This window comes from Manis pentadactyla, chromosome 8, assembly GCF_030020395.1.
Source record: "Manis pentadactyla isolate mManPen7 chromosome 8, mManPen7.hap1, whole genome shotgun sequence".
NCBI classification, from domain to species: domain Eukaryota; kingdom Metazoa; phylum Chordata; class Mammalia; order Pholidota; family Manidae; genus Manis; species Manis pentadactyla.
In genome coordinates, this window is record NC_080026.1 from 120,924,929 (window position 1) to 120,997,017 (window position 72,089).

The following is a 72,089-nucleotide window of genomic DNA, read 5'->3' on the forward strand; positions in this document are numbered from 1 at the left end:
CATATCTCTGCTGTTGCTGTAGTCGGTTACAGAGATTTTATATAACATATAGCAGAAGAGTCATAGACTCTACCGTTTCTCCTAAGAACTAGTTATGGGAGTTAAGCAGGTGAGACAAGGATGAAACTATCATCTTCATGATTGATAAAGCAACACTACTGGACACAGCTTGAATCAGACCCTCAGTGAAGCTTCCTGTACTCTTCCCCTTGGGATATGCAAGTGGGACAAATAACTGTCTGCCCAGCAAATACTTAACTCCCTGGCCTCAGGCCTTCCCCACTCAGGCAGCAAGATCAATCAATGCCAGAGGTAGGAAGGATGACCCGCTAATTTTCCAGGAATTAAACAGGGTCTTCAAATAGCCACATATTTGCTTGGCTTTGTGGGAGCAGGGAAAGTGTAACTGATAAATATGTTGGTGTTCTTCTGGTCTCCCAAGGCAGAGGTGTCAATGGGTAGCCATCTTTGTAAGGAATAATGGTTAAGCTCAGTCTTAAATTCTAGGGTACTTTCATCAACACTGCATTTCTTCTTATAGTTTAGAATTTCTATAAGAAGAATTTCTCTTCTTTATAGTTTACAAACACTTCTATAACTGCTTGACTCAAATGTTGATACTATAACTTGACTGATGACTAATGTCATTCACCTGGACTTTCAGCATAAACACAAATAATTCCATGGAGCCAGGCTGTGGAATAGCTCACATTCATTTATTATTATTTTTTTAAATGTCTCATCTAAGCATGACCACCTTTTCTCTAAACTTTAGATGTTTACTGGCTGGAACTTTTACTCTTGAGCACAACTGAGACTTACATGGGCATCCACAAAGCAATTAGATATGCTGATGAGTTCAAGTAGTTACCCAATTTCTGGAAGATTACTTTTTAATATAGCCATGACACTCCCAAAACTTCATTTCCAGTATTAAATATTCATTCATTTTGATTTTTTCTGAATATTTGCCCATCTCAATGGAAATTTCTATTTAACTTAGTATAAACAAGGGTGTTGTTTGGTTATGATTTTTTTGTTTGTTTTCTCCAACATCTGACTGCATGTCCACATTTCACACATATATACTGTACTTTAAGTGTCCCCTTTCTGGCTACAAAAAGTTGAGTCTGTCTTGTTATAGATGTTCCTTCAATAATCATGCATTTATTATTGCAATAATTCAGTTTTCTTGATGCATTTTTTAACAGACTTCATTTTTTAGAGCAGTTTTAGGTTCGCCACAGAATTGAGGAGATGGTGCAGAGATTTCCCATACACTCTCTGCCCCCATACAAGCATGGTCCATCATCAACCTCCTCCATCCAAGTAGCACATGTTACAATCAATGCACCTACATGGACACATCAAAATCACCCAAAGTCCATTGCTTATGTTATGGTTCACTCTTGGTGTTTTACATTCTATGGGTTTGGACAAATGTATAGTGACATATATCCATCATGATAGTGTCCTACAGAGTAGTTTCACTGCCCAAAAAAACTTCTGTGCTCTGCCATTTCATCCCTCTCCACCTCCTCCTTGATAGCATTTTTATTAAAGTCATTTTAATCTCAATGTGAACATGACTGTGTTCCTGCCTTATATATTAACTTCACGGTTAGACTCATTTTCAAATTATGAAGGATTACAATCTCTAATTACAAATAAGACAGTAATTTATTTCTTTGCTCATTTATTTAAAATCCTTTTTCATGTCATTACTTCTAAAAGTGTATACATTTCATTAATTATTTTTGCTGACTTTTTAAATGAGTTGTAGAACAAAGCAGTAATTTTGAAAATTATACCCATCAGACACCTACATTTAACAAGATTCCAGTCTCAAAGGGATATTATTAACTTGACAGCAATTAAAAACTCCAACACAAATCCTTGACTGCAAGATGCATTATGATTTTAATAAATTTCTAAAATGGGATAAACAAATCTTTAAAAGTTCTTTCTTACTTTGGAGCTTTATAAATCATAATTAGAGAACAAATGCAAATGAGTTTATCTTCATATGAAGATTTTTGGAAAAAATTTAAAATTCTGGGATATATTTACAGAAACAGTTTATTGAATACCTATTTTGAACCAGGAATGTTATATATTTCATATTTTTCACAACACTAAACTATGGCACTTTAATTCCCTCTTGACAGTTGAGACAACCAAGGCTTCAAGAGATCAAGTAACTCTCCTAAGCCAGGTGCTGGGGAGCATCCTAGGCAGACAGACTAGCGTGGGGTGTGCGTGGAGGCTGAAGCCAAAGGAACCCAAGGAGACGGAGGAGCTGAAGGAAAGCCTCAGGGCCGGAGTGTGGGGACGGGGGAGAGTGGTTGAGCTGAGGACCAGGAGGCAGGCAGTGGAGCTCAGGAAGGATTTAACAGCAAATGTTAAGGATTTGAGAATTCATTGTGCGTTCCTCACACTGGCGTAGTATGAAGAGTACATTGGACGGATGGTTGCCATAGTCCCCGGGAGATTAGGATAACATGGATTGGGGGCTGAGGGTGGCCAGGGAAGGGCAAATCATATGGCTTGTGACAGATTTGATAGGTAAGAGCAAAAGGCATTACTGCTTGATTGCAGGGTGATGGCAAGTGATGAGGGAAAGGGAAATGTGAGGGCAATTCCAAGACTCCAGGCTCGGCCAGCTTCGTGGAGGGCAATACTCTTCACTGAGACAAGGAGAGTCAAAGAAGAGTCACTCCCAGGAGTATTTTGTGGGTTTGTCTGAAGACATGAGGACGTGCGTTTGAACCATGCAGAACAGGTTGTAGGACGTAAAGATCCTGAGTCCCATGGAAATATCTGGGCCAGAAATCTAAGTGTAGAAGTAGAAGTGAGGAGCATTAAATATGTACTGCAGTGTTTCCCGTGTTGTGCCTTGGACTTCCTGCATCAGAATCCTCCCCAAATCCATCCTGTACGTCCGTGTTCTCACACCTCGTGTGCATTGGAAGCCCCTGGGTGTGGCCAAGCGGACAAGTGGGCTGCATGGTGCAAAGCACCTGGCTTGAAGCCTGGCTCTGGAGCTTGAGGTCTCAGCTTGAGCATCTTAACTCTGTTACTCAGTCTTCTCTTCTGTAAAATGGGGATAACAGTTCCTATTTCAAAGGGTTTCTTGACAATTGAATAAAAAGTTAATTTACATAAAGCTCTACAAATGATGCTTAATACATAATGAGAACTCAATGCCTGTCTACTATCACTATTTTCTGGGTAGCTTTGTACAGTGTAGATTCAAGGACCCCAAACCAGTGTTCTGTGATGTACTTCACATTTTATCTCAACTTATGTACTTTGAGTCTATGCCATAGTTATATTATTCTTTATTAATTATTTATATCAAAGTAATTCATGCTCAGGTTAACTAAAAATTCAAAATGGGTTTATCCTAAAAAGCAACTGCTCTCCATCCCACAGCTCCCTACCAGAAATCCTGTTTCCTGGAAATGATCAGTTTTAGTCATTTTCTTGTTTTAAGTCTTCTGGTTGTTATCACCATAGTGCTAAGTATTAAATTCATGCCATCGTGTCAACATTATTCCCTTTTTTGTATATACATTGCCTTTGTTTCTACGGATTTTGCATCTCCTCTTCTCAGAAATCTTCTGGTTGTTATTGTAAACCAGTCTTGTATCCAAAGAAATAATACAGTGAGAGGAAAAGGGGGGTCTTTCTGCCTCCCTTTCGCATGACCCAAGGCTCTGTAGGGTCAGCGTCCTCCCTGAGAAAGAACATTGCGCAGAGACCGAAGTCAGTTCTCAGCCCTCAACAACAGGGGCCAAACCTGGGATCCTACATGCGACTACGTTAGAGAATTGTTTGTTTTTATCACTGTAGGATGAGATTTGAAAAATATTCATGGTACTATGTGTGAAAAAAAATTTGTAAGACCACACAAAGTTGCTTCTGACCATCTCAGGCAAAATTGAATGGTCTTGAGCTGCGGTAAAACTTACGGTTACAAGAACATGTCTTCTTTGCCAACATTCTGCCTGCAACTTTATCTACATGAATATGCATAACCAAACCTGTTAAAATAAATGAGATGGAGCCTGAATTTCATTGCTGGAACCTGCCACATTTGAGGTTTGTTCCTTGGGTCAACTGTTCACATAATGCAACATTGCCTTTCTTGTTTCCTTACAGCAGTGAATGACAATTTAGTTTAAATTGATGACCCATTTTCATTTGGAGTTACTAAGAAGAGACCTCTGAGGATGATGTAAACTGTCTTCAGGGAGGAATTCCTGCTCACATTGCAGAAGAAAGATTTAGCTGAGATACTTATGACTGAATTAATTACTGGGAAGGAGGCATTTAATAAAACAAGTCTGCTCACCAAACACACGAAAACATAGGAAAGTACTTTCATTTGATTTCATGTAAAACTTGTTGTCAGACCAGAATTTATTATTTATTTACTTACTTGCTCATTCATTCATTCATTCTACCATAGTCCTGCTATACAGCATGGTTAGCAAAGAGAACTCAGTCAAATTTGAAAGCATTGTTTTGAGACAGATAGAAATGGAGGGATAAATTATTTGCTATAAATTTTGCCTCTTCAGCTACTGTTTATAAGCTGCTATTATGACATGTTCTCACATTCCCTCTAATTTCAAAAAGGCTGTCAGAAGAAAAACTGCCCGTTTTATGCCAGGAGGAAACACATAATAAGAAATAAGGATTCAATCTTCCATTCAGATATGCGTTTAGCTTTTCAAAACACTTTGGTATCTGCTATTCTACTTTAATATCATGAGAACACTGTGAAATGGTGGGGCAGGTGTTAGGGGCCACATTTTGTAGATGAAAAAACTGAGGTCAGAATATAAATAATGTGTCCAAAGTGACATGTGAGTTAGAACTATATCTCTTTAACTCCAATTTGTACAATATTTTGAATAGGAAAGATGTTCTAACCAGAACTGGAAAAATTATTTCACTTTTAAACATAATTAAGCAAAGCAGTATTTTTCCCTCCTTTCTACTTAACCAATCAGATGCCCCTCTTCAAATCTACTCAATTAAAATTCTTTCCTCCAGAAACACTTGTCTTTCTCTTATGTCACCTACTTTATATGCTTATGGAATTTAGGTGAAGAGTCTGGTTCTCCTGTATCTACTTACACATTATCTTGTATCCATTATCTAGATTTGTGTATAATAAAAATAATTATTGCAAAGTGTAGTAAATATATCCAAGATAAGAATGAAGAAGGCTGTCTGGCACAGTAATTAAGAGCCTGAGCTTTCAATGTGTCAAATCTAGAATCAAATCCTGTTCTGCTACTTATAAACAGTCTCTCTAAGCTTCAGTATTTTCATTGTAACATGATTCAATAATAAGACTTACCTGTGATGGATGTCTACTGTTTATTTATTTGCCCCTCCTACCACACAGTGCAAGTGTGGTGAGGCTACTCTCGTGGCATCTGCTTCCTTAGACCTCAATGTTGTGACCCAGGACCGGCCAACAAGAGCGCACCGTCCTGCTGGCTCTGGTAGTTGGTTGAAGGCTAGACGTGTGGCCTAAGCCGGGTCAGTCAGTGCTCTCCCTTGGGATCTCTCAGCGGAAACAAGCAGGTTTGATGGCTGCATATAGCTGACAAGAGACAAGGAAGGGTCTGTAAACATGGGCTAGTGCTACTGATACTGGTCCAGTTAGACGCGCCCACCCTCCCAGTACTTTCGGAGTTTGTCACTGCTGTTATTGCTTAGGCCACCTTGAATTGGGACTTCTCTTGTTTTTAATTGAAAGAGTCCTGTCATACTGCCTTGCAGAGCTGTAAAAAAGAATTGAATGAGGAAATACGTGTAAGGTACTTAGCACTGTGTCTGGAACATAATAAACCCTCCATCAATGTTAACTGTTCTGATGATGGCAATGATACAAATGAAGCAAATGTACTGTCTGTTACTCTTCATCCTGCAAAGCACCCAGGACAGCACTGTACATACAGTGGACGCTGACTAAATGCCACCTGAATCTCTTGCTGACTCTCCAAAAGACTGTATGGAGGTGAATGAGTTAGGGCTGGAAGAGAGATTTGAATGCTTTAGATTAAATGCACATTTTTGTTGTCATATCTCACTACCCCAAATTTCATCATTTCTATTTTCTTTCTTTTCTTTCCTCTTATTTATTTATTCTTTTTTCCAGTCTCTATTGAGATATAATTGACATGTAACATTGTGTAACTTAAGGTATACAAAGTGATGAGTTGATATATGTAGATATTGTGAAATGCTTACCACTATCAGGTTAGTGAACACATCGATCACCTCACATAGTCACAATTTTGTGTGTGTGGTGAGAATTTTTAAAATCTAGTCTTACCAGCTTTCAAATATGCAATATAGTATTGTTAACCATAGTCACCATGCTGTGTGTTAGATCCCAGAACTTACTCATCTTACAAATGGAAGTTTGTACCCTTTGCCTACCTTCAACCCATTTCCCCGCCCACAAGCCCCTATCAAACCCAGACCTTCACACTCAAGCCTGAATGCCAATGTCACAGCCTGCAGCTACTTTGTTTGCTTTCCCTGGATTCTTCCTTCTAGGGACTGTCCCACTCACACGCCCCTTGAGGGGAGTTGGAAGGCAGTTAATCAAGGGGGCACTACCTTCTCCATCAGAAGAGCACAAAAGTAATACAACGGAAGCCACTTTAAGACTGGACTTGGAGGCTAGAGGAGGAAGGGTTTTCTTCCTCACAAGAGCTCAAGAGGAATGACCATGTAAGCCCACCTCTTACTCTTTTGCACAAAGGGGGAACTTGTCAGAAAATAGAACCGTGGGGCTGGGGGGATTAATTCTGCATTTTTGGTAAATATAAATCGAGTCCCTAGATCCATTTGTTCTGAAATTTGGGGACTGATGTAGTACATTCCTTTTTTCAATAAAAGACTTTGAGTTTGGTTTTTGTCACTTGCAAACAAAGGTCCTGTGGCTAATTTACTATAGTGGTCTTTCTTGGTATATTGTACTTCAATTCTTTCTTTCTTTCTTTCTTTTTGTATTTCAATTCTTGTCTCTGTTAAAGTATGAACTCAATTGCCCCACTGAATGTTATTAAATTTAAGATAGTACATGGTCAATGGAAAAGGTATCTGGCTGTGTGTGTGTGTGTGTGTGTGTGTGTGTGTGTGTGTGGCTTCTTAACAGCGTTTAGCCTTTAATTAGAACACCCCCGAATGACCTAACTTAAATGGTTTAAGTGCTCTGAATCACTAATCTTCTGCATTGACAAAATAAAGGTATAAATATGTCCATTCCCATATCTATAAAGGTGAATAATAGATGTCTGCATAGAATAAATAAGTAAATGACTTTTTCCAGAAACTACGTGAAAGATTCTCAATTTCATAAACACTGACCATTCCAAAATTTATAAAAACTTGAATCATTTCACTATCCAGGTTGATTTTGGTTCATGACTATGATCTAAAAGCCTTGGAAAAATATGAACTGATTTCAGAACCGTCTCTGGGAGAATCCATGTCTGTTAAAGATGAAGGGTTTTATAGGAAGACAGAGAGTGACTCAAAGAGAAGAGCAAGGATGGGCTTTTCTGCAGGCAAGCAAGCAAGGCCGCCGTGTTGGGGGAGCAGCAAGAGCTCTGTTTCCCCAGGCAGGGGAGGGAAGGGGCACTGAGTATAGACGTGAGGGTCCCCAGGATGGGACTGCTGCACTAGGGACCCAGCCTCACCCCAAAGTCTCCTGTTCCACAAAAGGACTCAATAAGGAGAGAACCCCCAACAAGGCATGAACAATCAGGCTGCCTGCAGCCAGTGGGCAGGCAAGGAGGGGCTCTACCTCCCTTTTCTGGACATGATTCTACATCTGTAGAATAGCTCTACAGATGGAAGGGGTAATAATGATCGAAATTGAATTTCTGTCTAGTCCAGCTGGGTGATACTTGGGCTAGATTATGTTGATTGAAATGAATGAGCTTGCTTTTCTGAGCTAATGGGCTACCATGCATAGCTGTTATGAGTACTGTGTGTAATTTCTGTAGTCTCTCTCTTTGATAATTAGCAATCCACATTCAACAATTATTATAACATTGGCATCATCACAAGCACTTACTGAAGACCACTGGGTATCCACACCCCAGCCTAGACACCAGGAAACTATGGTATTCCAAAATCAGAAATTAAATGCACATATTTTCTTGTACCTTTCATTTAAAGGTTCAAAGACCTGAATGAAAGAGAAACTGATGGCCAAATTTAGGTGAAGTTTAGTCACCCATGATGGAACCCATTTTCCACTGCCAACACTTGTTATTTTCAGACTGTTAAATTTTTACCAAGGTGATGTCTGCCAGCTTATTAAGGGCTACCACCTCTGGAAAGGAAGGATTTCCTGGCCACCACAGCCTGAGACTGGGCAAACAGCCAAAGGTCAGGAGAAGGAGGAGGAAGAAGACACCTGGACAGAGATGTTGGGAGAAGGCTCAGATCCCCAAGGGCGAGAAGGACAAACGTCAGTCCGATCCTCACTAAATACAGCCCCAGGACCTGGCACTGATTTATTTCTGTTTGGTAATTGTGATGATTTGACTTCCCAGGATGGGAGCTGCCAGCTTCTCATGCTTGTCAGTCTCGAGTGAAGGCCTAGTATTGCCTGTAATGCATGTCACATCCCTGGCTGAATGATTATTTGAAAAGAACACTGTTTTCTTTTCCTAATACATTTCTGGAGAGGATTTCTGGATTGGGAGAAGTTCGGGTTTTAGTTATACTTACCCCAGCTTTCCCCATGTGCAACCAGTGATTGTCGCTTTGAAAAGGTGTGTGAGAAGTGGAGAGAGGTGTTTCCTCACTCACTTGTTTCTCTGTGGATATAAATAAAACGGTTTCATGAACCAGAGGGAAGTGTCAATGTGCTCCCCGCATTCTGTCTCCTGGTCTTCCCTTGTGCACATTTTAGGAGGGGCTTCCTGTTAAACTGCCCTCACTTTGATTAGATGCTGGCAGCACTCTTCAAAGTGGATGATGACTGGAGAGAATAGAGGCCGCAAACCACAAAGGCTTAAGAAGCATAAACCCACGTGCTGCTTTGCTCACTCCTGAGAAATGACAGGCCTTGGGAAGCTCTCCAGATACACACCATGTGGTAAGTGCATGAGGCTGGTTGGCCTCTTCCCATCTGAGTTTCACATGGCTTCTGTCATAATAGGGTTTTCCAAGCTGCACTCTAGTCACTTTCAATTTCTTGGGAGAAGAGGGATTGTCTTGTCTGCTTTCCGGGGCCCAGTTATCCAACTCTTCCTTGGATTTAATCATTCCCTAGTACCTATTTATTACTTGAAAGCAAAATTGCATGCTGTGCATCTTTGAGTTGATGCTAGAATTTAAACCCAGATTTGGTGATTGAAGATCGGAAATCTGTGTGCTCATGTATAAATGATATTAACAATAATCACAACCTCAGAAAATATTCTCAGTAGGCACATTTTTTGAGTTATATGTATGTGTAACTCTTACTATTTGATACTGGTCAATTTATATCTTTTTTAATTGTCATTATTATTATTTCATTTAATAGATGGCACATTGTAATCATTTAAGAAATTTCTTTTCTTTCCTTCCTATTCTCCAATTACTAATCAATAAATGTCTTGAGTGTCCTAGGACCAGAAGTCTAGAAAAGTAACATGACCCACTATGCACCAAAAAAAACACACACTGGCTGCTCTCTGCCCGCTTGCAGAGAATGACCTGGGTCTTCCATTCCAGAAAGTCCCACCGTGTGTAGAGATGCCACAAAGGAGACCTGTAACACTGGACTCCTCTCTGTTTTAGAAAATATGTTACTGTGGGAATTAAAACTGTGATCCCAGCTCACTGGCAAACATCTGCTGTTCATTGATAACACCATCTGGTATTTCAGCTCCTCACTCTGTTGCAGAAACTTCATGTAGCTGCCTCCCTGGATTAATTAATTTATAACAACTCATTTTCTGGAAGCACAGGCCAAATAGAGTAGTTTTGCTAAAAGCTACTAATTCGATGCATTCCTGTGCCTTCCCCTGGTCATGGTCTGAAGTGATTCAAGCCATTATATTCTGGAGGGTGGTGGTGTTGGTGGCGAGTGGGAAGGAGAGGAGGGAAATGCATACTAATCCCCTGAGCAAGTGGCTTGGGGAAAAATGTGTTTATCTACATTTCACAAGCTCATGAGCATGCTGGCTTAATCTAAATAATTTATTTAGAGGGATGATTATGATAATACAGGCTGAGCTATATCTGTCATAGGAGCTTGAAGATCGCTTCCTGGGGTGGTGATGGCTTTTACTATAGCTATACCCTTTACCCCATTCAATTAGCAGCCCCTTCAATTACTGATCTCACCATTCCATTTGCAGCAGTGCCTTGAAGTTCCAGGGGCTGTGGGGGCAGCTCAGCCTGTTGACGCAATGAAATGAGCACCGGATGGGGTCGCCAACTAACCAAGTGATGTCCAGAAAGTCACAGGGCACTCTGGGTCTTAGTTTTCTCTTTGGTAAATAAATTACTTAACTCATCACACCTTAGGTTGTTTTGACACTCAGATAAGGATATCAAGACACGTTACAAGCGGTAATGAGCAATATGCACAATTTACAAATCTCCGCCCATATATCTTTTCTTTACAGACCAGAATCTGTTGAATTCAGGTAGTCATTGTAACACTGGAGCAAGATGTAACTTCAGACTTGCAGTATACTGTACGTTTGTGTACTTCAGGGACAAATTCTCTCATCCCAGCTCATTGCTCTGAATGTTTACATTCCAAACTCTCTTTTCAGAATATACCTTTTGTTTCAGCGTTTGGCTGCAACAATGGCAGTATGATTTGGCATAGTGATTCTTCACCTTGGTAACACATTAGAACCACCTGGGATTCTTTCCATATGCCAAAACCCAGACCTCAAATGAACAGAATCTCATGGCATGGTCCAGGCATCCGTATTTTTTTTTAACGCCTCAGTTGATTCAAATGCACAGTGAAGAATGAGAACCACTCATTCAGAGGAAAGAGCACCAGCTCTGGAGTCAGACACCTGTGCCCCCACATTCTGCTGACAGTGTGACCGTGGACCAAGGTCCCTGAATCTAGTGTGTAAAATGGGAAGGGGGAATTGACAACTTCAGAGCTGTTCTGAGGACACAGGATCACTAAAATACCCAGCCCCACAGAAGTCAGTAGATGTTAACTATTGTAATTTATGAATTGACTTTTATCTTTGACTTTTATCATGCACTCTCCTTTCCTGTGTGTGTGTGTGTGTGTGTGTGTGTGTGTGTGTGTGTGTGTGTGTGTGTGTGCGCGTGCATGCAAACTCTTTGAGGACAGAGACTGTGGCTGACTTTTCCTCTATACCCCCTGGAGCCCCAGCATAGCACCATGCGTATCATAGGGGTTTCATAACACCTGTAACAATTCCTTTTGATCAATTTATTGACAGAAAGGAATTTCAAAATCATTTTCAGCTCTGTCAGATATATTTAAAAATATCAAAATTGCATTTTAGTAGGCTCACCACAGCTGTTGATGAAATCCAAAGTGCACTTGATCATCTGAGTCTGAGCCATAGAAAACCTTTTCCATATTTAAACTATGAGCCTGTCAGCTTACCTGTTGCATTTAGAGGGGAGTCATGTTTGTCCCAAGGCATTTTGTTTGACACAAGGCTGCAGGAAGGGAGCTGCATCAGGTGTGAAGGCAGGACCTGGCTTTCATTTCTGAAGAGACTACTGTGCATGTGTTCCAGAAACAGGTCACTGGAGGTCAGTATAGCCCAGGTGCTTGGGTGGGTGAACTGGGAACTTGAATGGGCTTGAGAAGGAGGATGGACAGGGACACTGGGAACAATGTGGGGAACCAGAGCGCATTCACTGTGTGTCACAGCAGCAAGGAGCTATTTAATGCTTTCTGGCTCAAGCCCAGATTGGTCTTTGAAGTAGAGCGGGGGAATCTGTGCGCCAGCTGCAGCAAGCGGAGAGAGCAGAGCAAGGGAGGTCAGGCAGAACGGCTGTGTTCTCTCTCAGCTGGACCCGCTGCACCACCACTTGAGCCTTCTTGCCACTCTCTACCCTGTTTTGGGCAGCAGGCATGATCAGAGCAGATGAGCAGCCTCAGACATGTGCTGTGTGGTCCGTGTATTTAGTTCACACAGTGTTTTAAAGCAGTGTGGCTAAGGAGATACTACTCTATATTTAACCAGAATTCAGCAACTTCACCACTTTCTGTGCCATCTGCCTGCCCCTGTATGATTGTTTACAAACTCAAGTTAAAGCTGTTGACACAGTGGACACTGTTGTCTCTGTCAAGTATTGCCAATAAAATGTTGTTCAATTTTATTGCACATTCCAAGCCTCAGTCTACTGTTAAGAACCCACCCCCAAAGTTAATAGTAATTCAGAGCAATAAGAGAATAGAGATTTGGTCCTTATCCTAAGTCATCAATAGTGATAAGGTGTCCAGGCAGCCTTGGAGTATGTGCCATAAGGAGTACATAGGATTCAGAGACCTGGGGTGTTGTACAAAAGCAGGTGGTTGTAAGATGTCATCCTGCAAACTGGAGGCCGCTAAAAGCTAAGGCCCCAACGTCATGGCCTATAAAATATCAAGTCAAAACTCAAGTTTCCTGCGCAATGGGACATGGATCAGGATGGGAGGCAAAATCTGCCTCCCTCCAAAGTCTCATACGTACCATTCTCTCTGCCAATATAGGGTTGACCCGGGGCATGCGATGGCATATGTGGCAGTTTTGAAATGCATTTTACCTGAAAAAGAAAGGCTGTCACCAGCTTAAATTTCATATATTTCTAGTTTTAGAAGTTGCCACCCTCTCCATTTTCTCTCAGGTCTCAGGAGTAATTAGTCAAATAACTAGGTCTGATAATGGGAAGGAACATGGGGGGTCATTTTGAAAGAGATGACTCTTTGAGCTGATGTCTACTTATTGGATTTCCGTTAATACCCCATTACCCTGTAACTATTTTCATAATGGATTTTTACAATTCTGATTTTTTACTCATGACTTTCACAGCATAAAATTCCATTACTGTGACACCACAGTCTGGCCCTTTTGCATTCCTTTCCTGCTTTTTTCCTAAAAGTAATATATATCACATTACTATGTTTGTAATATAATACAGTTCTATGACTTTTTGCCATATAATCTGTCATAAAATTTTTTTCTTGTAGAAAAATACCATTTTTATTTTCATAGAAGCAAAATTTTTTCTGTGGCAAAGTTATCTTTAATTAACATTGAAATGACATTAGCATAATATTCATATGTATTAGCATAATATTCATTTACACTAGCATAATATTCAATTTCATTTACCTAAGATAAATTACCTAAAATAGATTAAGTACATTAATGCACATTTCAGTTGTTTCCAATTTTCAAAAGACTTCTTACTTCTTTATAATTATTTCCTTAAGATAAATCCCATGAATTGGATTACTAAATCAATAATTCTGAATATAAAACAAGACTTGTTAAGTTTACAAGGAATTTCCCTTTAAGAATTAGATTTTAATACTCAAACTTTCCAGTAAAGTGGGCAAAGCACGAATTATTTCTCCCATTTTACAGGCAGAAAGACAGCCTAACGGAGGTTATGTGACTTGCCCAGACCAGATGAACCAAAGCGGCAGAATAAGACCTAAAATGAAAATCTTCTAGTTCCTGGCTTTTCCTTCTAGACAAAAGACATTAAAGAGCCTTTCTGTTTAGCTTTATTTTTTTATTTTCATTATAATGTCCCAAATTTATAACTTTTCTTCTTTTGTTATGTTTCACAGGAAGGATATCAAGAGAGGAGAGAAGACCGCTTTTGTTGAGTGAATTTCAATAATAATAAAATCCAAAACAAAATAATGGTAATATTTATTATGATAACTGAGCCCAGCAATATTCCAGGCACTGTGCTAAGTGACTTACACAGGTAGTATGCCCTGGGACTTGCACGCTGTGTTCACATCTTCCCAACTTGAAATGGCCCAGGTGGCAGCACAGACCATAGAAATCAGTAAATGATGACTTCCCTACCCCACCCCAAGAGCGGGTTGTAATGGGCGCAAACAAGGCAATTTTACAATAATAATCCTCATTCCCAGGTGAAAAGATGGAGGCTAGATAAGTTAAATGATCCTGGCATTAAACAATTGGAAGTAGCAGATTTGGAATCTGCACCAGGCAGTCTAATTCCAAAAATTAACGTTTAATTGCAACACGTTACTCTTTCCTACTGATCCAGAAACAATGAAAATAGATAGAGAATATTCTGAGCTAACTGGGGACAGATTCTAGAGTATGTATTTTGCTTTTGCTTTATCTTCCCAGCCTCTTCCACCAGTCCCACTGACGCAGGTTGACAGTAAAAATAGAAAATTAAAGAGTCTTCACTTTTTATGAATGAGTCATGTGTTCTAAAGGCTCAAGTACCTTGTCCAAGGTGCCTAATTAAGTCAACAGCCCACACCCACTCAGTTCATTAAGTCCCCATGCTTCCCACAATGAATGAGCTGAAAGCCTCATGCTTATGACTCAGGTAAACAACGGAATGGACTCTCAGCCTGCTTCAGCAATGAAATATCATGTAATCTACTGTTGTGTCTGGCATTAAACAACCATAATTTCCTTTATATAAATCATTCCCTACCCCCTTAAGGACAGTGGACTCATTATTACTATTCTTCATCCATGCCCTATATGACAGTGCTAGTTATTCAAAGGACTTTCTTTGCATAATTCTTCTATTCTGCTCTTACTCTAGATGTCTTACATAAAATTGCTTTGTTATTTTTGCAGATGTAGAGAAACCTCCTGATACAAGCCAATAATGGATCGTAGCAATTAATGAAAGGAAGCCATTTCATTTGATTATCTACATTGTAGAAACAAATGGATTTGGTATGTCAACTACAGGCAAAAAAGAAAAGAGCTCAGCATTTGGGGGTCTTAGAAACTACTTATCAATCAAATGAGATGGGGAGTTGGTCTTGTTTCTTAGAAGACTGGCACTTTAGAAATGAATCTAACTACCATGAATGAACATTCCCTTTAAAATAACTTTCATAAAGTTTGTGGAAGTAAATCACTTGGTATTTGTAAAACATTTTACAGCTTTCCCAAGGTTGTGGATATAATCATGGAATACAATTCCAGAGAGATGATGTTAATACTCAAGGTCATGTAGCTCTCCAGAGGCAGAAGAACTCAGGCTTTCTTACCTGAACTCTAGTTCATTTTCCATTTTACCAGTAACATACTGGTAGAGACATAAAATAGACATTCAAGTGTCACATCAATTATCTTTAAGAGAATGGAAGACTTATCATTGAATTTTCCTTCTTATTTACTCTCCATTCATTGGCTTAAAGAAAGTAAGGAAGGAACAACTTCTCACTGAAATGTTCCCAGAAGTGTGATTTGGGATGAAATTTGAGATTATTAATCCAACTCCTACACAATATCTCCTAAATTTCTCTGACAAATTCCTATCAGAGAATATCTCTGGAGGTGAATTATTTTGTCATAATATCTTTGGAAAGTTATAAGTCTAAGATATATTTTTCTTATTGTGAGTCAAAATTGACCTTCTACTTTGATTTCAGACTTCCATCTACAGTTATATAAAGATTGACTTGTATATAGCAGAAAGAATAACAGATTTGGTCCACTCAAAAATTTGACCTGAACAAATTAGAATTCCTTTGTCTAAACCCTGTTACAAGATTTTTTCCCCTAAATACATCCAAATGCTTTTTCTTACAGACTCCAATGGATGATTTGGAACACCAATAGAGTGGTACAAACCAAGAAGTCTTAGGTTCTAATTTATAATCAGCTGAACTACTTTCTCAGTGACTCTAAGAGACCCCCCCTACCTCTGAAAATAATAGTGTAATAATAGTAAAGCCATGTGAATGTATTGCAACAGTAAACATGAGCTGATAGAGTCTAAATCTCACTGGCTTTCTTGGAGAAACATCTGGGGAGAGTCTGGGAAGGATTCTTGCAGTACAAAACAGAATAACAAAGAGAGTAGTCTTTGGTTTGTAATAAAAGGGTTGCACTGAGCAGTGTTTGGAAACTTCTTGAACATTGCAGCCCTCCTAGATTCTTGCAGATTTTCCTCATGCTCAGTACAAATAAAAACCACAAAATGTCTCATGCTTCGCATTGCCTCTCATGTTGTAATGATAACACTGCTATCATTGAAGAAACTTCCCAGAAGGAGCAGACTTTTAAATGTGAAAGTCCATAAAGGGAATGTAGGAAGGGCAATTTTTTTTATCATTATCAACGTTAAGAACACATGGGCTTGGAATTGTGTACTGAGAAGCCCCTGAATACTTAATGCAAAATAACTATGTTAGGATAATTCAGTGGAGATATTTAAAAATTCTGAAAAGTAACTCAGCAAAAATTACTTAGTCATTCTTTATCCCAAAGACAAAATCTGATAACTGATAACCTTCCAAGTTTTTTCATATATGAATGTGTTTTTATTTAGCTATGTTTTGCAAAATTGGGGCATACTACATCTACTATTTTATAATCTACTTTCTTAATTAATACATAATATGCACTTTTCATGCCATTAAGTATCCTTTTAAAATTTGATATTGCATGCCTTCATTATTTCAGCAATTCATTTAGTCAGTGTTCTATTTTAAGATAAATCCCTGTATGACAAAATACTGGATAAAAGAGGATGAACATTTTTAGGTGTTAATACTTACTGCCAAATTGCTGTATCAATGCCTATTGCCAAGATCTCTGGGTATTAGCATTTTTAAAAAGGGAAATTTGAAGGATGAAATACATTTCATATGGTTTTTCTATGGTTAATAGTGAGAATTATTCTATAATGTGTTCATCTGGACACTTTTTAAGTTGCTCATTCATGCTCCCTAGAACAATAATAATATGTCACTGGACTAGATCACCCAGGTATCACTAATTTCAACATTCTTCTTCCATCTAGTGATGCTAGTGGCTAAATCTTGGGCCAGAACAGAAAGTCAGCCACTTGCTGTATCATTTGGGCAAGTTAATTCTTCCCTGGACCCTGTTTTCTCCATCAGAATAAGAATAATCTAAATCCTGTGTTCCACATAGTCCTGTATTATGGGATAGGACAACCCTAACTAACCTGAATCCTATGTTCTACATCTATGAGATGAATTGGAATAAATGAGTGTATGATCCCAAACATCCTAGCCCTCAGCTGCTTTCATGGTCTTATTACTGAATGGTGATATCTGAGCATTTTTATTTGTCCTCCTGAAAGCTTAGAAAGTAAGGAGGAGTTTACCACTCTAGAAAATATCAATAAATGCTGAACAGTTACTGAGCACTTTCTAAAGCATTGCACTACAATTTCAAATAACACGCACAAGGTCCTACAACCTCTGAAGCTTACATGGAGTTTTTCATAACCTGCCCAGATTCATGTAGTTAGTAAATGATAGAATGGAGCTTCAAACAATACTTGCTGTGAGTAACTTGTGTTAAAAAGCAATTCAAGACACTCATGAGAGAAATTAAAGAAGATACCAATAAATGGAAACACATCTGTGTTCATGGATAGGAAGAATTAATACTGTCAAAATGGCCATCCTGCTTAAAGCAATCTACAGATTCAATGCAATCCCTCTCAAAATACCAACAGCATTCTTCAACAAACTAGAGCAAATAAATCTAAAATTCATATGGGACCACAAAAGACCCCGAATAGCCAAAGCAATCCTGAGAAGGTAGAATAAAGCTGGGGGGATTACCCTCCCCAACTTCAAGCTCTACTACAAAGCCACAGTAATCAAGACAATTTGGTATTGGCACAAGAACAGACCCATAGACCAGTGGAACAGACTAGAGAGTCCAGATATTTACCCAAGCATACATGGCCAATTAATACATGATAAAAGAGACATGAACATACAATGGGGAAATGACAGCCTCTTCAACAACTGGTATTGGCAAAACTAGACAGCTATAAGTAAGAGAATGAAACTGGGTTATAGTCTATCCCCACACACAAAGTAAACTTGAAGTGGATCAAAGACCTGAATGTAAGTCATGAAACCATAAAACTCTTAGAAGACAACATAGACAAAAATCTCCTGAACAAAAACATGAGCAACTTTTTCTTGAATACATCTCCTCGAGCAAGGGAAACAAAAGCAAAAGTGAACACATGGGACTACATCAAACTAAAAAGCTTCTGTACAGCAAAGGACACCATCAACAGAAGAAAAAGGCTCCTACAGTATGGGAGAATACATTTGTAAATGACATATCAACAAGGGGTTAACATCCAAAGTATATAAAGAACTCACACGCCTCAACAACCAAAAAGCAAATAACCCAATTAAAAAATGGGTAGAGGATATGAACAGACACTTCTCCAAAGAAGAATTCAGATGGCCAACAAGCACATGAAAACATGCTCCACATTGCTAATTATCAGGGAAATGCAAGTTAAAACCACAACGAGATATCACCTCACACCAGTTAGGATAGCCAGGATGGAAAAGACTAAGAACAACAAATGCTGGTGAGGATGTGGAGAAAGGGGAACCCTCCTACACTGCTGGTGGGAATGTAAGCTAGTTCAACCATTGTGGAAAACAATATGAAGGTGCCTCAAAAAACTAAAAATAGAAATACCATTTGACTGGGAATTCCACTCCTAGGAATTTACCCAAAGAATATCATTTCTCAGATTCAAAAAGACATATGCACCCCTATGTTTATTGAAGCATGGTTTCCAATAGCCAAGATATGGAAGCAACCTAAGTGTCCATCAGTAGATGAATGGACAAAGCAAAGGTGGCATACATACACAATGGAATACTATTCAGCCATAAGAAAGAAACAAATCCTACCATTTGCAACAACATGGATGGACCTGGAGGATATCATGCTCAGTGAAATAAGCCAGGCAGAGAAAGACAAGTACCAATGATTTCCTTCATTTGTGGAGTATAACAGTGAAGCAAAACTGAAGGAACAAAACAGCAACAGACTCACAGACTCCAAGAAGGGACTAGCAGTTGCCAAAGGGAAGGGGTCAGGGAGGGTGGATAGTTGGGTAGGGAGAAGGGGATTCAGGGGTATTATGATTGGCACACATGGTGTCGGGGGAATCACGGGGAAGACAGCATAGCACAGAGAAGGCAAATAGTGACTCTGGGGCATTTTACTGCACTGACGGGCAGTGATTGCAATGGGGTATGGGTGAATGTAGTAACCACATTGTTTTTTCATGTGAAACCTTCATAAGTGTGTATATCAATAATAACTTAATTTAAAAGAAGCAATTCAATCAAGGGAATCTGAAGATCTAATTGGCTTATTGAGTGATTCATGAATAGGCAGCATCTCATCTAGCAAATAGAGAGGTGCTCCAAGGAATTCTACAAAACAGAAGGTTTTTATAGAAAGGAGGGTTGGGCAAGACGTTATTAGCAAGAAAAGAAGCGATTGTTTCAGGTAAGGTCGTGTTCCCTTAGGAGGAAGAAGGGGCGGGGGCAGGCTGGCATCCTCTCATGCAGATTACCTCATCTTTCCAGGAATGGAAAGCACCTGTGTAACAGTTTACCTCCCTGGGACTCAGAAAATTTCAGATGGACTATTAAAAGGTCATATTCCTTGAATAGGTTGAAACTGTCATTAAATCTTGATTTGGGAGGCTAACAATTCCATTTGGGCTTTTTCTCATTTTAATGCTTGGAATCAAAGCCTGATTTAAAAGTAATGCATCATAACATTTTAAATTCAGGTTAAATTCCTACTGGCACCTAGGATCTCCCTAGCCTACCTTTTCTCACTATCCAGTTGAAAAGAACACAGAAAAAAATGCAAGTAACATTTGATATTAGACTAAATCAATGTAGCTAGCAGAGTTTATCAATGACTGAGAAACAAAAGCTGAACTTCTCTGCAAGATGTATCATATATTAAATATGATGGGCTTTTGACTAATCATTATTTCTGTTGAAAGCTTGAAACTATGAAGTACCTTAAAGATAATTTTCAAACTTCTCATTTATGAATATGCAAGCTGACACAGCTATGGGAAAGGTAGTAAAAACCCCACACCTGGGATGAAAAGTGTTAAAAAAGAAACAATAAACTCAAAATGGAGTCATTTGCCCTCCACCAGGAGAGTGGACCAAGACCCCATTAGTTTCACCCAATCCCAGGTATGTGACCTTTGTCCATCTGAAATGTCCTGATCAGCATTAGTGAGCTAATTTGCATGATAAAAAAAATTTCTCGACTAAAATAATTACCTTTCTTTTGCTAATAACTTCCTTGACCCACCCTCCTGCCTGTACAAATCTTCCATTTTGTACTGCTCTGAGGATCTCTCTACTGGTGAGATGGGATGCTGCCTGACACATGAATCACTTAATGAAGTGAATTAGATCTTCACATTTATTCAGTTGAATTTTGTCTTTGAACAGATTCTAGGTCTCTTGATTCCTAATCTATTGCCTTTTCTGATAAAACATTTTGCAACTTGTGACAAATGATGAATATTCTTGGCATTTAAACACACAAGTGCAAGGAGACATACACAAAGGCATTCCACTTAGAGATTATAATAGCAAAAAATTGAAAATAACACAAATTTCCATCAATAGGACATTTGATAAACAAGACTACATAACAACCATGAATCCTAACCAGCTGCTCAAAATGATGATCCAGAGCTCTATTTATTGTCCTAGATAGACTAGCATGAGGTATTATTGTTTGAACAAAAGGAGTGTCTTCCAAAGTACATGTATTGCATAAGCTGCTACATATAAAATTGCACACTTACATCCATAGCTGATGGGATTATGATGATGTTTTTTACTTTTGTCTGTGGCCTTGATGCAGTATTATTTCAATTGCTTACAGAATTTGTTATATGAAACATAACATTTTCAAATAAGATATCAGTTCATATTCTGTGTGCCTTTTTAAACTACCTAAACCAGTGTTTCTCAGACTTGAATCACTTGGAGAATCTTGGTAAAATGCAGGTTTTGGTTCTACCAAATGTCTGTGGTCTGGGGTGGGGCCAGAGAGTCTGTATTTTAAACGAGCTCTCAGGCAAGGACAGTACAAATGAATGGAGAATAAACTTCGCTACAAAGACCTGTTTTCCTTAATCACCCAGCGGACCTTTTCATCAGTCATTCCATACGTAGATTCTGGAAATCCTGGCCTGGAAATATTAGTGCTGCAGTGATTACTAGGAAAATAGACCCCAGGAGTTTTCTTATTTTCCTTGCAGTTAATAAACATAAACACAGGGGGACACTATTTTAAACTGCTGCATACCCATTACACAACTGAAAATAGCATTTGACATATGATCATTTTTATCTTGATATCACTGAATAAGAATGTGCTCTGATTTAATGGCATTGACTGTTTAAATGTATGACCAACTGGGGAGTAATTAAGATTAAAAAAATAAAATAGCAATTGACAGGCTGCTCAGTAAGTGAAATGAGATCATAATATGAATGCTAATTTCAACACATTTCTTTAATGCATTTTCATGAAGAAAATGAAAATAAAGCATTTTAAGAATAACTGGGCGTGGAAATGGCCTAAGATTTCATTTATGAAAGCAAAATGTTAAAACCCTGAATTTAGGAAGAAAATTGGGTAAAATAAAATCCCTTAGAAATTACAGTGTAATCAATGGTTAAGCAAAATATGGCTATTACCGTTGTGAATGTTCAGCATTCATTAAGTGCTTGCTATATTCCTATTCAAGCAAGCTGGTCAAGTTGATTTATAGACAATTATTTTGTTTAATATCTTATTTAAGGTTTATAAAAGTTCAGTAATTTGCACAAAGTAACATGTAACAATGGCAGTCAATATTTTAATTTCTATCTGTTTGGCTCAAAACTCAGGATCTTAAGCACTATGTGAAATTTGAAACGCATTTAAAGAATTGAGTGTATACTAATGGGTACCACACATTATTTTGGGTAATCAGGAAAATTTAGTGACTGAATGAGACAAAAGCCATGCCTTCATGGAGTTTACCTTCAAGAGAAGACAGAGAGAAATGGTCTTACAGATTTGCAGGAAATCTTAATCACTTAGGATGTGTAAACTTTAGTGAGAAGTAGAAATGCTCTTCCCTCTTTGGACCTCTATTTCTTCAATTATAGAATGAGGATTTTGTACTTCAACTTTGCTTTGATCTCCCAAACTTAAATGTTCATGAAATTTCAAACCATTTTATGTATCTTTTTATTTCCTGCTTCCTATCCAAACTACCAACAGGCCATCTCCCCCTGGCCTCCTGATTTCATGTATTTAATTAGGTTTCCTTTTCCAATAATTATTGTTATTGTTATTATTACTATTAGTGGCCATGAGTGCCAGATCAGACTGCTGTGAAATGACTTGTGTGTTTATGTCAACTGCACTCCCCCGAAGCCACCTCTTCCTACCTGTGCCGTTACTGGCCTGTCATCTTATTCCATGGATCTCTTCATTTGGTTGGTCAGGATCTGTACCCTTTATAAAAAGATTATAATCATAAATAAAGTATCTTCTGAGTTCGGTGAGTCACTTCAGCAAATTATCAAACCTGAGGGAGTTGTGAGAACACCTGAATTTGCAGCCAGTAGGGCTGAAACGTGGATAGCCTGTGAACCCTTGTGCCACCGGCTTCTGAGAAAAGGACAGTATTGTGGAGGACTGAGTCCTTAACTTACGCAGTTTGCGCTAACTTCAGTCGATTAGCACCAGGGTTGAACTGCAGTATACCAGCTGGTGCTGGAATACCATCCCAGGAAGAAGCAAAAGAAATGATGCTCTCATGCCTGCTCGCTACAGTTAAATTCTGTTGATAAATGTGGACATTTTCATATATAGCTTACTACTATAATGTTTGCCTTTTTTTTTTTTTTTGCTTTAAAAATGAGGGATGGAGAGGTTGGCATGCATAAAATGAAAATAAAATTCAATTGCATGTTAAAATGGTCTCCCATTTCTGCCACAGAAAGACACAATACATATTTAACAGGCCATGGATAAAAGCCACGGCCACAAACAGGAAATGGCTGAAAGCTGCAGACCGAACCACTGTTTTCAGGGGTAAGTGTGGCCACCCCTCTCTCCGGGGGCAACTATCCTTTCCTCCCACCAGACCAGACGCTGATTCCACAGGGAACAATAATGACAACACACGGCTTCTTAAGAGGGGAGCAGAGCAAACCTGGGTGTAACTGTAGGGGCCGGCCTACGGCCGAGGCTGAGTCCCACTATGGCTGAACACCGCCCTTCCACTCTAGTTGACCAATGCCCTAAGGTGGCGCACGCTTCCTGGGCGCCACCCTGCCTGGTTAGGTGGCATTAGCATAAGGAAGTTGCTCCTATAGGCTTGCATGATCTTGATCACCATAGGCCAGCTTCCTTTATATAAGGCATAAGCAGGAAAGAGAAGCACTCTCTCACTCACTCACTCTCTCACTCTCTTTCCCACTCTCTCAATCTCTGTCTCCCTCTCTCCCCTCATTCTTCTTCTCATTCGCTCCCCCCGGCTGTTGCTTCTTCTCACTCACCTTCTCCCGGCCTTCCGAGCAACAATAAAGAACTGAAGTGAACCAGGTCTGTGTACGTATCGCTGTCGTCACCGCAACAAGGGGCGAACGCGGTATCTGGTGCCGAAACCCGGGAGTTTTTCTCCAACCACCCAGAGGAGAAACTAGTGGACGCAGACGCCATAGAGCTTCTTACCCTGAAGCAGTACCTGTGGACCCCGTTCGGAAGGATTGCTCGGGAAGGCGCCTCAGATGAGAAGGGTGAGTGGACCAACGAGCAAAGCAAATGTAGGAGTAGGAAAGGAGATAGCAAGCGGCTGTGGTGGGGATTTCTGTTTTGTCTGTCCGTCATAGTGTTCTTTGTTGTACTGTTTTGTTTTGTCAAAAATGTTATGAAAAGTTAGGGCGCCAGTGAAAGTTCGCGGGATAGCGACGAAGCCAGGAAAGTTCGCGGGATAGCGACGAAGCCAGGAAAGTTCGCGGGAAAGCGACGAAGCAAGGAAAGTTCGCGGTATAGCGACGAATGCAGGTTAGCGATAAGAGTTCCCTTTACCCATAAACTTAGAAGTAGCCTTTTATCCTTTAATCGCTAACATGGGATCTGAAGAGTCTCGAATTAGAGTAGAAGAGCCTTTGAGAGCACTCCTGAGGGCCAACGGAACCTCATTAAAAACAAAAACCGCAAGGGCTTTCCTCCACACGGTGGAGAAGCATGCTCCGTGGTTCCTAGATGCAGGAAGAATCACTACCCCCGTGTGGGAAAAGTTAGGCGAGGATCTGCGCAGCGCAGATCGCAGGGAGCCGCTCCCGGCTGGGACGCTCCCCATATGGGGGCTGGTTAAGAGCTGCCTAAAGGAGAATAAACCTAGTTGTAGAGAGGCCATAAGGGAGGGAGAGGAGATTCTTGAGGAAGTGAAAGAGGAAAGAGCCTCTGCGAGAGCATCTGAAAGTGGATCTACACAGGGGGGGTCCTCTGATGAGGAAGAGGACCAAGAATTATCAGGAGAAGAGTTAGAGGCTAGGGCTGCTCAGAGAGGACATCGGCCCACATTGTGCTCCTCACTGAGCCGACTGAGAATAAGCAGAGAGGAAGGAGAGACTAGCTCAGCCCCTCTTCCCAATAAGAGCAGTAAGGTAGAAGAGATTGTGCCAACCGCCCCAGATTATCCATTTTGCTCTCCAACCTATAGAGCAGAGCCACCCCTTTACCAGAGTTACTCATATTGTGGTGGCCAGGGGTGCCAAGAACAATTGGGCAAGGATAGATGGAGGGAATGGCTAACCATGGAGGGGAATGCAGTCTTCCCAGTAATAGAAGATCCAAACACCCAGCAAAGATACCATCAAGCCCTAGATTTTAAGCTTGTTAAAAGCCTAAAGGAAGCTGCCATCACCTATGGAGTGCAAGCAGCGTTCACTGTGGCCATAGTGGAGTCATTAGCCACTCAGAATCTAACACCAGATGATTGGGCTAATGTAGCCAGAGCATGCCTTACTGGAGGTCAGTACCTGCTATTCAAAACTGCGTGGGCAGAGCTTTCTCAAGACACTGCCCGGCGCAACGCTGCCGCAGGGAACAATCAGTGGAACCTGGAGATGCTAATGGGCACAGGACCTTACCTAGGACAGCATAATCAGATAAATTACCCTCCTGCTGTGTATATGCAAATAGCTACAGCAGCTGTCAAGGCCTGGAAAACACTCCAGGGCATTGGTGATTTACAGGGTCAATTATCTAAAGTACTCCAAGGACCAAATGAGCCTTATGCAGACTTCTTGGCAAGGTTGATGCAAACTGCAGGCCGTATATTTGGAGATGTTGACACAGCAATGCCCCTAGTAAAACAGTTGGCCTATGAGCAAGCAAATAAATGGTGTAAAGAGGCTATCAGACCTTGGAAAAATAAAGATTTAAATGTGTACCTCAAAGTTTGCAGGGACATCAATGACACTGTAGTGCAAGGACAGGTAATGGCTGCAGCCATAACTCAGGGACTGCAAAATGCGCGCAGCAGGGCTACCCCTCCCAGGGCATGCTTCTATTGCAAGCAGATGGGTCATTTAAAGCGAGATTGCCCGAAATTAGGCGGAGGAGGAGCCAGTGTAACCAACATCCAACCACAACCGAGATTATGTCCCAGATGTAGAAAAGGAAACCATTGGGCAAGAGAGTGCAGATCAGTAGTAGATGTGGAGGGACGCCCACTACCCCCGCAACAGGCAAAAAACGGGAGGCTGGGCCCCCCACCTCAGGGCCCTCAAATGTATGGGGTGATCCAACAAATTCCCAGGACACATTTTCATCTGACAGATCAAGGATCCAGCTTGGAGTTGAAGAACCAAGGAGAGCCACCTCAGGGAGCGCAGGAGTGGACATCCGTGCCACCACCAGACTCGTACTGACTCCCGAGATGGGAGTCCAGTTAGTAGAGTCAGACTTTAAAGGACCATTGCCTAAAGAGACAGTGGGACTTCTATTGGGCCGGAGTTCCACAACTAAAGCAGGATTAATAGTACACCCAGGAGTTATTGACCCAGATTATGAGGGAGTAGTAAAGATTATGGTCTCCTCCCCAAGAGGCGTTACAGCCATTAATTCTGGAGACCGCATTGCTCAAATTCTTATGCTTCCTAGTAAGCATAGACAATATGGGAATAACAACATGAAAAGAGGTCAATCAGGATTTGGATCATCTGGGGCCCCTCTGACCTGTCTCACATTAGAGCTGGGAGACAGGCCTATGCTTGTCCTAAAGATTAGAGATAGGAACTTCTTAGGACTATTAGACACAGGAGCAGATCGCAGCATTATAAGGGAAGATGAGTGGCCAAAAGATTGGCCTTTAAACCGAGCTGCTCAGACTTTAAGAGGGCTAGGCATAGCCCAAGCCCCATTATGTAGTGCTGCCACACTCCCCTGGAAGGACCCGGAGGGACATGAGGGAGTAATTCAACCTTATGTGCTGAACATACCGGTGTCTCTCTGGGGAAGAGACATACTAACCCAGATGAATCTTAAACTAACAACAGAAACCTTCTATAGTAATCAGGCAAAGTCCATTATGAGGAAGCAGGGCTATACAGGAGCCGGAGGCATAGGAAAAAACCTGACTGGCAGAGAGACACCTATCCCACTTTCAGGAGTGGTACCCAGTAGGGTTGGAGGCCCAGGACTGGGTTTTCCCTCGGGGCCATTGAGGGAAGACAGCAATTAAAAATACAATGGCGATCAGAGGAGCCCGTGTGGGTTCCTCAGTGGCCCCTTACCAGAGAGAAAAAAGAAGCAGCCCACACATTAGTGCAAGAGCAAATTGCCGCAGGGCATCTTCAAAGTTCTACTTCCCCATGGAATACACCCATATTTGTCATAAGAAAGAAGTCAGGAAAATGGAGATTGCTGCATGATTTAAGAGCTGTAAATAATCAGATGATTCTCATGGGATCAGTGCAATTAGGTTTACCATTGCCTATGGCCCTGCCAAAAGATTGGAAATCAATTGTAATAGATATCAAAGATTGTTTCTTTTCCATCCCTCTTCATTCTGAGGACTGTAAAAAGTTTGCCTTCACTGTACCAGCCATCAACCACGATTGCCCAGATGAGCGGTATGAGTGGAAAGTGTTGCCACAAGGCATGGCAAATAGCCCTACTATGTGCCAGTTGTATGTGCATGAGGCCCTGGCAGAAGTTAGAAAAAAGTTCCCTGATGTAATTATCTATCATTATATGGATGATATTCTCTTATGTCATGAAAAGAATAGTAAAGTAGAAGAAGCCCTCTGCTTCTTGCAAGCACACTTTAAGATATGGGGCCTGGGACTAGCACCAGAGAAAATACAGGCCACTTGCACCAAACAGTATTTAGGAATTAAATTGGAAGATACTATTGCTAGGCCATTAAAAATGACCATAACAACAGATCAATTAAAAACCCTTAATGATTTTCAAAAACTACTTGGAGATATAAATTGGGTAAGGCCATTCCTAAAGCTTACAGATGAAGAGCTCAGTCCATTATATGAGACACTGAAGGGCGATTCTGATTTATCATCTCCGCGCTCTCTCAGTAAGCAAGCCAAGGAAGCCTTGAGCCTAGTCCAATCCCGCTTGCAGCTTGCCCAGGTAGATAGAATAGACTATGGCAAATTGCTATTCCTTATAGTGATACCCAGTAATAATAGCCCAACAGGGGTACTTTGGCAGGAAGGGCCAATTCTCTGGGTATATCTGGCCCACTCTCCAGGAAAAACATTAAGATGGTATCCTCAGAGTATAGCTGATTTGATCATCAAGGGAATCAGGACAGCTATAAAAACATTTGGGATTCCCCCAAACATGATAATAACGCCTTATACTGCTGAGCAGATTGAATGTCTTACTGCATGCTGTGATGCATGGGCTGTTGCTTACACCATCACCAATGCTTCCTTTGACAACCACTACCCAAAACATCCTTGGCTACAGTTCTGCCTCTCTAATCCCGTCATCTTTCCTAAAAACACAAGATGTAATCCCATACCCAAAGCCAAGGTGGTGTTCACTGATGGGTCAAAGAATGGCATTGGGACTGTGGTCACTGGTGACCAATCTTGGACATTCAGTTTTCCAACCACTTCAGCCCAACAAACAGAGCTGTTGGCTGTAGCACAAGCCTTTACGCTTTTCTCACAGGAACCTTTTAACCTTTTAGCAGATAGTCAGTATGTAGTGACTGCTGTGTCCATCTTAGAGAATGTAAGTTATATTAGCCAGTCTTCCCCCGTTGCCAACATTTTTAGAAAGCTACAACAACTAATATGGACTCGATCAGAACCTTTCTTTATTGGACATGTAAGAGCCCACACTTCCCTCCCAGGACCCATTGCTGAGGGAAACAGACGTGCCGATGCCCTGACCCGTGAGTTTAACATCTTAGCTCTATTTGACCCTGTAGAACAAGCTGCTCAATTTCACAAACAATTCCATGTCAATGCACATACCCTTCGCCTAAAATATAATATTACTAGAGACCAAGCAAGAGCCATAGTAGTCAGTTGCAAATGGTGTGTCACACTTCTACCCTCCATCTCAGAAGGAGTTAATCCAAAGGGGCTACTCCCCAATCACATTTGGCAAATGGATGTTACCCATATTCCAGAATTCGGTAAGATGAAATATGTCCATGTGTCTGTAGACACCTGCTCAGGCATCATTTTTGCCTCTTGCCATACAGGAGAAAAATCTAGAGATGTCATATCTCACTGCCTCCAGGCATTTTCGGCCTGGGGAAAGCCCAAACATTTAAAAACTGACAATGGGCCAGCATATACATCCCAATCGCTCCTCAGCTTTTTAAAAACAATGGATATCACCCACACCACGGGCATTCCCTATAACCCTCAAGGGCAAGGCGTGGTAGAGCGCACCAACCTGACCCTTAAAAATGTTCTCTATAAACAAAAAGGGGGAATAGGGGCAGACTTCAGATCCCCCAGAGACAAACTTAACATTATATTGTTCATTTTAAATTTTTTAACATTGGACAAAGATGGCCACAGTGCAGCAGAGCGGCATAATCGCCGTTCCAGGCCTAAAGACATGCCCGCAGTTATGTGGAAGGATGTATTGGAAGGATCATGGAAAGGCCCGGATCCAGTGTTAATCTGGAGCCGAGGCTCTGTTTGTGTTTTCCCACAGGACCGAAACAATCCCATCTGGGTGCCTGAACGCCTGACACGGAGAGTGGCAAGACCAGAACCGGAAGTGCGAGATGCCGATGCCACTGATGCTCATCCTGCTACTGATTCTTCAGCAGGCGATAGCGGAACACAGAGAACTATGGGGTCTGGTGAAGGCTTGGCCTATTCCACTCCCGGTGACTGAAACTGCACATACCTTTCCTGCCTTTTTCTCTACCTATAGTACACTTAATCTCCCATATCTGCCTTTTGACAGCTCTATGTGTTACTGGCATTCCTTTCATAACCTCTCTAAAGCTGCCAATCTGTCGAGGAAATTAGGCAAGATGTTATCCACCAATTGGTCCAGTGAGTTTGATGTGCTCACCACTCAGCTATGGCTAGAAATATTGAATGTTAGTCCCCAAAAGTTAGAGGCGCTGTCTGTAGCTCAGTTTGCTGAAGCCGTGCTAAATGCCACCAAAGCCTGGTCAGGCATGGGTGTTCTGTTCCATGCAACGGCAACATCGGAAAGTGCGGATGGCTCTGGTGCAGGCCATGGCAGCTATAGAAGAAGGCATCTCCCCTAGGGTGTAGCACAATATGTTGGACCAGTAGTCAAAGACGGGTAAGATCAGGAGGTACGCATACCAACCTAAGACAGGGCGCAGACCTTAGCTGTCTGTTGCCTTATGACGGGTAAGGATGCTGCACCTCCCTGACAACCTAAGACAGGCATGGTCCCCGAGCCTCATTGTGCTAAAAAACAAAAAAGGGGGAGATGTAGGGGCCGGCCTACGGCCGAGGCTGAGTCCCACTATGGCTGAACACCGCCCTTCCACTCTAGTTGACCAATGCCCTAAGGTGGCGCACGCTTCCTGGGCGCCACCCTGCCTGGTTAGGTGGCATTAGCATAAGGAAGTTGCTCCTATAGGCTTGCATGATCTTGATCACCATAGGCCAGCTTCCTTTATATAAGGCATAAGCAGGAAAGAGAAGCACTCTCTCACTCACTCACTCTCTCACTCTCTTTCCCACTCTCTCAATCTCTGTCTCCCTCTCTCCCCTCATTCTTCTTCTCATTCGCTCCCCCCGGCTGTTGCTTCTTCTCACTCACCTTCTCCCGGCCTTCCGAGCAACAATAAAGAACTGAAGTGAACCAGGTCTGTGTACGTATCGCTGTCGTCACCGCAACAAGGGGCGAACGCGGTATGTAACTATGGAAATAATGAGGTATGTGACCTTGGCCCTGTTACTGCACAGTTTGAGACTCAATTTCCTCATCTGTAAAATGCGGATAATAATTCCCTTCCTCTTAGATGATGGTGAAGATTAATCTCACTTGATAATTGACTATTAAGGGAGATGATGAATAAGAGGTGACAAACTGCCTAGAATTTACGGAAAGCTTAACAAAGGGTGTTTTAGGGCCCCTCGGAAACCTAAGGCTGCAGCTCTTTGCTATCTCTCGTGTGTCTTCTTTTCATCCCTTTGCTTTTGTTCAAAATGGGTTTTCCGTGGGAAAATGTAATAGTTCTCTGCTGTTGGTAACTGCACAGCATTTATAAAACATTGAAAACACACATTCACACTGTACTCCAAGACAGCCTGGCTACTCACTTATGCATCTGATCCCTTCTTTTGACAGCACAGTTGAGTTGCGCTGGTTTGCTTGGACAGTATTTTCAGCATTTGGGTGTGCGTGCGCGCGCGCATGTGTGTGTGTGTTTCCCCCAAGCAATTGGTATTAAAGTCCTTTTCTTTTGCAGAGAAGCAGGATAGTGTTTCTACATCTGTGGTTTCTCTGATTTGCCTGTTCTTTTGTTCTTTATCTTAAAAAATGCCTTGGGCCCTCTCTTTAATCTCCTTTATTTGGATTTCAAGCAAGCAGACATCTGTGATCCTCCCTATAACTACCGCAGCCCCACCCTGGGCTCTGGGAAGGCTTTGTTTACGGACTTCAGAGCACCTGCGTGCAGAGGTCAGCAGCCCGAAGCTCCTCCTGTTGGATGGAGATAGAAGTGGCCACAAGTCCCTGGTTAGAACACAGCCTACTCTGCAGGCATGGCTGGAAAGGAAAGATATCAATAGATGGGGAAGGGACAACCTGAGGATAGAGAGAAATAGAAAACAGAGCTAGTGTTTAGCTAGAACAAAGGTCAACTCCTGGATTGAACCAGAACAAGGAATTTAAATAAAAAAAGGTAAAGGTTATAAACACTGATGGTGTGGTAAAGGATAAAGGTGGGGAAAGGCTGAGGGTAATACCTCTCTGAGCATCAGGAATAAAGTCAAAAGACAGGAGGACTTGCTTATCAAGAATAAGCCAGAGAATATGGAAAATTATGGATGGTTGGTGGATAGATAATATATAGGGATCCTTCCGGAAGGAACAAAAGTCTACTTTGCAGCAGATCCACCCCAGTTTAGAAGGGGTGCTTCTAAAATCTGTGGGAGCAGATGATGGGGAAAAGGAAACACGGAGCCATGTTTGAGGCACCCGACATAATTGTGGTTGCATGTGTCACCTCTGCTGTTCAAAAGGTATTTACACTCAAGTTCCGTTGCTTCCTTTTTACCGTGTGCTCTTTGGGTAAGTTATTTAATTCCATTGAGTCTGGATCTCCTCAGCTATAAAATCAGGATAATAACAGTGCTGGGCTCACAGGATTATTGTGAGGAGGAGACACTGAATGTGAAAATATCTTACTTGGAGTATCATTATTGTTTAATAACACATAGCTAATATCATCAATATTTTTGAGGAGCTGTTCTGTCCCAGATAGTGCCCATTATTTTCCATGTAATATTTTATTTACTCCTCCAAATAGCATACTGTATGTTATCACCACCTTTGTATATATGAGGAAACTGAAGATCCAGAGAACTTATATAATTCACACAAATATGAAAGCATCCTGTTCAAAACATGGACCCCTCTGCTATAGGTCATGCTGAAGCCCAGTTAAAATAAATGTTTACTCTATACTTAACATGAATTCTGCCTGTTTTCTTTTTAAAACTCAAAGTAGCTTGGAAATTTGAATTAAGTAAAAAAAAGAACAAGGCAAAAATATTATTATATATGTATAATATATGTAATTCACTTATACAAGCAAATAACATATATAATATATATAATGCAATATTTTTATTTATAATACCCTAACTACAGAAAGGCAAAAGTTTTGATTGTCAAGGATCCAATATTCAGATTGGTATTCCAATTTCCTTTCCTCTTAAGCCATGAAGGAAATCTGAGGCTTCCCAGATTCAGAGTTTGCCTTTAGATACAAGCTCATGTGCCATTTAGAAGAGCTTCCCTGCCTGTTTCCCACCAGTGGATACATCCATCTAGAATCTGGACCACTCCTCTCCAGAGTGTAAAAAGAACCATAAGCTTTTGAGAGAAGGGATTGTGTTTTCACACCTTTAAATCTTCAGATATTGGCCCAGTGCCTGGCATACAGGAGATACTAAATGTTGACTGAATGTATGCCAAGTGAGTCCCTGAGCATCTCTGCTGTCCCAGGAGTCTTTATGCCTCCACAGGATATTTTATCTCCCTCCTTTCTCCTTTTATTTTCAACAGGCCCCATAGACACTTGGCAGGTATTAAGAATGCCTTCATCTCTCTCTGGCTTCAACTTACCATTTTGTTCTAAATGATATCTGTTGCATGAGAACATTATTTCAGAACTTCTGTTCTTTCCTCTCTGGTTTCTTAAGACTAAAAGCCACTGAAGATCCTCTCTTCCCAATGTTTCTGTTGAGTAGGTCTGAGTCATTGCAGAAACAGGTTCGAAGATGAGTGGAGAAACCTCAAACTTTGCCTGTGTAGGATTAGCTGAAACTAGACTCAGATCAGGCAGTGTTCCTGGTGTCTATCAGACTAGAGTATTTTACCTGCACACACAATCTAAGCACTACCTGGGGAATAGGGAATGACTTTGCTCTACATCCTGGAAAAGTTTGAAATGTGAAAAAAATAATTTCTGAGAATAAAAAGAATCAAAGTTGCTTTGGACCTTTCTCCCCCTTGATTGTACCTTGTAAGCTTTCTGTGAGCTGTGTTATAACCAGATGTTTGTGCACACTATTCTCCTTCTATGAAAACAATCCTATTGTATTTTCCTATCAAAACTGGCTCTGTGTGGACATTGCTAACTCTGCTCTCCAGCTGCCTAAGGGTAGATAAGAATGAGATCATGAACAATGTACACTGATATGGAAATGAACTTTGAGAAAATGTTTTATCACAAAGGCCTTCATAATACTTCTTCTTAACTTTCTAGATTTACTAGACATTGTTCAAATATCTGCTGTGCTTTTTTACCAGTAAAATAAATTAATAATATTGGAAACAATAAAGTGATATATAGGCCATGAGGATTAACAGACTTTGAATAAAAAGAGAGTTATTTCACATTAACCTAGTAGGGTCAAGGGCAAAGGTGTGCATGTTGCCCATGTATAAAGTTAACTATTTCTCTCAAAGACAGTGGTTTGTGGGCAAACTATTTAACAATGCAGGATGCAAAAGCACAAATGGAGACTACAAGAGCCAACAGGATGGAGCAAACCCACTAGAGCCTATTTCATATTGTTTCATATTAATTGCAAGCAAAAGTTCTGGGGCAATTCAAAAAGCAACTCCCTGAGAACTGTGAGAGGTTAATAACAGCAGACAGACTGGGGAGGGTAGACAGAACTTGAAGAACAACTGGTGTGGGGTACGCTTCTTAAGTTTTTCCTCTTTTACCCCCTGGGTTGACCTGATGGCGACCACAGCACTTAACTAAGCAAAGTCTCTGAAGAAACCCTGTTTTTCTGGCTGGAGGACCAGGCAAAGGAGCCCCTCTGAGCCTACACATAAGGGGGGCGGTGAGGGATTTTTGTTTCTGTTTTGTTTTTCTCTTTCTTTCTCGCATCCCTGGTCTGAGCCACAGTGCCCGTGGGGGCAGCAGAACAGCCCTAACACACAGGAGGAAACCTGTCTCTGTCCAGAGGAACTGGGGAAAGGAATTTGGGCCCTGTCACCCAAGCGGTGTGGGGAAATCCTCTTTTTGTTTCCTCCCTTTTCTCTCTCTACTTAGATTCAAGAGAGGCCCCAGGCATGTGGAACTGCAGAAGTAAGGGTGGATGAAATTCCAGGAGGAAGCCCATGTTTCTAGTAAGATGATTAGGAAACATGCCATCAGGAGCAAGAGAATATGATCCCAGAGGAGAGCCTGGAAAAGAGGATTCTTGAATTCTGGTATGAATCAAGTCCCAAGTTTGGCCTTTAAATAAGCTATTGTAATCAGCTCCAGGAATAAAGGTAAAAATGCTTGAAATGAATGGAAAGATATATGAGTTCTCTGCAGAGAAATAGAAACTATAAAAAAGAACCCAATTGGAATTTCAGAACTGACAACTCCATGTCTGACATAAAAAATTCACGGGATGAGCTCAATTGAATAATGAAGATGACAGAGGAATGAGTTATTGAGCTTTAAGCTAGAGCGATAGAAATTATCTGATATGAAAAATGCAGAGAAAAACAAAGATTGAAAGAAGTGAACAGAGCCTTAGGAAGTTGTGGAACAACATCAGAAAGATCCAATATTCTTGTCGTTTGAGAATATGAGGAAGGAAGGAAGAAAAACTGGCAGAGAAAAAGAATTAAAGAAATAAAAGGCAAAACAAAAATTGATTAATGTAAATGGTCAGAACTTCCTGCTGCTCTCGTGTAGCAAAGACACAAGAGAAGGTGCTTTTCCTTGACTGATCTAAACTGATAGTTTTCTTGATCAATTCAAAACTGCAGAGTGTACTTTTTCTGGATGCACTTCACTACTTTTTGAGGGCTGAGGGTGGTTAATCCCTTAAATGCACTTCCCTGGAATTTGGACCATCTTTTCAAGGACTGAAAAGAACTTAGAAGAGTATCTACTTGCCCTCACATCAGACTCCCTGTTTATCTTTTCCCATTCCTCATATTTCCCCTTCCTATTGTCTTTAATAACTGAATATCTTTGCTAACTGCCAGAAGTCTATTTGTGGATGTTCTCTCCTACAACAACAGGAATAAAGCTTTCTCTTCTCCCATTTGTAGAGACCTCAGTCTAGGATCCCAAATACTAGGATGTACCAGTTTTTTGTTTATAAGAAGTAACTAAAAACACTACTAGGTTTTCTCCTTGTTCTCATTATATTTAAAGACTTAAGAGAATTTTCCACATGAAACTTCCTCTTACATACTAGGCCCTCATCACCCATACCTGGATGACTACCCCAGTGTCCTATTTTCCCCGTTTCCAATCTTGTTTCCTTAAAATTCACCTATCACATGTTTTGTTGCCCTTGTCTAGCTTGGATTAATACTTAGCCTATAGGCACACACCTGATCATCTACATTTGCTTTCTTACAGCACTAAACTATGTTTTCTACCTTTATCTTGCATCTACCTACCACTTCAGCATTTTATTAAAAAAAAAAAATAATAATAATAATAATAATAATAAGGGAGAAATGTGGGATTCACATATAAATCAAGTATAAAAATCAAACTAATATTCATATTTGACCTGATTGTTTATAGTTCATAATGCATGATCAAAACTGAAAGTTTCTGTGATGACTGCCCTTGTACTGTTCACCATGTAAGAACTTACTCACTATGTAAGAATTTATTCACCATGTAAGAACTTGTTCGTTGTGCTTCAGAAGATAGGAGACTGATGAGAATTAGGCTTGGGGTGGATTAATGATTGTGCATTGAGTCCCCTGTACAGAATTTTATTGTTGTTAACTGTTAACAACCATTTGATCAATAAATATGAGAGATGTCCTCTCAAAAAAAAAAAAAACAGTGTGCTGGAACACCACCAAAAGACTAAAATATATCTGAGCTTTAATAAAGCAAAATACTGTTCAAGATGTCAGAGGGATTAGAGGGTAAATCAGCAACTTTAAGGTTGATGTACAAATGGAATACTTACACCCCCTGAGTAGACAGAAATGTCTCCAGCGGTATTCAAAGCCACAGCATAAATATGACCTCTAGAACATGCATTCTACTGAAAACATAGATGCTACAGATAACAGAAAGTGATTTCTCTTGAAATAAATCATTAAACATTTTCAAGCACAAAAAAAATAATAAATTCACCTATCACAACAATCAAAGTGATGTACTAAAATAAAAACGACTATATCACTTTATGGCTAAAAATATTTCTGTATATTTTCTTGATACAAATTCTTTGTAAGATATGTTTTGAAATATTCTCAACCAGAATGTGTCTGCCTTTTCAGCTTTTGACGACCAGAAATTCTTAATATTGGTGAAATCTGATTTATTATTTCCCTTCTTCTGTTAATGCCTTCTGTGTTCCCAGAAATTATTTCCTATCCTCATTCATGAAAATATTCTATTAGTATTCTAGAAGTCTTATAGTTCTCACATTAATGTTGAAGTGACCTCTGGACCCCTCTGTTTCATTTATCAATTTGTCTATCATTATGTCATTGTGATATGATTTATGACAGTGACTCTCAGCACTAATTTGCTTAACATATAAAAGTTGTGATGACAATATAAAAAAATACAATTTCATTTCCTGTTCAAAGATCAGTGGTCTTCGCCCCAAGTAAGACTCAAAGAAAGATACATAACTTGGCAACTCCAGAATAATTTCATCACCCACCAAACAGTCCATGAAATTCACTATCCAGGTTTCTCTGGGTCCAGCTTATTTTCCCAATCCTCCTTTTAGAACTATGTGTATTGTACCACACATCACTGGATAGTGGCTCCACAGTATTTGTGCAACCTCAGCTACCATATCATTTTCTCCTAGGACCAGTGAGCCAACTCTCCTCCATGCATGGTAGTCCCAAAATATTGCTTTCTTTTCCATTGTAATGGAAGATTAATGGGCCATTATGAAATAGGTCTTCAAGCAAAAACTAAGATGGGCAGAATCTGTGCATTTTCCTGAGTAGTCATTTCAGACTGGTGTGAACAAAGTACCATAGACATTATTCTAGGAAATAATTCTACATGGTCCCTGGGACTGGATCAGTTGACCTGTCTGTAATGGGGCCTATTATTCCTCTACATTCACTTCTAAAATCTTATTATGATAGAAAAGTCCTGGCCAAATGAGCTTCAATTGCTTCCAGACTTCAAAAGTAATTTCATAACTGCTTTTAATCTAACTACTTTAAAGTATAGCCTCCATAACTTTCTCCATCTCTCTTCCTTATAAAAATAGTGACTGTTAATAAGAAATAGATAATTATTCCCCACATTTTGCTTACCTCATGGTATGAAATTATGTATCACCTGAGTGTGAAAAATATAAGGTGCATGTTTCTGTAATTACAAATCTACCCCTGCTTTTTTTCTTCTTGCTGAGAAAAATCTTTCTGGAAAGCTCTTATTAATGGCTTGCTATCAATGTGCTAAATGATATGCTTTGAACATTAAAATAGCTATTATAGAGTGGTAATAGATTTCTTTCAATATATATGGTGAGAAACTACCATGACAATATCCCTTAATGGTTTCGCCACAAAGCATTTGCTAAAACTGTTCTAAAATTTAGTGTTACCAGTAAATTTCATAGCAAGGTTGACAGGACTGAGCTTGCAAAGACACTGGGTGGTACTGACATCATGGAAGGATCACCATCCCATGTTAAATATTTTCTTCTCTCTTGTCTTGGCAGTAAGTTCAGCTGTATATTCTCTGCTCTATGTAATACAAGTTTCTTCTATCAATTAATAAAAAGAATTAAGAGTTTTGGAGCCTTAGACTTCATGGATTTCCATCTTCCACTCTTACCATTCCAACTCACTCTGATCTATTCCTTCTCTCAACTCCTAGAGCACCTGCAGAGAGTTCTGAGGTTTAATATACCTGGTCTCATATTATTCTTTAAACAGCTAGTCTTTACTCCTTCACAGAAGGTTCAACTCCCTGAGAGTTGGGACCGTGTCTTCAGTTTCTTTGACAATCGCAATGAGCTTAGCCTGGTGTTAGACATAAAATGGATGTCCAATAACTATTCAGATAGTGATTATAAAAGATAACAAAAGTAATAATAATTTTACCTAACATATATTGAGCTCTAATATGTGTCAGACTTAATTAATCTTCATGACTATTGAATTACATTACTACCCTATTTCTACAGATCAGGAAACTGAGGTTTAATGAGGGTATAAATGGCTTATTGAAAATCTAACAGCTCATAATCACAATGAAAAAACTATACTATAAGGCAATAGACAGACAGGCTACTGTCCATAGCCAGTAAGCACTGTTAGTAAATTTTTGAGCCAAATCTCTCTTGATAGTTATCCTCAGAAAGGTAACTATAATTACTTGCTTCAGCTAGTAATTTGTTGGATTTTGTCAGATAACATGACACTCCAGGAACATCATTCACAGCTCTCTCAAATTACCACTCAGAAAAAACTACTTCAATTTAAATAAACAACTAATGAGGGTCAGTGATGAAAGCATATTAGAACCTAGACTTACAACATAAAGGGAAAAGAGGGGATGCGAACTCAACAGTTCAAGCAGGTTTACTGCTAAACCTGAGAGGGCCCCCACCCAGTTCTGGCCAGCAGAACAAAGAAGGTGTCTCTTATAGGCTAAGAGACTTTTTATGGCCAGGCTTTGGGCAGGTTATTTGAGGGGATGGGTCAGGGGAAAGGTGGGCTTGTGGCTTGCTGACATGTCCTCTGGAGAATGCTTGCAGCCTCGGTAAGGTGAAGCCTGGGTCTCTCGGAGATGGTGGTGGGCTTATTCAAAAAGGCGGTACTCCTGTCCGGGCTCTATCACACTTCTCAGCTCCATCTCCCATTAGCTTCACCCTAACTTCTAGCTCCCAAAGGTGTCTATAAATGAGTGCAGTTCCTTCTCTCAGGAATTTACATCACACTGTCAACTTGGAGGATTAAGTTTGGCTGGTGTCATCCTCAGCGCATGCTAGTGGGGCTTAGCCAGCTCTCAGAGAAGTGGGGACCTTGACATGTCATGAGCTGCTACTCTTAGATAAACCGTGCGGTGTAAACATGGTGTTCATGGAGTTGGGATCTTAGGAAGCAAAATAAATTGTTTCCTTAGAGAAAGTGCCTCTGGTTCAAGGCAGAGATTTCTTTTGTGGTATACAAGAAAAATGAGATCGAAAAAAGAGAACCAATAAATAAAATGTTTGAACTAAATATAAATGGATATAAATACCCATTGTGAGCCTGAAAAAAAATTTTTTTAAGTCAAGTGAGAACAAATTCCAGAATAAAAATGAAGACCTTGTACATTAAAGATCAAGGAAACTTGCACTCTCTCGGAGTGTGGTGTTTCCTCCTCCTCTAGCAAAAGACAGCCGGACTTGAGACGTGATGATGCGGAAAGAACTGTGTAATGGGGACACTTGTGGAATGTCTAAGTGGTGAAGAGGGGGAAATCACCAGCAGTAAAGAAAGGGATATGCCTGTTGGGCTGAGTTCTGAGCAGTGTGCATTGTGCGTAGGGAGTGGAGAATAAGCAGAGGGTGGGAGGAGCTCCTTCCTTCCACAGGAAAGGTAGTCACAGAGGAAAAGCTGAGATGCCTCGGGCATGCATGATCCTATGTGTACCTAACAACACAGCGAGATCAGCTTAACGTCTGCAAATCAATTCATTTAACACACCATGTAATGGAATAAAATGTTTGAAAACTGATAACTGAGTAAATAAAATATGATCTATCCATACACTGGATATTATCCAGCAATAAAAAAGAATGAAGTACTGATACAGGCTACAATGTGGGTGAATTTTGAAAACATGATACGTGAAAGATGCCATCACAAAAGACCACATATTGTATCATTTCATTTACATGAAATGTCCAAAATGGTCTCGGTCTATTTAGACAGAGAGTAGATCAGTGATTGCCTGGAGCTGAGGGGTGTCCAGGGGTTGAGGTTGTGATGGGATTACTGCTGATGGCTACACAATTCCTTTGGGGTGGACAAAAATATTCTAAAATTAGATTGTGGTGATGGTTGCCCAACTCTGAGAATATTCTAAAATAACTGAATTGTAGGAGTTATATCTTAATAAAGTTTTGGGGACTTTTTGTTTTGCTTTGTTTTGTTTTAATCTCTGAAAATATGGGTGAGTCCGTGATGGAGCAGGGAGGGTAATACATGCAGTGAACATTTTGTTAGATGAGAAAACAAGTAAGTGCTCAAATATTAATGTATTTGTGTCAAATAAATGTAGAATTGGCTTGAAGGGGTGCCCACTGGCCAAATTTGAATAAATGTGAGCAAAAAAGAATCATACTATATGGGGAAAACTACATTCAAAAAATTCACAAGTCCATCATGATATTAAAAATGAATATTACATAAATATATATATACAATGCATAGAAAGAAAAGGTAAATCAAAGAAAAATTCTTCTTTGTAAAAGAATGTCAGATAGGAAAAGTAGGAGGAATGATGGATTAGAAAGTCAACTCTCTGTAACCCCCATTATAACAATGGTGAAAGCAAGAACCATCAGTAAATATAAACATCACTGCATGAAAGGCATTGGAAAACATATTCACATTATCTCAGAGTGTTTCCCAACAGACTGCTGACTAATTACAGGGGTACAATTGTAAAATGGAGCAATCTGTTGGTCACCGTCTTAACCAAGTGGTCAGATTTGCCATCACCAGTAATAGGATGACCTGATGTTCTGCGTCTCCTGATGTGAGGAGTGTGAGATACACATCGCCTTTATGGGATTCTCACTAGCAACACGTGATCTGAATTCAATCAAGATCTAACAGTCAGACAAATACAAAAGGTGGAATATTCAGCAGGGCATGTGGCCAGCAATTATCAAAGGAGGGAATATCATAAAGACAAAGGAGAGGTAAAAGGAAAGTTCTAGATTATGGGAGACTAAAGAGACTCAACAGCAAATGCTATGTATGTATCTTCATAGGATCATTATTGTAAAAGTAAATAAAGCACTGAAGGATGTTTTGGAAACAATATTGAGAATGAGTGTTAGATGATGTTATTGAGTTAATGGTGATTTTCCTAAGTGTGACAATGGTATTGTGTCTGTGTAGCAAAAAAAAATGTTCTTGTTCTTGGGTTGTGCATACCAAAGTACTTAATAGAGAAATGTCAAGATGCCTTCATGCTACTTTCAGAAGATTAGGGAAAAAAGATGTCTGACTCATATATATGCACACAGGTACATATATGTATATACACATACTCAGAAGCAGAGATAAATAGGGTTATTACGGCAAGGTGTTAGGAGTAGTAAATCTATAAAAGGGTTGTACAAGCATCTAGTGTATTCTTCTTTAAAATTCCTGTGGGGTTGATATTTTCAACATTAGCTCTTTGCCCATATCACTAACTTGTGTATTTAATTTTGCACACTTGCCTTTTCATGGAATTACTTTTTGAAGAAATTAGCTTTTGTTCAATTGTGAAAGTGGAGTGTTCCAGACAGATCTGAAATTCATTAGTAGAGAAAACCTGTCATTAAAAATCTCTTTGTTTACACCATAAAAACTCTAATATAGAGAGTGAATGACTTCTCCTGTGATGTCAATATACTAACTTCCCTGCCCTACTTCCTCAGTGAAAGAAAGATTTTCTGTAATGAAAATTGGTCCCAGGATGGGATTAATGTAGATGAGACTGTCCAGAGATAATACTAATCATAATTCTGGAGTTTAACTTTCCAATTCTGAAGGATTTATGAAGAAAAAAAATTTTTTTTCCAGAGATAAATGTATTAATATTTAATAAAAACAAAGCCAGATTACAGTGTTAGTGAAAAATAAGGAATTTATATAAAGCTCCTTTATATTTGAACAAATACATTAAATTGAATAGCATAAATTCCTTCCTAGGCATGAAAAATGTGTGAATAGAAGGAAAATGTGCAGGTTGATAAAATATTTGGGTACTGGACTAAAAAACTGCCATTGAAACTGTGTTGACCAAAGTGACCAAATTCCTATTTTCAGAATGACTTCTTGCAGCTGTTGGTGGACAAGCATTGATGTTGTATCAATGATCCAGGAAACTGGCCATGATGTACAGTAATTTATCTCTCAAAAGATCAGTAATGGCCAGGGAAAAATGTGACACAATTTTTGTGTCTTTTTCGCATTTCAGATTGTATAAGGAATGACTCTTCCCCACATTTAATGAGCTTTACTGCAACTATCCCAACCATGTTGGAACAAGAGCCAGATGGGCCGACTGAGTGGCAAGTGGGAAATTGGCAAAGTACTGTTTGTGTTAATCTGGATAGGCTAGGTCACGCCGCAAGAACGAATAAAATCTGACATACCGGTGGTTTAAGAGAATAAAGTTTTATTTCTCACTACAAAAATGTTCTGGTTGGTCGCCATACACTATGTTTGTAGTTTCTTCATCTGAAGCATGGAGCCTCTAGGGCACCATGACCAAGGGAAGAGAAAGAGCTGAAGGATACAGAGCTGCTTACAAGACCCAGCTCTTAAAGTGCCTTAAATCCCTCTACCCACCTTTTCTTGGCCAGAGCCCAACCATCTGACTGCAACACAACTATAGGAGAGGCTTGGAAATGCAGTCTTTCTGGGTGTTTTTTTGTTCAAATTGTTGAATCACACATTATTGATTTAAAACAAACCCACATTTTCCCCAACCTCTTCTTGGAAATGAAATATACCCCCTTCCATCTCTCAGCCTATTAGAAAAACTAAAAAATTGTGAAATAGGACTAGCACATGGCTATTATAGAACTAGTCCACACTAAGTTGATTAATAATGTAGGCAAAAGTCCTTTGTCAAAGAAATATAATTATTTGAATCAAATTCAGTTTAGGTGCATGGTGTGTTGGACTGGTTATCCGGCTCTTACTAAATAATTTATCAAACTCTCACTTGTTTGAAAAATAATAAATAAAACCTCATAGCAAAATTTTAAAATGTTCTTATATCTTAGACTACATATTGAAGAAATATAATTATAACTTTTCACCATATCATACATTCCCTTTGTACTGAATACAATAGTGAAGTGGTTGCCAGAATATTTCAAAATAAATACAACAAGAGTGTGAAAGACGGAGAGAAAGATGGTAAATAAACTGCTTTGACTTCACAGTGGTTGATATCATCTATCTCCGTCACTCTCTGTTTCCACAAGATGAAGAGGAAATAGTCCTGTGTGATGGATACCATTCTATAATATTATTTGGGTTTTCTTGAGGTCCTAACTCAACTCCAGTACGGGAAAAATCATCATTTTATCCACCTCTCCAGCATTCAAAGGAAAATATAGTATCTAGGATTTATAAAGGGACTCCTTTAGAACTATGGAGCAAAGCCATGCCCTATATACAGAAATTTACCAAGAATGAATCAATGACCTAAATGTAGTAGCTAACCTGTAAAACTCTTAAAAGAAAACATATGGGTAAATCTTCATGACCTTGTACTTGGCAAAGGACTTTTTTAGTTATGACATCAAAATCATGAGCAACAATTTACTTTTTTTTTCTTAAAGAGATAAATTGGGCTTTATCAAAATTAAAAACTTTTGTGCTGCAAAGGACATCATCAAGAAAAGCACAGAAATACCCTACACAGAGGGAGAAACTATTTGCAAATTATATATGGTAAAGGGAACTGTATCTAGAAAGTATATGCAACCCAATGATAAAAATAAATAAAAACTCAATTCAAAAATGGGCAAAGGATCTGAATAAACATTTCTCCAAATGGTCAATAAGCACTTGAAAAGATGCTCCACATCTGATGATCATTAGTCATTAGAGAAATGAAAATCAAAACCACAATGAGATACGTTTCACATCTAGTAGGATGACTAGGATCAAAAAGACAGGTGGTAATAAGTGTGAGCAAGGATGTGGAGAAATACTAATACACTGCTGGTGGGTAAGTAAAATGGTACATCTACTGTGGAAAAGAGTATGGAAGTTTCTCAAAGGATTAAACATAGAAATTACCAGCAATGCTACTCCTAGGTATATAGCCAAGAAAAATGAAAACATTATGTCCATGCAAAAACTTGTACATAGATATTTAGAGCAGCATTATTCATGATAGCCAAAAGGTGGAAACAAACAATCCAAATGTCCATCAATGGACAAACAGATAGACAAAAATGTAGTATATCAATAAAATGGAATAGATTCAACTATAAAAAGAAATGAAGTACCGAAACATACCACAACTTGGATGAGACTTGAAAACATTGTGCTAACTGAAAGAAGCCGGTCACGAAAGTGTACATATATGACTCCATTCATAGGAAAGTCCAGAACAGGCAAATACATGCACCAGAAAGTAAATTATTGGCTGCTTAGGGCTGGGGGTGGGCGTAGGTGGGGAGGAATGTACTGGGTCAGGAAAAATAGGACAGTGGTAATTAAAGGATATAAGGTTTCTTTCTGAGGTGATGAAAATGTTCTAAAACTGACTGTGGTGCTACTTCAACATTTCTGTGAATACACTAAAAACTGTTAAATTGTTCATACACTGTAAATGGAGGGATTGAATGGCATATGACATATTTCAATAAAGTGTTTGCTACAGGGATTGCTCTTCATTAGCACTAGATAGAGGGGTGGGCAGTTCTTTGCTCTGTGCCCCCCAAGGGCTTCCCAACAAATACCCGGGGACAGGACATAGCAGTTATTGTACATTCTGGGCTCAAGCTACTTGGCTTTTATCACAGGAGCATTTCCTACCACTTCCAGGTTGTATCATCTAGACCCATCTGCCTTCTCTGAGCCTCAGTCTCCTCTTCTTAATAACAGTAGCACACGTGCATACGATGGTAGATGGAGGGGACCATATCAGAAAATTCTGTGCCAGGAAGAATGTAATCACCCAATAACTATGGGTGTGGGTTAGGGTAACTTAGCAGATATTCCTTCACCATCTCAAAGTATTTAGTGAGACAAAAGTATTTTCTCAGCCTCTACTTGCCCAAGCCCCTCTCAGCTAGAATTGCTGGGGCTTTCCACCCCTGGGATCTGCCTGGCTGACTCCTCAGTCAGGCAGGTTTAGCCCACCAGGTCATAGGGTGTGGAATGCATTGTACTTCCTTAGATTGGCACCAGTTGCGCCCGTATGCAGTCTAGAATTTGGACTCCAGACAGCCAAGCATCCTTCTCAGTTCCAGCTTCCTGCTGGGAAGATGCGGTCTTTACAACCGAGGCTTTGCCTCTGGCTTCCCTGTGCTGATCAAGGTCACCTGTTGATACCACAACCAGACCCTGAACCTTCTTGGATGGATCCTTGACATTCCACCCTGCCTTTGCCCTCACTCCCTCCTACAGGAGTGAATATTTTTCTTGTATTCAGTAACTACTAGCTGGTATCTTGTTACAAGTAGATGGATTAACTGGAGTCATGGCTCTGCTACCTACCTGAATTAGGGTGCTCTTCTTCCTAGGCCCCTGCTGCTATTTCTTGATTAGATCTCTATAAAGAAGACCTGCCTGAACTTTGACCTAAGCAGCCAAATCTTCAGACACAATGGCTAGAATGCTGGCAGTGCACTGGGTAGGACACAATGGGTTCCAGCCCTTGAGTCTGATCACTTCTGTTACACCGTCAACCCGCCCCAGCTTTGGATCAGTGGTAGTGACTGAATTAATACAGGATGTCAAATAGTGATTTGGTTGTTAGCAGGGCTTTGGAGGTTAGAAGACTTGGGAGATGGGCTTCTGTAAAACTCCACTTTTGGGGTTAAACCACCTCTCACGGTAAAAAGTGGACCTCTGGTTTTATTTCCCCTCCATTTTTGCTGTGCAACAGGGGAGCAATAGCAAATGAGAGCTGTGGAAATAAGTCCACCAGGGTTACCAGAACTCAATGCACCAAACTCGGGGTGTAGGAGATCATGGCTCACAAGTGATGTAGGCCAGTGATGCAGGATTCCTACCCTGAAAGAGATTTTATAACCTGGATCTGTATCCTATTTTTGGTCATTGTAGTATAGTTTATGTTTGGGTGAGACATGTGTAAGAGACCAGAGACACTAGCAGACAAGAGCTGCCTGGTCCTAAGAATCTGCAAAGCTTTGTTTCTTCATCCACCACCATCCTCCCACTGATCAGGAGTTCTCTGACCTCCAAGAGGCAGCCAGGCAGGCAGCCATAGGGAGACTGGTCCCCTGTGGGGCCAACTGGTGCTTTTTGACTTTTTCAGCCTGAGGAAGAAATGGTTTGGGTCAGTTATTTCTGGCAATTGCCTGGGGGTAGCCCCTTGGAAGGATTTGTCATGTTTTTGACGAAGACAATTTTGAAGAGAAGGACTAGAGATTTGAGAGCTTCTGCTCTAATCAAAAATAAAGATTTTCTTAGTGATAAACTTTCTATTTATTTCTTAGTACAGTAGGGATGATTTTTAAGAATATTCTATGTACATCCTAGTGGAGAGTGCTTGGCATATATTGAATACTTAATAAAGGTTAGCTGTAATCATTTGTATTATTACGTGCTTTGTTATAGGCTTTGAATTTTGCATTGGGTCACTGTCTGTTGCCCCGCTAAATGCCTAGAGTGTTCTGAGGTACAGATTTAAACACAAACTGCGTACCGTAGGGCCTCGCCTCTGTAAAGTCTGTGAATGGTAAGGTGGCTGTGATCATACAAGGGACAAAAAGCTGCAGCTTTCCTGAAAATGTGAGGGTGGGAATAAAATTATTCCTTTCAAATGGAATTTGAAAATTCAGTGAAGAAGATTTATAATAGAGACCCCAAAGTCGTGGGCACAATATCATGTCCATACCAAGTCCTCTGCAAGTTCTAGGGCTTTCATACCCACGAAGGTGATTCCTTCCTTGTAAACAGAGTTGAGTTTGAAAACAACTCCCAGCAGGAGAGTGAGCAGAGACCACATCCTGATGGCTTTTAGAGAGATCTGAACTGTGTCAGTATGCCGCACAATCAAGATTAATGATGTGTTATTTGTATTTTTTAAGGCTTTGCCATAAACCCGTTACTTCCACTTTTTTTCTTCTTCTCCACACATCTCCATTCCTGTTCATTCTGTATTAACAAAGATTAAGGGCACAATTCGAGTCAAAACATGATCTCTTTTTATAGCAAAACAACTCATGAAAGTGCACCTATGAGAATGTGCCTAAACACACCATGCGCTTGCTGACCAACTGCCTTGGCAGCTCCCAATGCATAATTAAAGCTTGTTCTGGAAAATTCCAAAGAAGAGCTCTCTCTCTTTTTTTTTTAAGGTATCCTTAAAATTGTATGCTAACCATCACTAGTATAGTAGTTATTCCTTTTAAGAAATGTGCTATGGATTTTTAAAAGGCAAAGGCAGTGTGGGGACTGTGGGCATGTAATTAGCCCTAGTGCTTGACCCAGAATTTTTACTTATTTTCTTCAAGTTTCTTGCTGATCTTCTCTACTTACCCTGGGCCCTGCTAATTTGCACATGTTCACATCAGAACCTCCAAGATAGCAGAATCCAGGCTGTTGGGGCATAAAGGAATCTTCCCTAAGGGAAAAGAAAAACTTAAAGACCTTTCTACAAATCCATACCAAGCCAAAAAGCCTCTCCAAGACCTCAAATACAAGACCTAACCTGAGTAATCACTGTATCCATTCATGAGAGAAATAGAAAAAAATGGCTCACCTGATGATTAAGTCCAACACTGACCACCTCTGGCTGATGCAGGGACTGGGGAATCCAGTCCAATCACGAGGTATGAGCTCCCTCAAGGATGCCTTCTGGGAAGGCGCTTGGCCCTGCAGGCTTCAGGCCTCGCAGCTGCAGTAAAATTCCCAAAAAGTGAACTCTACTTTTTCCTTCCTGGGCTGGCCGGGATAGCAGCAGTTTCCTTTTGTCCTTGAAAAAGCTTTCAACTGACCTGTCAGAGAGTTCACTGTAGGCCCCTCATACAGAAGCATTATTCTAAAAGAAGGATGAAAGCACAAGACTTATTTAATTTTAATTGTGTGCATTTTTTAGATAGATATTTCCATCACATAGTCCAAATTTCAAAAGATACACAAGTATATACAGGTCAGTAAAATATCCCTCCTAATCCCACTAACCCAGCCACCCGATCTGCTTCCTAGAGGCAAACAACTTCATTGTTTTTTTTAACTTCCGTCCAAAAGTATTTTATGTATAATCAAAAAAATCATAAGTGCATATTTCCTTTTGCTCACTTTTAAATATATAATCCTTGGTTTGTATCTTGCTTTATTCACTTAACAATATATCTTGGAGATTATTCTCTACATTTTAAAGAACATTCCGTATCAGGTCATAGAGAGCTTTCTCAGTCTTTATGTGTACTCTGTTGAAGAATTTATCATAGTTGAACCAATCCTCCACTGGCAGACATTTGGTTTGTTTCCATAATTTGCTGTTACACATGGTGCTACAAGATAAAGTTGTGTACTTAGATCATTTCACACACACGGGAAAGTACCTGGAAGCCAAAATGCTAGGAGTGAAAGTACTAAGTCAAAAGGTAAATGCATATAAAGTTTTGATAAGCATTACAGATTTTTCTCCTTGGAAAACTTCTACTTGTAATATGTAACAGTTTTGTTCCATAAGGGTATTGTCAAACTGTAGGACTTTTTTATATTTTGCCAACTTGATATATGAAAAATAGTACTCAGTATAGTTTCAAATTGCATTTTTTCTTATATGTGAGACTGATCGTCTTTTCATATACAAAAAAGCTATTTGTATTCATTCTCTGTAAACTATCTTCAGATCTTTCCCCTGATTTTTACTAGCTTATTCATGTTCTCCTTATTGATATGTAGTGTCCTTAGTGCTCTTCATTTATTAGAAAAAATTAGCCCCTTCCAATATGAGTTGTAGTTAATTTTTTAATTTTTCATTTGTCTGTTGCTTTTGATAATTATAAAATTGATATTTAGAAGGCTTATTTTGCTTCAAGATTTTATATGTGTGTATGTATGTGTATAAATACAGAATATATTACAAATATACTGCTATATATATATATACTATTAATAACATATATAATATTCCTTGGTTTCTTGCAGTAATTTCATGGATTTGGGTTTTTCTAACATTTAAATTTTTGATCCATTTAGAATATATTCTGGCATGAAACATAAACTCACTTCTATTTTCTCCCCAATAGAAACCTAGTGGTTCCAACCCAAATTCACTTTTTAAAAATCTTCTCTACATTTGATTACTTTTTGACAAAATACTATGAATGTTTCCAGTTCTTGTAGAATCTTTCTACCCACCATCATGGCATAGTTTCAGGATTTATCATTCACCCCAAACTCTGAAAGACTCCAGATCCAATTTCTAGGAGGTGAATTTAAAGTCTTTCTGAAGCTTTGCTTTGGAATATTTACATAAAAAATCTTGGACATGTCAGTTTGATTTTCATCCATCATTTGATTTCAATAGCCACACAAACTTATGTTGAATGTTCATGTGTAATTGCATCCATTCTGAAATGCAGCTTTTAGACTATATTTCTTTGTATGTTTGTATGCAAAGTGCTCTGGCTGCCTGACACAATAAGGTGTATAAAGACATTTCAGACATAACCCCGACTCCTTCAAGGCACTTGCCATCTAGCATAAGGATACAAGTAGACCAATAACTATGATAAAAAGTAGAGATGATATGTCTCAAACTACAAAGCATGTAGACCATTGAAGAAGGGTTCACAAGTGTTTGAGAGGGAGTTAGAAAGGAAGGATTCAAAGAGAAGGTAACATTTGAAACCCTTTCTAAGAGATTGAGAGTGATGGAACAAGCCATCCATGTGCAATTTACAAAGGTGGGAGGAATATTCTCCAGTGGTGAGCAGTCCTGCTTGATTGGAGGGCAGACACTGTGGAGAGGAGAGGGAGACAGGAAAGTGGAAATGGAAACTAGGGCCTGAGCACTAAAGTCCTGGGCAGTGGAGTTCGCAGGTAGTGGGAAAACACTACCATCTGTGATAGGGTGCAGGGGAGGGAGACATGATCCAAGCTCCGCTTTGTGAAAGCCAGACATGTGAAAAACAGGAGAGTATTTGTAGAAATTAGAGTCTGTGCGTGAGGTTTTCAGGAAGTTGACATTCCTTGGCCGCTGGGATACAATGAAGACGGAGTCTTGCCCTCTAAGAGGGATCTGCTTTTTGGTGTGTGCTTGTGTATATGGAATAGGCGGTGGGTAGCACAGGGCTGGTTAATGAAACTGAGGCTAGGGCCCCCTCCCCAGAATATGGAATTCGCTAGTGTCATAGTACCAAAACAAAAATGAAACAAAACAAAAATGAAAAGAGCAATTGATGGATTTGGTTTTTTCTACTTGATTTTGGTGACTCATAAAGCAAGGCAAGAACACCATACCAAAGCCACGGTGTCCTGCCATCCTGTCAGGCGGGACTGGCAGGAGCAGTTGCTTGAGGGGACAATCAGAATCAGTCTTGTCTCTCTGAACCTGCCTTGGGAACAGGATAGATGAGAATGTGGACCGGCCTTGATGTAGAGACAGGATATTTGATATTTTTACCTCAGATTCCTGCCTAGCTCATCTTTTCCCTAAACCTTCTGAATAGGAAACCCAAATATTTTATGATTTATTTTCATTTTTTTAAGTTGAGACATAAATGATAATAAATCACCATCTAATCTGCTTCTCTGAAGCTGGCATAATCAAGGGATGGTGGCAGGCGGACAGGGTGGAAGGCTGAGCTGGAATGACACTACTACTCTGCTCGGTGCTCACAGGCCTTCCCTTCCTCCTGCAAGCTCCAATTTATAACTATGCCTCTTTTATCCATGACAACTGCAGGAAACACTAATCATGCCCCTTTTGGTGCTGTAACCTCCCAAAGTTAAAGATGACATTTTAATTTAGTGCACAGGCATATAAATTCATTTATTTTCAATTGCTGTAGCTGGCTTGGCCTTTCTGGGAGGATGGAGACATACAATAGCAAATACCTTTGAGTACAGTAGCATCTAGGCAGCCTTAGTAACAGTGAGGCTGGGACTCCCACTTCTAAGCAGTCCATGAGGACATTACATTTCCCTTTTCACTATAGTGCCTACTCGAATATCATCTTGGACAAAATATACAAATGAAGATGTAAAGAAAAAAATGAAGGCTATAATTTTAAGAATAAGGGAGGCTTATCAGGAAAGCAGGTGATTAAGAAATATGATTTTGAAACTTTTGTTAGCACAATTGATGGACTTAGGAAGGGCCATATGAATCATGCTTGTGCTTTCACATTTTTGACCTCTCATTGTACACAAACTTACAATTCCATAACCATTTTGGTACAATGCCAGCCAGTGATTTTTGATCAAGAGGATTTTAAAAAGATGAGGCATGGCTTTAGGTAAGGAAAAGGATCTACCTAGAGAATAAGGGGAAGGTATGAGTAATGCCAAATAAATTCTTATGCATGAGAGGCATTGTATCTGCAGCATATGACATGGTAATCTGTAGATGGAAAGACTTCATATCAGAATCAAGTCAAAGAACAGATTTTGTGATTATCATTGAGCCCTTTGAAGTAGGTGACTGAAGTCCACCATAAATTGTGCTTGCATTGCCTTTCAAAGATCCTGGTTACTCTCTCCAAGACACTCAGGAATCATTTGGGGGCTGTCAGGCATAAAGATGGTGGGATGGATTAATTGAACTCTCAAGGTCCTTTATGATAATTTTGAAAATACAAATTACAATAGCATTCTATTTATTAACTATGCCATGGTGCTCAATATTATAAATTACATAACAGGCCTCCCAATAAAATCTGAAGAGATTTTCTGTAAAGACACTGCTTTACAGATCCCATAGGATATACTGTCATGCAGTTAGTCAGATTTGTACTTTCATGGGACTAATGATCTATATGTCTTGTGTGATTTTTATTTTCCCAACTCCCTCTCATCTCTTCATCACAAAACAAAGCCCTTACACCTTTCTGTCAATTTTGGTCCATTGGACATTTGAGAAGGGTGTATTTTTTTCCCTTCCATCTTGGTAAAAATATCAATACTTTTAATTTGATAAGTTCCAATTTTTGGGGGTGTGAAGCAAGGGATTTTTAAAGACTGCTGCTTTCTGAGACTTGGTAGAACACCAGAATTTGTTCAGACAGGTTAGTTTTGAGTGACCCCTCAGTGCAGAGGAAAGGGATTGGGAAGATCACACAATATAATAGAAATGGAGAAAGATAAGTTAGCAAGTAAATGCAGGAATCCACTGATGAGACATGTGATGAGAAGACACCAGGAGTATCAAGAAGTTGGTTATGAGACGGGCTGATTGGGGAAGGGCTGGAAATAGTGGCAGATCCCATTGCATGTTAATCAGCTTGAGTCTTCCTCATGATCATGAGTTTTGGGTTGCCTCAAGAGCTAAAGATGTTTCTTTGCTTACACAGTGACAAGAGGCCAGGGTGAGGAGGAGACAGAGAATGCAGACATCCACATGTCAGTGACCATCATTTACAGAGCGTGTGGTAAGTGCCAGGCCCCTGATGAGCTTGTGCAAGCCAAATGCTATTTAATATTGACCACAGCCCTGACGTGGTACTGTTGTCACTTAACATCCCACAGATGAACTAACTGAACCTTAGAGAAGTTAGGTAAGTGCCCAAAATTTCATATCCATAGAGTGGTTCCTCTATGACTAGAAATCTCTTAATTCTTATGCTGTACATCTAAGAGAGTGCTTTCATTAAGCTAAATTCTTAGAGAGTTGGAGCCAAAGCAGTGCCACTTGCAAATCCAGGCTGGAGTATTTCTGCAGGAAGCAAAGAACAGCGGTCCAGCTCTGTGCATCGTCCCGTCTTTGAGAGCTTCTGCTTGCCATCAACTGTGAAGGCGCATACAATGAGCTGAGCATCTTCCACGTGCACCCTTGCTTTGAAACGTAGAGATGTGTGTTCTAAAGCAATTGCAAGAGAGCTAGGAATTTTTTTTTTAAATGTCAGCAGTTTTGAGACAAAAAAAGGAAAAGGTTATGAAGAAAACTCTATTAAACTCATCAACTTTCTCTTGCTTAAAGTCAAAACTTACAGCATGCTGGAAAACTATTATTTTACAAATGAGTGTCAGGAGGCATCTATTTCCTTGCCCTTGTTATGTTTCTGCCTGGGATATTTATATTTGATCATTGTTCTCTTAATGGATCGAACTAATAAATAAGCATATGAAAGCTACAGTACTGCAAATCTAGAGTAAAAGGGAGATATAAAATATATTGTCACATGATTTGTGATTTCCTTTCTGAAAGTATCACCAAGGAAGTCAGTTTGGCATATTGATTTATGGTTGAGGACTGGAGAATCCATTGGGAAACTGAGAGCCACCCAATTAATGCATCTTGGAAAAAGGAAGTCACAAAGTAAAACAGGGTGATGTAGAAAACCGTCTCTCCAGTGTGGACTTGGCTATCATTTTGAGACTAAAGTTTTATTCTCAGAAGATTATACTCAGGGGGTTTAGCCTCTGTCATTGCCATAATATATCAAGGTCAGAAAAGAATGTCTCTTAATTAATTTATGGAATTACACATGCTAGATCTTTGATGGCTGGACTTTGATTGTCATCAAAGACAAAACCTACAGGGCCCAAGTGGGGGTGCCTAATCAAGGCAAGGATGTAAATTGATTAAATTAATTTTTAATCAACAGAGCCAGAACACACAGAGCAAGTGTTTAATAGTTATTTGAATGCATGAAAAAATGGAAAGAAATGAAAGGAAGAATGAAAATGGTGGTCTCGTGGCCAAGATTCATATCCATAGTCTATGATTCTAGTCTAAAGCAAACATTTTATATTAAGACTTTAATGTGTGAATTCATTAAAGTTTGGGGGTCATACTCTCATTTACCACATATCTTAACTGGTGAAAGAATTTTAGGGATCATCCACTTAAGTTCTCACATTTTACAGAGGAAAAAGTTGAGGCTCAGAGAGCTTTGATGATCATGTAAGTTCATAACCATAATTAACAGCAGAACTAAGGTTAGAGCTGGAGTTTCCTGACATTTTCTTCTGCACACAGTCTGATTTCCTATTAATATGAACCCAAAGGTCAAGACCAATAACATTCTGTTTATTGACTTTTCCTCCAATTCTATTTGCACAATGTATTAACTTATTTAATTTATATTTCAAATTGATCATCTTCAGTATGCTAAGTTCTGTCAGGGGCACTGGGGACACAGCATTGAATGAGACAGCCATGGACTCGGCCCCCATCGGTTTTATAGTCTGGAAGCCAGGCATTAAATGACTAATTACAAGTGACAAGTCTTTGAAAGGGGGAGCTTTTCAGGGAAAGCATTACTTCTGTTTTCTGGCAAGAAAATGGAATGCCCCAAGAAGCTCTTAGACAGATATGGGAGCAAAACCAGATTTAACTGGAATTTCTGATACTTTCAACAGGAAGAGTCCTGACCTGGTGCCCCAACTATACAAAACAACTCAGGGTTTGAGATGTGATAATGCATCTTCAGACCCCAGATAAGGCATCCCTGGTTTATACAGTTTGTAAATTGGGGAGATTCACCCCAGGGCTCAGCTCCTCCAGCACAAATGATTCATGTAACCCCCACAAGAATAATCTTATAGATTTGTAGATCATGAATCCTAGCCCCTCTCCCTTTCCTGGTTTTTTTGTCCCCTTCAATAATCAGATTGAAGTTTTGCAAAATCTAACTGCATCAAAATCACCCAGATGACTCTGCTGTGACAGAGCTTGGGCCACACTTTGAGGACATTGATGTAAGTGCAAATAGATTTGATCACCTTATCTTTGCATAATTGCAGAAACATTGTTAGAACTTAGCAACCATTTCTGATAAAGTAATCTTCAGCTTCAACAGAGTTATTTCCAGGTCCCTCTGTGCAAACAGGAATTTATGAAGCTGGACCACTAAGTCTTTCATCTGGTTTTGAAAATAGAAAAGAGGTAGAGTTCTCTGCAACTTTGAGAGGAAGAGGAAAGTTGTTGATATGGGGCCCACCCTGTGGGGACAAAGCCATTTGTCCTTCTTAAGGCTAAAGAGAAAGGAACTGAGAGGCAGATCACAAGGGGTGTTGACCCACAGACTTCAAACACTAATTGCAGCACCATATCTAGTACCTGTGGGGCCTTGGTGGGGCCTGTTGTGAGTTGCTTTCCAGAAAGAAGTAAAATGGAGCTGCACAGCTAGAGGAGCCTGCGGCTGTTAGAAGGTTTCTGAGAAGGTGAGAAACACTTGGGCCTCCCTAGAAAACTGTTAGAGGAAGTCACCACTGAGGGAAGTTGCTGCCGTGGTTGCTCAGTGCAAGGAATGGGGAACCACAGCTCAGAGCTTGAGAGAGCAGATGCTGAGAGGCACCACAAATTTTACTGAGCACTGACCACGTGCTTAGCACATGACTGCTACTACTTGTTGGTGTGAAGGCATTCATGTGGAGAAGGCAGACAAACTCTTGCACCAGAAGATCTTGTAGTCTGAAAGGAAAGAGGAGGTGTGTGCCCAGAAACACAGCACAACATGAGTGGGTACCAAATCAGGGGGACAGACAAAAGTGCTGTGAGAGAGTGGAGGGGAAGGAGAGGCAACTGCAACCTGGAGAGCCCAGGCCTGTCTGTGGATGGGCAGGGGCACCGAGCTGCCAGAGGAGCAGAGGAAATGTCCATCAGAGTCTGACTGTGAAAGGCCTTGACTTCCAGACAGTGCCCACTGGTGACAGCCTTGATGCCTGAGCAGGGGAGTATGGTGGACAGAGCTGGGTTCTAGGAGGATTAATTTGGTCATGAGTTTTCTTAATTTCTAAGAAATGAGATGGCTCTATACCTATGGGTTGGAAAGGATCTTCGAATGAAGATTCCTCTCCTAAAAAATGAAGAAAACACACGTGACCAAGTGCACTCTCAAGGATGAGTTTTAAAGTTCTGATTCTCAGAATACCTATTTAATGTCAGTATTTTTCTAAAGGACAGATGCCTACACCCTTGACCCAGCAATCAACCCCTAGATATTTTAACTGCAGAAGTACATGGATAACATGGTATGCATGGATTGCTCCTTGCGACATCCTTGGAAATAGCAAAAGACCAGAAACAATCTAAGCGTCCAATAGGAAACTGATGGAATTAGTTGTATCTCCATGCAATGAGACATTACGTCCTAAAACACTATGCTAAAAGAAATGGTGCAGAACAGTGTGTTAGGAAAAAAGAACTATATATATGCATATTTTATTTGCATTTTAAAAAACCCGGGAGATACAGAAAGAAAAAACCCACTAAAAAAGTAATTATCTAAGGGAAGAGGGTGTAAACTTGAGGGAGGAGAGACAGGAGTGAGTATAGGTCTTTTCATTCTAATTCTTAATTACAGTTTAAATATGTGAGAGCATTTCAGAGTCAACATAGAGTGTTTATCAAATGTGGGTGAGCAGAACACATTCAGCAGGGGCTTCTGTAATTCGTGAGGCTGGACGCTGACTCACGGCGCAACACAGAGGTTCCTGAAGGAGGAGGTTGAAGACCAGGAGCTTCGATACAGGCTGCTTACCAGCATTTACCCGCTCATATCTCCTCAGGAGAATCAAATTCCTCCTCTTTGCTATCAGGCAAAGATGATTATTCTGCAGCAGAACACCTGCTTCTCAAGGGAGGCTTTGGGAGAAGGAGCTGGGATGTGCTTTGTCACTGAGTTAGCGTCTCGCGGTGATGTCCTGTGCCCTGTGCTCAGCTCTCCTGCAGAAAGGAGCAGATGGTCCTATGCTACTCGGTTTCCTGAGCTCAGTGGGCATCTGCCTACAGAGCAAATGGCTTCCGTTTCCTAACAAATCTTTTTTACATCAAACCTTCCCTAATGAAAGGGTGCCAGTTGTCATTAGTGTCACTGTCGACGGTGCAGGCACTGGCTGCTTCTTCACCCCTTGCAGACACACCAGTGCCTCTGCCTTTTTTTCCTGTCAGCTTTCTCCCAGCGGAGCGCCATAGATGCACGCACACTCTTGCTTGTGAAAGAAAGTACCCCCTAGTGATTAAGAATACAGAATTTAGGGTAAGATAAATATGGTTTGAAATCTGAGTTTGGCACTTACCAGCAAGGCCTTGAAAAGGTTACTTGATATATCTAGTCTAGTTTCCTCACCTTAAAAATGAGGGTGTTTTATAAAATAAAATTAAATAGTTTTTAAGTATTAGCCCCATACCTGGCACACAGAAAAGACTCAGTAAATGTGTTGTTGATGTATGTTTACCTTCATCTCCTGGTTCTGAAACTTCTGGTACAGAATAATGTGGAAGCTTTTGATAGAAAATGTATTGAACAGCCCTTATTGGCTTGCTTTGGTCAGTTGCAATAAAGAGATGTAGAATCTCCTCCAAGTGTTCCACGGAAACATCTTCTTTCCTTTTACTGAAATAATCTACCTGAAACCAAGGGGTGATATAGCCTTCACGTATTTCTGAATATGCTCCCAATTTCAACTATGCATTTGTGTACATATGTAGTCAGAGTGGCTGACAGCCATTTAAGCTGCTTTAGGTTCCTTTGCTGTAAATTCCTCCTCTAATCAGGCTCGTAATTGCAGAGCAAGGACAAACTGATTCAGCCCAAACAACCTCCACTGGGAGCACGGTCACAAGACACATTCAGCGCCTCTTTGTATTCTCCATACACGCTCACAGCACAGACCGGCCACCGCCAGCAAAAAGCAGAAGCTCACTGCGGCACACAGGGCCCTCTGGTGTAGCTCCGAGAAGGAGGCTGCTGCTCCATTCGGGTGCACAGCTTTCTTGCTCCTGAACCTTTTGGTGACAAAGAGCACAGACAGACTCTGAGAGGAGAGATGCTGGGCTCTGGGGAGGTTGTCTAGCCTGTCCTCTCCCAGGTCTCTCCAGTCAAGCTGGGCCTCTGCAGGGCATCTTCTCCTTGCCCACCTACCTTCCCACCTTTCTGTCCTTTATTGGCTTGCTTGGTCAGTTGCAGTAAAGAGATGTAGAATCTCCTCCACGTGTTCCATGGAAACATCTTCTTTCCTTTTACTGAAATAATCTACCTGAAATCAAGGGGTGATAAAGCCTTCACGTATTTCTGAATTTGCTCCCAATTTCAACTATGCATTTGTGTATATATACATACATATGCATACATGTGTGTATGTATATGTATGTACATATATGCATACACATATATATATATATACACCCCGCTTTCCTTTCTTGTTTCCTTCCTTCCCTAATAAAAATAAATAAACCTTAGAGTAGTTACTACTACCATACCCATTTTAAATGCTTAATTTTTCTTTTAAAGATGAGACAACTTGGTCTGAAAGACATTGAGCAACTTAACCAATGATGATTCAGATAACGGTGAGCTGGGATGAGAAGCAGGTGGGGCTGACTCTAGAGCCCATGCTCTCAGCCACCTTGCTTTACTGCCACCCCAGTTTGAAAGGTGGTCATAGGCTAATTGCCTTGCAGAACTTGAGAGGAACACATCATTGGGCATTTTCCTTCTCTGTCCTGTTTCACTGGCACACAGAGAAACCTGATTGCTTGGGCCATTCACGATTGGAACTGGAACACTGCAGAGCAAACTTAACAATGGACCAAGATTATTCTGAAGTCCTAGCAATTCATGGACCATCCAATTCAAAGCCATCCTGACGATGATAACTGCTTCTTTCCAGGGTATCATTCAGCATATGAAGTAGAGTTCAGGGGCAAAGTGTTCCATGGAAAAGCAACATTATATCTGCAGGGGGAAAAAGGATCTCCCCTTGCCTGTAATTCTAATACATCTTCTGAGACCCTAATTTTGACACAGAGCTTCCCCATTAACTATATAAATGGAATTAATGACTTGATTTCTGCAGAGAACAGAAAGTACTTAAGGAACTGCTTCAGCCAGATGACATTATATTAATAGTAATAAGGGGTGGAATTATAACTATTTACATGGCCTTTTCTTTGCAGAGTATTTGATAGCTTCCTTGCGCAAATATTATAATCCTAATGGTCATTTTGTGCTCTCCCATTTGTCATGCTTGTATGTTTTTGCAGCATTTAAACATTTGTGCTACTAAATAAAACTAATGCTCAGGAAAGCCTGCAGCTACCTGCCCTGTGCGGTTTGGGGCTTCATCTATTCATACAACACTTGCCCTCCTGGCTGAGGACATTCTTGACCATCCAAGCCTTCTGCAGGCAGTTTGGGATCATGAGCCCTAGAACCTTCTGTTAGTGAAGACTTTATTGATACCCCATGGTGTCTGTCTCATTGAAGGATCCTCTGCTTAGGCAGCGTCTCTGTTTCTCACTACAAATTCTTTTCTTGGACTTGTTTCCAGAGTCACTCAATGACTTTAAACAGAGTTAGTTTTCAGCAACTTCCAGCTGTGGGTTTATATGGGATGATGCAGAGTAAACTCTGATTTGCTATAGACAGTATTTTCTCCCCACACTCCACTATAAGTCTGTTTCTGAAGCCACTGTTTCCTGTTTTATAAGTTACATGACGATTATGAGGATGGTGATGGTGACGATGATAATTTTAAAAGAACTTATTGAGTACTTAGATGGCAAGCACTTAGCTAAGTATTTCATTTACACATTCACATTGACTTCTTACAAGAGCCCGATGAGTTAGTTACTATTATTATTATTATTATTATTATTATTATGAATTATTTCCATTTCACAGCGGCAGGAGCTGAGGCCTTGCCAGGCAGAGCTCCACCTTATATTCACACCTCGGTCACCTGACTCTATCCCAGGTGCTCATAACCATGTGCCACTCTCGTCTGCTCCAGATCTCTTAAGTCTTGTGAGCTGAGGGAATTTTGTGCTGCTTTTTAAAAACTGTCTTCTGCAGTTTTAGTTTCATATATGGTTTGTTTAGGAAACCTGTGTGTCCTCAAGTGTTCTTGGTGCTGAAAGCCAGACGTCAGAATTACTCTCAGCCCCTTGTGCTCCTCTGCCTTCCCTCTCCTCCTTCTGTATCTGTTTTCCCGTGTAGGATGAGAGCCTGCATCTCAGCCCTGTGGTCCTCCTTTTAGAATGGACTCGAACTTTCTCCCAGTGTGATCTAGCCGCTCCTGCCCCGTGCCCTCAGAGCAGAGCGGTGGGCTTGTGGGGGTTGCTAGAGCACCACGTGCTGATGATAATGAGGTAGCATCTGACAAGCAGACCCAATTTTTCTCCCTAAGAAATATAAGTCTGAGGCAAGGGAAATTCTCCAATTTTTACTTCAGTGTTCCCTGCACTCTCACCTCTGGCCCCCATGCCTTCATTTCACTCCTCTCAGGTAGGAAACTGACTGGGGATACTGAGTCACACTGGGTGTTGGTAACATGATGTGGTACCTCTGTCAGGTGGCACTAAAACATGACTGGGTGCAGAGGATTTAAGCCAAAATAATGTTTGTCACATGATAGAATTTTAAGACTAAGCAATAACAGTTAACAGGTATCACATTCTTACTTAGTTCCAGGCATGACACCAAATTCTTCCCATATGATCTCATTTTATATCAGCCTGATACAGCAGATCATTGACCCTGTTTTACTAATGGAGAAATGGCAAATAACTTGCCTCATGGAGGGAGTTCAAACTCTGGTCTGTTTCATTCTAATATCATATCTAACCTCTGTGGTGCAACTAGTTAGAGGACCCAGGTATGGCAGGAGAGCCTTCCTGTGATGGTCAGCCAGAGGTGCTGCCCACTCCAGCTGCACACAGGCTGATCCTGACAAAAAATTAGCTGGGATCCCCTCTCAGTCCCCAGCGATGACCTTCCCTCCCATCTGTGGTAGGAATTGACCAAGTGGCAGATGGGGACAGCGAGCATGATTCCTGGAACCTAGTTGAGGACAAGCCAGGGAATGTCAGACCTAGCACTCCTTTGGATGGAAATTAACCTCTTTCCTTCTTTCTCCCTCAGTAGGAGAGGAGCAGAGGATCCCACACATGTAAGAGCTAGGACCCATTTATCGAGTACCTACTGGATGCACACCTTGTGTTCTGCTCTTTCAGACTGATCTCACAGAGAGCTCATTCCTCTCTTCCTTCATAGGGATCTGTTGACATGGAAACAAGCCATAGAGAATTCATTTGATGTGGCTTTTGCATAGCTTTTGCATGCAATCTCTTCACCATACAAGATAGGGCATTGTGTTAGGTAGCTGTGTGATGGTTAGTGTGATGGACCAACTTTGGCTGAAGTGTAGTATTGGTTATTTAACTAAACACTATTAGGTATTGCTCTGAAGGTATTTTGTGGTTAACATTTACTATCAATTGGTTTTAAGCAGAAGAAATTACCCTCAATAATGCAGGTGGGCCTCATTCCATCAGCAGAAGGCCTTAAAAACAAAACCAAGGTTTCCCAGAAAAGAAATTCTGCTGCATCAACTGCAACATCAATTCTCACCCAAGTTTGCAGCCTGCCAGCCTTCCCTACAAACTTTAGCTTCCACAACCACGTGGCTTGGAATTGTACTTCTACTCCCATTGAAAGGTTAAAAGGTACACAGTCTGGCTGACCAGTTGCCCCAGCTTCATGTCACTCTGATGTTGTATAGCATGGGCACCTCAAAGAGGAGAGGGGACTGCACCCCATTCCTAGTGCAGATGAGATGTGCAAAATCCCCTTGCTGTCCTGCACAGTGAGCACCAGCGGAGGAGGACAATGCCAACTGGGGAGGTCTGTGCCTTCTTTAGAGCCTCCATCTCAGGGCCTCAGACTTTTGTAGCATCAAGTGAAATTTAATCAGTTTCTCTCTGACAGATTTAAAGTCCATCAGTTCCTGGGGAAAGATCATCCAAAGAAGCTCATTTGCCTCTTTTCAAAGACACGTTAGTGAAAAAATTCATCAGAGAAGTGTTTAACAGGGCTCATAATCTGTCAGGAAACTTTACTGACCATGTTCTTGAAATTTGGCCAGTTTTCTTTTATTTCAGTACCTCCTATGTCATGTTGAATTATGTACTCTTGATTATAGAGAGATCCACTTCTTCTCAGGGGCTAGCCAGGCTTTTGGAAGACAAGGATAGGTTTTACTTTTATTTCAACCTGCTTCTGATTCAGAGTTTAGGGTGATGTGTAGTTGGGCATCAGGTTAAAAAAAAATAATCTGTAATAGATCATAATGTTCAGTTATGCTCAATAGGATATAATTGTTGATATTGACAATGCACATGATTGCATTGATTCTCCTATCCAAGCAGAAAACCTTGGTGACACTTTATCTTATTTCACAACCCTATCAGTTATGAAAAATTCTCCAAGGAAAAATTATATTAATCATAAGTTCATTGCACAAGCATACTTTAGAGATAATTGTGGGTTCAGTTCCAGACCACCACAATAAATTGAATATTGCCAAAAAGCAAGTCAAATGATGTTTTTGGTTTCCCAGCACATATGAAAGAGTTATGCTAACACTATACTGTAGTTGATCAAGTGTGCAATAGCATTATGTCTTTAAAAAATGTATATACCTTAATTTTAAAACACTTTATGGCTAAAAAATGCTCACCATCATCTGAGCTTTCAGAAGTCTATCTTTTTGCTGGTAGAGGGTGTTGCCTTGATGTTGCTGGCTGCTGACTGACAGGGCGGTGGGTGCGGAAGGCTGGTTGGCTGGGGCAGTTTCTGAGAATAAGACAACAATGATGTTTGCTGCACTGACTGACTCTTCTTTTCAGGAGTGATTCCTCTGCAGTGTGTGATGCTGTTCAACAGTGTGTTACCCACAATAGAGCTTCTTTGAAAATTGGAGTCAATCCTCTCAAACCCTCTGCTGCTCTATCAACTAAGTTTATGACATATTCTAAATCCTTTGTTGTCATTTCAGCAGTTTTCACAGCATCTTCATCAGGAATAGATTCCATCTCAAGAAAGCACTATTTTTGCTCATCCCACAGAAGCAACTCCTCACCATGCCATCAGGAGATGGCAGCAATTCAGTCACATCTTGAGGCTCCACTTCTGTCTTGCCAATGGGTTTCAGCCCCGGGCAAGTTCACTATGGATTCAGTGTGACCAAAGAAATGACAGTAGAACATTCTTGGGGTGAAAGGGTTATACCCAACTTTATTTTCACAGTGGCAGGTCAATCACTAAAATCTTGTTCACTCAGAGCAGGTGTGCATGCAACAAGACAGTCTCTGCCTCTGGGCCTCTCTGCACAGTCATCCTGCACAGTCGTCCTCTGGGCCTCTGTCCTCGGCGCTGCCACCAGTCCAGCCTCTGCTCTGCTCTCCTGCAGCCTTGCAACTATGCCACCATGTCACCCAGAGCACTGCATGGAGCTCTTTATATAGAGTCAATAACAATGTATTGCCCACAGGTGTGTAGTGAGCCAGCCAACCAGGGCCAGGTGAGAATCCTGGCCACAGAACTCTCATTTTATCCACACTCCACCCCTCCAGTATTCTCTCCTCTCAATCTATGTGCCCTCAATCCTCTGCAATGGTCCCTGTGTGAGAAAGCTGGAGCATTGTAACCACATTCCATAACAACAACAGAATCTATGACAATATACAAATAACAAAAATTACAACAAATTATAATAACCCTCAAACCTGAGGAGATCCATTGCCACCAAGTGATCATCTGCTGTATTCAAACCAGTTCTACACAAAGAAGTTAACCAGAAGGACCATGGGTGGCCTTACAATACCCACCTTCTCCAGCCTCTCCAGCAGAAAGTCTTGCAGGCACACAGGCTGATCTTGTCGCTTTATTCCTGCCTTCTGCTTTGTCCTCAGCATCTGGAACCACTGCTCCGGTCTCAATTGCCACAGCTCCAGTCATTCAGTTTCTTTCCGTCTGCTCCTGCCTTTTCAAACCAACCCACATCTGGGTCCTCGCGATGTTCACGGGGCCCTTTAAATTCTTCCTTCGAGAAGCAGACCGTATTTCCTTCTGTGCTGGAGCCTGAGGATAGAAGCAGGGCTCGGAGCGCGCCACGACCTGAGGAGGAGACTGCACCCCTCCTGGAAGAACCCGCGGGTGCCGAGTCCTTCTGGCTTCCCACCAGCTTTCAACCGAGTGGGGTCTCCACCGAGGAGGGGCTGACTGATGTCCCCGGCACCAGCAGGGCCTCCATCCCCACCTGTTCCTCAAACCTCCACTCCTCCATTTCTGGGGCTGACGGCTCCACTACATCGTCCACCTGCCCCACGGCACCTGGCAGCCTGCGTGCTGCTGCTTCTCGTGCCCGTCCCTCTCGGGCCTCTTCCCTCACCTGCCCCAGGGCACCTGGCAGCCCGCACGCCCACACTGCTGCTTCTCGTGCTGCTTCCTCTCAGGCCGCAGCACTTCATAGTGACACCATTTCAGTCAGCTTTCTCCTGGGGTGGACCCCAGTCCCCCACCCCTTCATAGTACCACATGCCCACAGGGGACACTCAAGTGTCTTCCCATCCATAGGTGTAGCTGCTGAAACACTCCTTCCATGAGCGCAGCCTGTTCTTTTTCCTTGGTCACCAATGAACCTTGCCAACTGTCACCAATTGTCTTGCCAATGGGTTTTAGCTCCAGGCAAGTTCACTATGGATTCAATGTGACCAGAGAAATGACAGTAGAATGTTCTTGGGATGAAAGGGTTATACCCAACTTTATTTCCACGGTAGCAGGTCAATCACTAAAATCTCATCCACTCAGAGCGAGTCTGCACGCAGCAAGCTGGTCTCTGCCTCTGGGCCCCTCTGTCCGCACAGCCGTCCTCTGGGCCCCTGTCCTCAGTGCTGCCACCACTCCAGCCTCTGCTCTGCTCTCCTGCAGCCTTGCAGCCATGCCACCGTGTCACCCAGAGCACTGGGTGGAGCTCTTTATATAGAGTCAATAGCAACGTATTGCCCACACGTGTGTAGTGAGCTAGCCAACCAGGGCCAGGTGAGAATCCTGACCAGAGGAACTTTCATTTTATCCACAACTTCTAATTCTAGTTCTCCTGCTGTTTCCACCACATCTAAGGTTATTTCCTCCACTGATGTCATGAACCCTTCAAAGTCATCTATGAGGGTTGAAATTAGCTTTTTCCAAACTCCCGTTAGTGTTGATATTTTGACCTCTTCCTGTAAGTCATGATTGTTCTTAATGGCATCTAGAATTGTGAATCCTTTCCAGAAGGCTTTTAACTTATTTTGCCCAGATCCATTAGAGGAATCACTTTCTATGGCAGCTATAGCCTTACAAAATGAATTTCTTAAATAATAAAACTTGAAAGTCAAAATGACTCCTTGATCCATGGGCTGCAGAGTGGATATTGTGTGAGCAGACATGAAAACAACATTAATCTTGTACATCTCCATCCAGCTCTTGGGTGACTTGGTATACTGTCAGTGAGCAGTAGTAGTTTGGAAAGAATCTTTTTTTCTGAGCAACTATGGGCTTTATTTCTCAACCGTGGTTTTAAAATATTCAGTAAACCACGTTGTAAGTAGATGGGCTGCTATCCAGGCTTTGTGGTTCCACTTACAGAGTACAGGCAGAGTAGACTTACTGTAATCTTGATGGCCCTGAGGTTTTCATGATGGTAAATGAGCGTTGGCTTCATCTTCCAGTCACCAGCTGCATTAGATGCCTGATGGCATCTTCTTCCTTACAAGGCTGTTTCACCTACACTAAAAATCTGCTGTTTAGTATAGCCATTTTCATTAATTCTCTCAGCTACATCTTCTGGATAACTTATTGTGGCTTGTCCATCAGCTCTTGCTGCTTTACCTTACACTTTGATGTCATGGAGACAGCATCTTCCCTAAGGAAACAACCTCGGCTAGCATCCAACTTTTCTTCTACAACTTCCTCACCTCTCTCAGCCTTCATAGAATTGAAAAGAGTTAAGGCCTTGCTCCGGATTAGACTTTGGCTTAAGGGAATGTTATACTGGTTTGATCTTCCACCCACTCCACTCAAACTTTCTCCATATCAGCAATAAGGCTATTTTGCTTTCGTATTATTGGTGTGTTCATTGGAGTAGCACTTTTAGTTTCCTTCAAGAACCTTTCCTTTGCATCCACAACTTAACTAATGATTTGGCTCAAGATGCCTAGCTTTCAGCCTCTCTCAGCTTTTGACATGCTTTCCTCACTAAGCTTAATTATTTCTAGCTTTTGATTTAAAGTGAGAGATGTGTGACACTTCCTTTCACTTGAACACTAAAGACCATTGCAGGGTTATCAATTGGTCTAGTTCAAATATTGCTGTGTCTCAGGGAATAGGGACACCTGAGGACAGTGACAGAGATGGGGAACAGCTGATCAGTGGAGCAGTCAGAATAAATATAGCATTTATTGATTAGTTTTGCTGTCTTACATGGGTGAGATTCATGGTGCCCCAAAATAATATAACTATAATAGTGACACTAAAGATCATGGATCACAGATCACCATAACAAATATAATTATAATGAAAAAGCTTGAAATATTACAAGAATTACCAAAATGTGACACAGAGACCCAAAGTGAGCAGATGATATTGAAAAAACGGTGCTGATAGACTTGCTTGACCCTGGTGCTCAACAGTATGGACTCACTGGACATTTCTCAGTTAATGGCTCAAAGTAGACCTTTATCGTTTGACTGCAATATCTATGGAGCCCCCTTTACTTGTCCTGATGGTCCATTCCAACCACTGCAAGAAACGTGGCTCTTGCAGAAATGATTTTGCTCTGTCTTTACCTTTTATAAGTCCCTTTTTCACTTGCAGGATAATTAGGCCAAGGGAAGGGGAGAGATGATTATATACCTTTAGCTCAATTAAACTCAGGTTTTATTTATAAAATTTCTGATCAGAAATATTTCCCTGGGAACATTTGTGTTGAGAAGAGTAAATCTTTTAAAAGATGTTCAAAAAGACTACCTAGTGTTCCAAGTCTGTTTTATAATTTCTAACTTACAAAGCACTTACAGTCACTATATCATTGGATCCTCGGGGCAACAGGATTATTATTTCTACTTTTCAGATTAGGAAAAGTTAATTCAAGAGTATGCGACCCAGCAGCCTCAGAACTGACACTGAGCCTACTAGTTCCCAAGGGTGTGTTCCTTCAACTTTGCCATAGTGTGACCCACTAAAGGGACTTCATTTCATTATGTAATAGTAATAATATTGGCAAAGGTGCAATATAATACCTTCATTTTGCCCATTATTTTTCTTCTATTTCCCCTTCAGACTTCTGCTCGTATGAAATGTATTTCAGTACCATTTCATCTTATTAACTTTAAATAAATTTACAAGAGGGAGTGTTCAAAACAACCCTAATAGGCTAGAAATAAAATAAAATGACTTATTTTCACCCAATTATTAGAGGAGTTCATTACACCTGCAGAGCTACCACCTAAACACATTAGTTTCACCATCCAGTGAGTTTAATTTCCTCCAAAAAAACATTCTTCTACAGATGCAGTGCAGGTTGAGAGGAAGGAGGGAGGATTGTGAATGGAACTTGAAAAGATCAATTTAGTTCCAATTATCTGCTCTTACCAGATAAACCAAAGAGAAAATAATAATTTATATAATAGATCTGTTTGCATGTGTGTGTGCATGTGCTACACACCTTTCGAATTGAAACAGTCAAAATTAAAGAAAACATAAATTTTACAATGGCATTGAATTTGGTCAAGATCAGCAATTTGGGCCATGTTCTCTGTGCCTAACCCCTCACAAACATTGTCCCTAAAAGCCTAAGGATCTGGGAGGATTTTCCCCTTATAATTTTTGCCCCATGGGCATACTTATCTGTCTTAAAACCAAAAACAAAACCTTAAAATTCAGTGATTTAGAACTGGTCCAAATCAAATCAGTGGTTACTAGTTGTCTGGTATATCAGAAATCAAATATATTGATCTTTAGACCCTCCCACCACTCAATGGGCTCCCAATCTCTGCCAAGCCTCAAAACCTGTTTACCTCATGAGGTCAAGACAAGGTTGCATGAGAATGAACTTCCAAATTGTAAAGTACTGCTAAAATGTTAGAAACTCATATGGGGATTCAATTCAACAATAACATTGACAAGTAGAAAAGAAATATAAATGGGAGAGTTACTGTAAACAAGCCATTCAGTCACTGGGAGCATTGTTTACATCCTAAAATGAAAAATTTTTAAGATTCATTTTCTAAAAAAGTTGCTCTCTGTGGAACATTTTCTGATAACACTTTGTTAATCAGTGTTTTGCCTTTTAATTATGCCACATAATTCAAATACCATATAATTCTTTTCACAAATTCAAGTTGATCATCATTCAGTTAGTATAAATCAATTAAGCCTCAGATTTGGAAATCTTTTTTTTTTTTTTTTAGATAATTATTTTTTTATTGAAGGGTAGGTGACGCACAGTATTACATTACATTAGTTTCAAGTGTACAACACAGTGATAAAACAGTTATATACATAATTCTAGGTTCCAACTATCACCCTACCAAGCTGTTACAATATCTTGACTATATTCCTTATGCTATACATTACATCCCGGTTACTTATTTATTTTACCATTGGAAGTCTGTCCTTTTTTTTTCTTTTTTTTTTTTGTGAGGGCATCTCTCATATTTATTGATCAAATGGTTGTTAACGACAATAAAATTCTGTATAGGGGAGTCAATGCTCAATGCACAATCATTAATCCACCCCAAGCCTAAATTTCGTCAGTCTCCAATCTTCTGAGGCATAACAAACAAGTTCTTACATGGAGAACAAATTCTTACATAGTGAATGAGTTCTTACATGGTGAACAGTGCAAGGGCAGCCATCACAGAAACCTTCGGTTTTGCTCATGCATTATGAACTATAAACAGTCAGTTCAAATATGAATACTCATTTGATTTTTATACTTGATTTATATGTGGATACCACATTTCTCTCTTTATTATTATTATTTTTAATAAAATGCTGAAGTGGTAGGTAGATGCAAGATAAAGGTAGAAAACATAGTTCAGTGTTGTAAGAGAGCAAATGTAGATGGTCAGTTGTGTGCCTGTAGACTATGTGTTAATCCAAGCTAGACAAGGGCAATAAAACATCCACGTATGCAGAAGATTTCTCTCAGAATGGGGGGGTGAGGTTCTAAGCCTCACCTCTGTTGATCCCCAATTTCTCACCTGTTGGCCCCCCTGCGACTGTGCCTGTCTTAGGTTGTTCCTCCCTTGAGGAATCTTACCCGTCTCTGGCTAACCAGTCATCTTCCGGGGCCATACAGGGAAATGTAAAGTTGGTAAGTGAGAGAGAAGCCTTATTGTTTGAAATGGTTAGCTTTTTATTTCTTTGCATATTTATGCCCTGTAGCTTCTATGCCCAGCATTTGTCTTGAGGTATCTTTACCACTTGGAAGAATTATGATACTCGGTAAATTTGATATGAGGCACGAATTCTATTTAAGGGTTGTAATTAGGAAAGAAGAAGAAAAGCTATAGAAGTAGCAGGCGGAAGAAAACATGGGAAGATTGATTATTTCTTTGACATATCTTCTTGTAGAGTAACTTCAGCATGTATAGGTTTTAAGCTACTACTTAAATTGCGCACACACATTAACATAATAGGAGTAGAGTTACATAACCAAAGCATACCTGTAATTACCAGCCATCTCCAGTGAAACCAAGAAAACCAGTTAGGCACCTTAGGCATTTGTGAAAACTTATCTATGATATGGTGGATATTGTCCAACTGAACTTGAACAGTTTGAGAGAAATCAGACAAATTAAAACAACCCATTCCCGGGGAATGTTCACATCCCTTATGTTCTTTTAACAGTAAATAGTCTGTAGTTGTAAGATTTTGGAGTGCTACAATTTGCACTTCTCCTAATTCTTGGTTGAGTTCCAACAGTATAGATCCAGTCAAATTTGTTGTTTTACTGTATGCACAGGCCAGCTTAGATATCTCCTTCATTGCCATGGCAAATCCAGGAACCGGTGGGATGAGTGCATCTACAGCTGTAGCAGTGCGTGGATCTTTGTTGGGGTTTTTTGATGATCATCTTCTGGCATGAGTCTTGCAGAGAGTGCTGATGTTGGAAGTTCTTTTTCATATCGTATCTTAGTTCATTTTCAGGGTAGCCCAATTAGGCTTTGATCCTCTGTATAAACACAAACAGACCCTTTGCCTACACTTTTATATGCCCTTTATACCCTTGTGTAGAACTCATTGGAGGTTACCACACAGGAACTGCCCTTTTTTTTTTGTTTTTTTTTGTTTTGTTTTTGGTATCACTAATCTACACTTACATGATGAATATTATGTTTACTAGGCTCTCCCCTATACCAGGTCTCCCCTATAAACCCCTTTACAGTCACTGTCCATCAGCATAGCAAAATGTTGTAGAATCACTACTTGCCTTCTCTGTGTTGTACAGCCCTCCCCTTTCTCCCTCCCCCCATGCATGCTAATCTTAATACCCCCCTACTTCTCCCCCCCTTATCCCTCCCTACCCACCCATCCTCCCCAGTCCCTTTCCCTTTGGTACCTGTTAGTCCATTCTTGAGTTCTGTGATTCTGCTGCTGTTTTGTTCCTTCAGTTTTTCCTTCATTCGTATATTCCACAGATAAGTGAAATCATTTGGTATTTCTCTTTCTCCACTTGGCTTGTTTCTCTGAGCATAATACCCTCCAGCTCCATCCATGTTGCTGCAAATGGTTGGATTTGCCCTTTTCTTATGGCTGAGTAGTATTCCATTGTGTATATGTACCACATCTTCTTTATCCATTCATCTATCGAAGGACATTTAGGTTGCTTCCAATTCTTGGCTATTGTAAATAGTGCTGCGATAAACATAGGGGTGCACTGATCTTTCTCATACTTGATTGCTGCATTCTTAGGGTAAATTCCTAGGAGTGCAATTCCTGGGTCAAATGGTAAGTCTGTTCTGAGCATTTTGATGTACCTCCATACTGCTTTCCACAATGGTTGAACTAACTTACATTCCCACCAGCAGTGTAGGAGGGTTCCCCTTTCTCCACAGCCTCACCAACATTTGTTGTTGTTTGTCTTTTGGATGGCAGCCATCCTTACTGGTGTGAGGTGATACCTCATTGTAGTTTTAATTTGCATTTCTCTGATAATTAGCGATGTGGAGCATCTTTTCATGTGTCTGTTGGCCATCTGTATTTCTTTTTTGGAGAACTGTCTGTTCAGTTCCTCTGCCCATTTTTTAATTGGGTTATTTGTTTTTTGTTTGTTGAGGCGTGTGAGCTCTTTATATATTCTGGACGTCAAGCCTTTATCGGATGTGTCATTTTCAAATATATTCTCCCATACTGTAGGGATCCTTTTTGTTCTATTGATGGTGTCTTTTGCTGTACAGAAGCTTTTCAGCTTAATATAGTCCCACTTACTCATTTTTGCTGTTGTTTTCCTTGCCCGGGGAGATATGTTCAAGAAGAGGTCACTCATGTTTATGTCTAAGAGGTTTTTGCCTATGTTTTCTTCCAAGAGTTTAATGGTTTCATGACGTTCATTCAGGTCTTTGATCCATTTTGAGTTTACTTTTGTATATGGGGTTAGACAATGGTCCAGCTTCATTCTCTTACATGTAGCTGTCCAGTTTTGCCAGCACCACCTGTTGAAGTGACTGTCATTTCGCCATTGTATGTCCATGGCTCCTTTATCAAATATTAATTGACCATATATGTCTGGGTTAATGTCTGGATTGTCTAGTCTGTTCCATTGGTCTGTGGCTCTGCTCTTGTGCCAGTACCAAATTGTCTTGATTACTATGGCTGTATAGTAGAGCTTGAAGTTGGGGAGTGAGATCCCCCCTACTTTATTCTTCTTTCTCAGGATTGCTTT